This window comes from Pistacia vera, unplaced genomic scaffold (assembly GCF_008641045.1).
Source record: "Pistacia vera cultivar Batoury unplaced genomic scaffold, PisVer_v2 Contig897, whole genome shotgun sequence".
In the NCBI taxonomy this organism is placed as follows: Eukaryota; Viridiplantae; Streptophyta; class Magnoliopsida; order Sapindales; family Anacardiaceae; genus Pistacia; species Pistacia vera.
The window spans coordinates 281,785-351,281 of NW_022196775.1; the positions used below are offsets into that span (position 1 = coordinate 281,785).

The 69,497-nt window shown below is 36.4% G+C and overlaps 9 protein-coding genes and 1 non-coding gene across 15 annotated transcripts in view; 6 read left to right on the forward strand and 4 right to left on the reverse strand.

Moving 5' to 3' along the window:
• Positions 1-15,338: 15,338 nt before the first annotated feature.
• LOC116119620 (C2 and GRAM domain-containing protein At5g50170) lies at positions 15,339-20,346 on the reverse strand. 3 transcript variants are annotated; one of them, XM_031405567.1, is made up of 9 exons: positions 19,912-20,346; positions 18,224-19,423; positions 17,916-18,098; positions 17,554-17,837; positions 17,177-17,293; positions 16,476-16,738; positions 16,191-16,359; positions 15,690-15,962; positions 15,339-15,584 (listed from the first exon to the last, which is right to left on the reverse strand). In XM_031405567.1, exons 1-9 carry the CDS (start codon positions 20,261-20,263, stop codon positions 15,369-15,371), a joined length of 3,057 nt encoding a protein of 1,018 aa, XP_031261427.1. In that variant the 5' UTR covers positions 20,264-20,346; the 3' UTR covers positions 15,339-15,368. The 3 variants fall into 3 exon arrangements, 2 of the variants coding, with proteins under 2 accessions (XP_031261427.1, XP_031261428.1); XR_004126418.1 differs by having other exon boundaries at positions 15,466-15,584; positions 15,690-15,825; XM_031405568.1 differs by lacking the exon at positions 15,339-15,584 and having other exon boundaries at positions 15,872-16,003.
• Positions 20,347-21,369: 1,023 nt separating this feature from the next.
• On the forward strand, positions 21,370-23,329 carry LOC116119622. The gene is made up of 2 exons (XM_031405569.1): positions 21,370-21,610; positions 23,057-23,329. The coding sequence occupies exons 1-2, from the start codon at positions 21,467-21,469 to the stop codon at positions 23,210-23,212; spliced, it is 300 nt and encodes a 99-aa protein (XP_031261429.1). The 5' UTR covers positions 21,370-21,466; the 3' UTR covers positions 23,213-23,329.
• A 2,067-nt stretch (positions 23,330-25,396) lies between these two features.
• Positions 25,397-26,450, reverse strand: LOC116119609. Its single transcript, XM_031405550.1, has 2 exons — positions 26,186-26,450; positions 25,397-26,092 (listed from the first exon to the last, which is right to left on the reverse strand). The coding sequence occupies exons 1-2, from the start codon at positions 26,346-26,348 to the stop codon at positions 25,593-25,595; spliced, it is 663 nt and encodes a 220-aa protein (XP_031261410.1). The 5' UTR covers positions 26,349-26,450; the 3' UTR covers positions 25,397-25,592.
• Positions 26,451-28,926: 2,476 nt separating this feature from the next.
• TRNAA-UGC lies at positions 28,927-28,999 on the reverse strand. The gene has a single exon. It is a non-coding gene; the product is annotated as a tRNA-Ala (tRNA).
• A 466-nt stretch (positions 29,000-29,465) lies between these two features.
• On the forward strand, positions 29,466-31,807 carry LOC116119623 (L-type lectin-domain containing receptor kinase S.1). The gene has a single exon (XM_031405570.1). It carries the CDS (start codon positions 29,600-29,602, stop codon positions 31,607-31,609), a length of 2,010 nt encoding a protein of 669 aa, XP_031261430.1. The 5' UTR covers positions 29,466-29,599; the 3' UTR covers positions 31,610-31,807.
• A 462-nt stretch (positions 31,808-32,269) lies between these two features.
• On the reverse strand, positions 32,270-35,380 carry LOC116119614 (ferric reduction oxidase 8, mitochondrial). The gene is made up of 8 exons (XM_031405559.1): positions 35,180-35,380; positions 34,903-34,996; positions 34,631-34,816; positions 34,309-34,546; positions 33,857-34,184; positions 33,513-33,771; positions 32,724-33,424; positions 32,270-32,624 (listed from the first exon to the last, which is right to left on the reverse strand). The coding sequence occupies exons 1-8, from the start codon at positions 35,334-35,336 to the stop codon at positions 32,452-32,454; spliced, it is 2,136 nt and encodes a 711-aa protein (XP_031261419.1). The 5' UTR covers positions 35,337-35,380; the 3' UTR covers positions 32,270-32,451.
• A 5,094-nt stretch (positions 35,381-40,474) lies between these two features.
• On the forward strand, positions 40,475-42,479 carry LOC116119627 (U-box domain-containing protein 33-like). The gene is made up of 4 exons (XM_031405575.1): positions 40,475-40,998; positions 41,511-41,629; positions 41,725-41,843; positions 41,970-42,479. Exons 1-4 carry the CDS (start codon positions 40,734-40,736, stop codon positions 42,193-42,195), a joined length of 729 nt encoding a protein of 242 aa, XP_031261435.1. The 5' UTR covers positions 40,475-40,733; the 3' UTR covers positions 42,196-42,479.
• Positions 42,480-42,865: 386 nt separating this feature from the next.
• Positions 42,866-47,442, forward strand: LOC116119607 (DEAD-box ATP-dependent RNA helicase 30-like). 3 transcript variants are annotated; one of them, XM_031405548.1, is made up of 10 exons: positions 42,866-43,013; positions 43,105-43,640; positions 43,728-43,907; positions 43,998-44,159; positions 44,262-44,416; positions 45,150-45,242; positions 45,361-45,446; positions 45,529-45,755; positions 46,787-47,020; positions 47,104-47,442. In XM_031405548.1, the coding sequence occupies exons 1-10, from the start codon at positions 42,958-42,960 to the stop codon at positions 47,205-47,207; spliced, it is 1,833 nt and encodes a 610-aa protein (XP_031261408.1). In that variant the 5' UTR covers positions 42,866-42,957; the 3' UTR covers positions 47,208-47,442. The 3 variants fall into 3 exon arrangements, 2 of the variants coding, with proteins under 2 accessions (XP_031261408.1, XP_031261409.1); XM_031405549.1 differs by lacking the exon at positions 47,104-47,442 and adding an exon at positions 46,325-46,403 and having other exon boundaries at positions 46,787-46,965; XR_004126414.1 differs by lacking the exon at positions 47,104-47,442 and having other exon boundaries at positions 45,529-46,403; positions 46,787-46,856.
• Positions 47,443-55,965: 8,523 nt separating this feature from the next.
• LOC116119615 (60S ribosomal protein L27a-3-like) lies at positions 55,966-56,597 on the forward strand. Its single transcript, XM_031405560.1, has one exon. It carries the CDS (start codon positions 56,041-56,043, stop codon positions 56,479-56,481), a length of 441 nt encoding a protein of 146 aa, XP_031261420.1. The 5' UTR covers positions 55,966-56,040; the 3' UTR covers positions 56,482-56,597.
• Positions 56,598-63,824: 7,227 nt separating this feature from the next.
• LOC116119612 (copper methylamine oxidase-like) overlaps positions 63,825-69,497 on the forward strand; it is a 7,854-nt gene continuing 2,181 nt past the window's right edge. Inside the window, exons 1-8 of one of the 2 annotated variants that reach the window (XM_031405558.1) lie at positions 63,825-64,143; positions 64,702-64,811; positions 64,932-65,237; positions 67,757-67,869; positions 67,962-68,292; positions 68,387-68,602; positions 68,687-68,923; positions 69,133-69,318. In XM_031405558.1, coding sequence (XP_031261418.1) covers positions 63,957-64,143; positions 64,702-64,811; positions 64,932-65,237; positions 67,757-67,869; positions 67,962-68,292; positions 68,387-68,602; positions 68,687-68,923; positions 69,133-69,318 — 1,686 coding nt within the window. In that variant the 5' untranslated portion in view covers positions 63,825-63,956. Of the gene's footprint in view, positions 64,144-64,701; positions 64,812-64,931; positions 65,238-65,593; positions 65,900-66,457; positions 66,568-66,687; positions 66,994-67,756; positions 67,870-67,961; positions 68,293-68,386; positions 68,603-68,686; positions 68,924-69,132; positions 69,319-69,497 lie in introns of those variants that run through there. The other variant, XM_031405557.1, reaches the window with a different exon arrangement.

Consider the following 69,497-nt stretch of genomic DNA (forward strand, 5'->3'; position numbering starts at 1 on the left):
CCAAGTAGTGATTGTTAGAGTAGGTGCCCTAGAGCCAATTAATTATTTATCAATAAAAGACATATTCTTCTATATCGTGTATGTGATGATATAATATGTCCTTAGGATGATAGAATCGTGATGATGGTATCAAGTGTTTCAAATCTTGATAGTGAGAACCCTATGATCACATATGATGGCCATTCTAGAAACGTCCGTGGCACCAGTATTATTCTGACCAAGGACATAGATAATACGGTGAGGCTATCATAGTGTTGAATGACCCTGTCGAAAGGCAGTGACTGATCTCACTTGTCAAGGTTGTTTGCCAATAACCTGGTGCAACACGTGGGTGCTTGCTAAAGGTAAGTTCATTGGACAGACCCACCAGAGGATTCCATATAGATGGTAACCCTAGTGTCTATGGAATGAATCCTCTAACAGATGGTGGTGCATGTGATCCTTAGACTTGAGATCACCGGAGTGCCTTGTGCACCAATTGGTGTAGTTTGACACTAGCCCAACGTAGTTCTATTTAGAGCTATCAATATGGTAGTGATTGACTACATTGGGAAATGTATCGAGACTATGGTGGATCGACAAAGGATTCATCACTCCTGGGTAGAAGTTATCTCACTGGGTAATTCAGTAAATGACAATGACACTAAATCTGTGGCCACAATGGGATTGAGTTGATGCTCAATCTAATTTAATATTCCTATCATTGGTCTTGTAACTGAATACAAATATGTCGAGAATATCTGAGGTTGACACTATTTATGTACCTTAGTCTCGATGAGATAACAGTTGATGAAAGGATTTGATTGCACGGTAACCATACCTTTGACAGGCTGCGGTTTCGCTGAATCCGAATCTATCGGGTGGCCATGATACCTTGCTAGAGGCCAATATTGGTCGGTGTGTAGTGAGACGATTAATTGGTGTTAATCGCGATACTATACACTGCCGAAATGATAAGGAGCCTACGGGTCATACACTTAGAAGATAATTTAAGAATCAATTTGTGAGAAGGCTATTTTCATCTTTTAGGACGAAAGAGTATTTTGGTAATTTCACAGTACAATTAAATTTGCTGAGGTTGTTGCCTGTATTTAATTTTAATATTAAAATTAAATTAGTGAGATTATATTTAAATATATCTTTGTATATATTTAAATGAATTATTATTATTAATTAAATATTAATATATATTAATTGATTTTAATTATAATAATAATTAATTAATTAAAATACCATAAAGGGTGTGTTTGGCTGCAAGGATAAACTAGGGTTAGAGCCCATGACTATTCCTAAGTGGAATAGGGTTTTAATTGTTGCACTATATAAGTGCAACTTAAAATTAAAACATGAGAGAATTATTCATTCAATTGAAACCCTAGCCACCCTATCTCTCTCTCTCTCTCTCTCTCTCGAAGAAAACTTTTCTTTTTCTTCCTTCTTGATTCTTTAAGTCCTTGATTGTTCTAGCAAAATAATAAGGGTTCTGCGAATTATGTTCGTTTGGACTTCCGTGAGTGCGATCCTACTTTGGATCAATTGGCAAAAAATCACGTGAACAGTATACGGTGAACAGTAGATGGAAACAGTAACCATGAATAGTATGGGGAACAGTGTTCCTGTTCGAAATCAGAGATATTTGAAGGAGCTTTCTAACGTACATAAGTATTCTAATCCTTGAATTGATTTACTTTATGCAAATTTTTGTTTATAAACATGTAAATAGTATAATCTATACTCGGATCTTAGCAAAGAAAGATAATTGATTTATTGATTGAATTTTTGTTTTCCACTGCATATGGTAGATCAATTACTTCCAATGATGGCCTCTTCAGCTCTTCAATTTGAAGCCTGAGTTGCCCGATATCAGCTTCGACCTTTTGTTGACCTTTTGCCTCCTGGGCAAGGTCGAGTAAGAACTACCTAAATTTGGCTTCCCAGTCCGAGGTAGACTTTCGAGTTGAGGAAAGCTCAGAGTTTAACTTGTTATTGGCACCATGCTGCTGCGCCAAGTTCTTCTCAGCCTCAATTGCCTCGGCTACAACTTTGGTTCACACGGCCTCGTTCACATTAAGCTTGTCAAGGAACTCCCTTTCCTTGACCCCAAAAGGTTGCCACTTCCTCTTTGAGCCATTCGAGTTCGACTGGCTTAGCCTTTTTCCCTTTCTTTGCAACCTCGGCCCTGGGCAGAACATCCTCCTTCATTGTCTCCGCCAGCGTCCACCTCTTGTGAGTGCCTTCCAAGATAGTGTTGCACTCCTTATACAGAAGTTTGCTTTCCATGGCTACCTAAAAAGGTAAGATGAAAAGTCAACAAGTGGCAAAGATAGCATGCAAATAAAAGAAAAGCGAACTACCTTTACCTTCGTCACATAGTTACATGCTAAAGCCAACATCTGAGTGGGGGGCGAGTCCCTGATAATTGGGAATGTTTGCGAGATGATGCAATCGCTAGCCATTGCGGCCCTAACACCAATATGGTCAGGGAGTTGATCGATCAGCCCATCGACCCTAGCTTGGGCCACTTCGTCTGTTTACTTACTCTTCGGCTGGGACAAGCTAGATTTGCTTCCTCTAGCAGCACCTGCCTTGCCCACAGAAGCCGACTTCTTATTGGCCAATTCTTTGGCTGCTCTCTTCTTTTGGCCGCCAGCCTGCACGGTGACCTCCTTGCTCGAGTCAACTTGTTGCTTGACCATTTTTTGTTTGCTCGAGCCCTCTAGAGGCTCGATCATTTTCTTTTTGCCCGAGCCATCATGTTGCTCGGATGCCTTTTGGTTTCTCAAAATCCCAGTTAGCTCGGGTGTTTTCTTCACTAGCCCATTTTGGGGCTTGGAGGCACTCTTCCCACCAACTGCCTTTGGGGCAGTCGTAGGTTTTTTCGAGCTTGAGCCTCCCACAAGCTCGCCACCGACGCACTTCATGCCAACAGTGTCAATAGGCTACTTCATCGCCAAAGCAGTCAATGCCATCTCAATAGCTGCCGAGGTTGCCCCTTTCTTTTTAAGGCCTTTCAGTTTCTCAGCCCACATCTCTGAAAGAAAGAAAGCAAACAGTGAGCAACCTATTTACACAGGAAAAAAAATGCGAGCAATTTGTAACTTAAATCTTTTTCCAAAATTGTAAGGAATCTGGCCTTGTCCCGACAAAAGTCGTACGCTTTCAGGTGAGAAGCTCGTTGATGTTACGCTGATCATTAGAAAGGTCGTTGAAACATTGCAGCCTCTACAAGCTTGCGGTAGGAAGATAATTCTGCTCGACGTTCGCTTGGATACAATGCTCGAAAGCGACCCTTACGCACACGAGGAATCAAAGTCTTACTCGCATTCGAAGCGAAAGCGCAGGTATCCCAGGCTTTATAGAAGAGAAACTGAGAGTCCTAGTGCGAGACCTTTTTCGAGACGTTGATCAGTCTGTTGAAATGTACCTTTCTCGACTTGGAAAGGTCGTAAATTTGGTCTTGCCCTTTCTTGAGCCTATACAGATGGACAAGCTCTTCGACAGATGGCTCGCCCAATTTTGCGATCATGTACGCGATATATAGATTGATGAGAATGACATATGAATTTGCAGACAATTGGAGAGGAACGATGTCGAACCGCTTCAACACATTATCAATAAAATGATGAGGGGGAATGGATACCCTGCATCTCAGGAGGTCTCAAAGGTTGCCACCCATCCGGGCGGGGGGTTCTTTCGAGAATATGCCTCCGGAACCATCAAATTAAGCTGTGGCTCATAGGCTGCTCTTATGCACTCCAGATCCCCAACTTTAATCAAAGATTGTGGCTCTCTTCACAGCCTATGGACTGGAGACCATGTGGGTTGATCCAACTATATTGAAGCACGATCAGATGAGCCTACTACGTTGGGGTCTAAGCTTCGTACAACGATCTCCTTAGAGACCTCATGGGTTGAATCCCCGAGAATAGCCGAGCCCGCGGGCGAATCAAACATGCTATCGATTGTGTGACTGCTGGAAGAAGACATGGTAATAGCTCGCTTCTAGGTACCTGAAAAAGAAGCGAACATATGTCAGAGCTTGAAAGATTCGACGACTAATTCACACTTGCCAGCTCAAGCACCCAAGATAGCTCGCGCCACACTACAAAAGAGCACGACCTACTTAGGGTCTTGGCAGCCACCACGTTAAACCCTTCTTAAACCTAAGAACATCGGAGACACACCTGAAAACCCTACTAAAACCCTAAGACGCTTAATGTGGCCACTACGATGACCACCCTTTGACGTGAAAACCAGAAAAATGGACAAAGAAAGGGAAAAGAACCTTACTAGAGTGAGAGAAGCGCAGAATATCGCTAGAAAGAGCATCGGGATAACGATAAAATAGCAACAGAATGCACAAGAACGCCAGAAAACTTTCGTGGACTGAATGAGGATTCTGACGACTTTTCCACCTTTTATAGTAGCTTGCATGGGAGACGAAAGGACGGGGTTTGATCGCAGCCGTCGAGTTGTAGTGAATCTTGACCCTTCATTTGTTGAACAATCTCAGCCGTTAGGCGTGGCCACATGTCGACCATCCGCTGGGGGTAACGAACCATCAGACTGTTACACTGATAGCCATCATCGCACGTCGCCTAGACTTCACGCGTGGATAATTGTAGTGTCCCACGCGTGACGAAACGTGACTGACAAAGGCTGTCGCATTTAATGTGACATGACAGCATTGAAATTACATGTTTGCCCTAACTTTTGATATTCTGAGTTTCGCAGGTATCATCGGAAGCAAACAAGTGTGAAACATGTCGATCAGACATGAGCTCCACCCTATGAGCTCGACCAAACCCACATCCGAGGATTAGTTATCCTTCCGAGCTTGGCATCAAATCGGGTAATAGTTTTCGAAGCTCGAAATAAGCTTCGAACACTAGGGGACAGATGTTGTGTGTGATTTTTCCACTAAGCTTGGGATATCGTGAGGATATAGCTTGACCCGATATCAGCTTGACTTCACCTATTGTCCGACCGAGCGTAAGCTCATCTATATTTGGTTTGACCTAACACAAGCTAGTCGCGAACAACCTGAATGATCACTCAATCAATTCCTAGATAACTTCAGATCCCATATATTGCGGGAAAGACTGGATCAACAGCAATCTCTATGCAATCACAGTGCATAATTGCGAGAATATTGGGATTGCATTTCGAATCAATTGTAATCCCTTTATTTTCGTTCTTTCCTTTCTACATTGTATATAAACCCCCTACAACGATGAAAAAGGGGTTACAAAATTTTCATATAACTCTAATTGTAAGCTCTCACAGTAAATACAAACACAATGAACGTAGGCTCAAGAGTTTATCTCGCCGAATCACTTTAAAAATCTCTTTGTTATTTACATTATTGCATTCGTTATTTTTCATCACTGATTACCGGTAATCACGCACATATCGATTCCAATCCCGCAAAGGTCGATCAGATTACTCTAGTTGGTGCAGATTTTTGTATCAACAATTCGAGATGGGTAAAAAGTCAGTTTCTTGACTCATTTTTTTTGTCAATTTGGTATGAATTGCAAGCGTTTATTAGTTTATGTTAACCGTTAGGGTTTAGGGTCGTGTTGATATTGTGTACATTGTTGTTGTTATGGTTGTATATGTTGTGGGTATTGTTTTGGATAATGAAATATTGAATTTTTAAGGTTAAGAACTTGGAATTGGTTGATTTGTTACCAAAAAAAGGCATTTTAGACACCTAGAGTAGATTTTCCAATTCGTGTGGTGATCCAGGCGAACTGGAAAACCTGAATGAATCTTTCCTAGTATTCTGTTCATGAACCAAATCCAGAAGGCATTTTCCTCCTTATCACCAAGGTCGAAAGCCCTCAAATATATTTGATTATTATAGTCTTTGGCGACTGTAAAAAATAATGTTCCTAGATACCCCCTTCAGAAAGGCATCATCCGCACAAATAACAGTACAAATATGAGTCCTGTATGCTCTGATGGAACAACCCAAAGACATGAAGAAGTTCTTGATGATTGTCCTCATCAGTCTTGATTTGTGTAACCGTGATAGAACTCGGGTAATAGCATGAAAAACTCCTCAAGTTTTCCTCTCAATATTGCATTAAGTGCCCAATTCTTTGCACGTCATGCTTGTGTAGATGAAATATCGATATTTTACTTTTTCGCAAAGTCGGTCATGATTTCATTAGGTCTGTAAATCTGATCCACCATAACAAGCATCATTTTCAAGATTTACCCCACAAGTCGTGTGCTAGCCTGTCTATGGTAGGGCATAATTTGATCTCTTGGGCATGTGTGGTGGTTATCTATATGTTGGAACTAAAAATACTCCAACCATCTAACCTCATCGCCCTTGCACGCCATTTACACAATTCATGATGTCATTTAATCACTCATCTGTACATTGTGGATTTCCATACTTTAAATTGAAAATCATTCTCCAAAACGTGTCTTTTTAACAAATCCTATAACACCTCTTTGTTTTTGAAAATATCTTTGACCCGCAAATCTGCTGTAACAAGATGAAGAACAGAGAAGAATCTGTTTTAACACAATGAAGAACAGAGAAGAATCATCCAGGAAGATGGAGAGAAAAATGTTCTTTGATATATTTTTAATTAACTATACACATCTGTCTATATACTATTACAAAGGAATCTTCTAACAACCTATAAAGGGGAAAATACATTATTGTCCCTTTGTACAACTCAACAAACAGAAATGTAGAAAACAGTTTGTACAACAAACCAAAATAAATAACAGAAAACAATAATGAAATCATCCTTCTTCAATAATGGACAAGTTCCCTTTGTGTGAATGTGGTGTATTATGCTCCAATACCCCCCCGCAAGATGGAGAGTGGAGGTTGAGAACTCCCATCTTGGATAAGTGAGAATGAAGAACAATAGATGACAAAGCTTTAGTCAAAAGATCAGCCAACTGGTTGGAGGTTGGAACATAAAAAGTTTTGATACTACCCTCTTGAATCTTGTCATGAATCAAGTGACAATCAAGCTCCATGTGTTTCATCCTCTCATGGAAGACGGGGTTGGCGGCAATATGGATAGCAGCTTGGTTATCACAGTGCAAGGCAGCGGCTTGAGGGTGAGAAACCTGGAGAGTAGAAAGTAGAAATCGCAGCCAGGTAAGCTCACAACATGTAGCTGCCATCGATCGATACTTAGCCTCGACTGAGGATCGAGAAACAACGAGTTGCTTCTTCGATTTCCATGAAATCAATTATGAACCAAGGAAGATGTCGTACCCGGTGACTGATCGTCCAGTGTCAGGACAGGAGGCCCAATCCGAGTCACAAAAAGCGGTCAGCTGAAGTGAGAAGGAGCTGGGTAGAAGTAACCCCTAACCTGGTGCAGCTTTGAGATACTTGAGAATTTTCTGAGCAGCAGAGAGATGAAAATCAGTGGGGGCAGCCATAAATTGACTCAAAGTTTACACACTGTAACAGATATCAGGTCGAGTAATTGTAAGATAGAGGAGACGACCAATCAATTGTCTATACACACTCGGGTCTAATAGAGGTTGGCCACAAGATTGAGTTAACTTGAGGTTTTGTTCCATGGGAACCTTAGTAGGTTTGCTACCCAAAGTTCCAGAATCAGCTAAAATGTCCAAAGTGTACTTTCTTTGACATAAAAAGATACCTTGAGAGGAGCGGGCAATCTCAATGCCAAGAAAATACCACAGAGAGCCAAGGTCCTTTATCTTAAATTTGCTGTCAAGAAAGAGTTTCAACTGGCTGACAGAATTAATGTCATTGCTGGCCACAAGTATGTCATCGACAGACACTAATAAAGCTGTGAAAGAACCATTATTTTCCTTTGTGAAGAGGCTATAATCAGCCTTCGATTGTGAAAAACCAGATTCAAGTAGTGATTGAGAAAATTTAGAGTACCATTGCCTCAATGCTTGCTTAAGGCCATATAAACTCTTTAATAGTTTGCAGACTTGAGTGGGTGTCCCTTTGATATAACGAGGAGGTTTCTTCATGTAACTATCCTCATGTAAATCCCCATGTAAAAAGGCATTATTTACATCAAATTGATGTAAATGCCAGCCCTTAACAAAAGCAATTGCTAAGAGGCATCTCACAGTTACCAACTTGGCAACAGGAGAAAATGTCTCATGATAATCCACCCCTTGAAGTTGTGTGTAGCCCTTGGCTACCAAGCGGGCCTTCAACCTCTCAACAGACCCATTGGAATGGTACTTGATTTTGTAAACATATTTACAATCGATGGGCACTTTTCCTGGAGGTAAATTTGTAAGTTGCCAAGTGTTGTTAGCTTCTAAGGCAGCCAGTTCATTATCCATGGCTTGACACCAGCCTGGATGTTTGAGAGCTTGACGATATGTTTGTGGTTCAAAATGGGTGGAAAGGGTAGTGGAGAAAGTTTGGTAAGAAGGAGAAAAAACATGATAAGATAAGCAATTAGCAAGTGAGAAAGGAGTACCTTGTATAAGACGTAGCTGCTGAGGCAACAATTGGATGGAAGAAGTGAGAGCCTTCTGTTGACAATGATATTCCTGTAGAAATTTGGGCCCACGCTTAGTTCTGGTGGATTTGCGAGGGAGAGGAGGAAGGGGTGGTGGTGGGGCAGGAATGGAAGATTGGTAGGATGGTGAGGAAATTGGAGAATGAGAAGGAAAGATAGGTTGAGTTATCTCAAGAGGAAAATTAGGTGGTGAAGGAGATTAAAATGTACTGGAAGGCAGAGAAGCAGGAGGGGGTAAAGCTGAGCAGTGGACAAAAATTAAAAGGTGTTGGTGTGATGAGAGTAATAGAAGGAATAGGAGATGGAGTAGGAAGTGAGATCCTTGTATTGAATGGAAAAACTGTTTCATGAAACACAACATCCCAAGAAATAAAAATTTGTTCAGTTTGTAAATCTAATAATTTGTAGCCTTTCACGGCAAAAGGGTAGCCCAGAAATACACTTTTCCTACCTCTCGGATCAAACTTCTTTCGTCCATGGGATAAGGTTGAAACAAAAATAAGACAGCCAAAAACTCTCATATGATGATAAATGGGTGGCTTATGAAAAAGACTTTCAAAAGGAGTTTTATTATTAAGTAATGGTGTGGGTGTTCTATTTATAATGTAAACAGCAGTTAGGATGCAATCACTCCAGTATTTAACGGGAATATTAGACTAGATTCTTAAGGCCCGAGCCACATTCATGATGTGTTGGTGTTTGCGCTCAACTATCCAATTTTGTTGGGGTGTTTCAACACAACTAGTTTGGTGGATAATACCCTTAGATTTAAAAAAAAATCTGTCATAAGGAATTCCTTGCCATTATCACTTCTAAACATTTTAATTCTGGTCTGAAATTGAGTTTCGATTAAGGAGTAAAACTTTCAATACAAGATCTCACATCAGATTTATGTTTGAGCAGATAGACCTAGGTGGTCCTTGAGAAATCATCAACAAGAGTAAGGAAAAATCGAGAACCATCAATTGCAATTGTGGGGTTGGGGCCCCAAATGTCACAGTGAACAAGATCAAAAGCGTTAATAGATTTATTTGTGGAAATGGGAAAAGAAAGTCGATGTTGCTTGGCCAAAGGGCAAACACAGCAAAGAGATGTATTAGAAGAACTCAGGTTCTGTTTGACAAGAGGATCATCAATTAAAAGAAGCCTAGAGAATGATATGTGCCCAAGTCTACAATGCCACAAATCAGAAGAGGAATCCTTGTGTGTAACAGAGCACTAAGAAGCTGGTCTTTATGAGGAAAAGCTGGTAAAACATACTCTAAAGCTGAGGGTGACACGCCAAAACGCACCAGGTGATACAGACCATGCCTCACTTCAACCATCCGAATCGTTGTCCAAGATGCTAAGTCCTGTACAAAACATGAATGAGAAAATAAAATAAGGCAGCAAGAAGAATGGAGAGCAAGCTTTTTAGCAAAAATTAAATTGAAATTGAAACAAGGGACACAAAGCACATTTTGAAGGACTAAATTCTCGGATAAGTGTACAACACCAATGTGAGAAACAAGGACATCTGCACCATTAGGTAATCTAACTAAAGAAGATCCAGTGGCCGTGATGGATGAATAGAGAGAGGGACAACAGATCATGTGATCTATTGCTACAGTGTCTATTATGTGTTTGAGTTGATAAACAAGAAACCATACCAGAGACGTTAGAGCTAGAGACATGCTTAGAGGATAAGGAAGGCGGAATAACAGACATGGTGGCCATGGCTGAACTGGTGTCCTTAGAGTGCAACAAAGCCAAGAGTTGATTTTATTGACCCTTGGTAAGAGCCATAGTCTCAGAGGACTCTTCATCACGACCATCAGTAAAGCATGCTCGAGAAGGAGCAATAGCAACAGCAGAAAATTTTTTATTCTTGCCATGAAGCTTATGGCCAATGGGGTACCCATTTAATTTGTAACATTTTTCAACAGAATGGCCAGTCATATTGCAATGGGTACACAAACGTGGGGTTGCATTTCCTGCTTTGAAGCAATTCTCAAAAAGTGACATTGGATTTTGCAATGAGTGCAATATGGACGACTTGATTTCTGGGCTATAGAGTTATGAAATTTCTGGGCAAGTTTGGGAAAATGAGGGTTGGTCTTAGCCATCATGGCCATGAGATCAGGATTAGAGGTTTGGGTAAGCATGAGATGTTGTCGTTCTTGCTACTGAAGCATGGAAAAAACTCGGTTAAGGAGGGGAAGGGGTTCAAGAAGCATCATCTGATCTCTTGAAGGGGAATAAGAATCAGATAAACCCATTAGAAACTGTATGACACAATCACGATCATATCGATCATTTAAGATTTTCAGCTTGCCACAATCACACACAGGTATGGGGTCATAGATAGCCAATTTATCCCATAAAACTTTTAAGCGACCAAAAAAGGTGCTAATGAAATCTTGACCTTGAGAGAGGCTAGCAAGATCCCGTTTGAGTTGAAAAATGCGAGAACCATTTTGTTGAGTAAAACTGTCCTGAAGTTCAAGCCAAAGAGTGTGAGAATCATCAACCAAAGCAAGACTGGTTTTAACAGAAGAACTTATAGAATTTTGAAGCCATGAGACGACTAAATCGTTGCAACGTTCCCATGCTTCAAAAATTGGATCATTGGCATCACATGGTTTAGAAAGGGTCTCATTGATGAAACCAAGCTTGTTCTTCGCTCGAAGAGCACGACTAACAGCTCTAGACCAACTGACATAATTGTCAGCAGTTAAGAGATCAGAAACTAAGGCAGCAGCGGGATTGTCACCATTGTCGATGCGAAAGGGGTTGAAAGGATCTGAAAAATTGAGAAACCTTTCGTTAGGGTTTTTGGGAGGAGGTGTTTTAGGATCGGTATTTTCAGAGCTAGATTCGTTAGGATTTTTGGGAGGAGGTGTTTTAGGATCAGTATTTTCAAAGCTAGACATGGTGAGGGTTTTGGATTGAGGGGAGCTCTGATACCGTGTAATAAAATGAAGAATAGAGAAGAATCTTCTGTAACAAGATGAAGAACAGAGAAGAATCTGTTGTAACAAGATGAAGAACAGAGAAGAATCTGCTGTAACAAAATGAAGAACAGAGAAGAATCGTCCAGGAAGATGGAGAGAAAAATGTTCTCTGATATATTTTTAATTAACTATACATAGCTGTCTATATACTATTACAAAGGAATCTTCTAACAACCTATAAAGGGGAAAATACATTATTGTCCCTCTGTATAACTCAGCAAACAGAAATGCAGAAAACAGAATGTACAGCAAACCAAAATAAATAACAGATTCCAAAGTCTCTAGTGGTCATAAAAACTCCCTCTTCCTATCGTCGAGCATAGAACCAGGACTTTGATTATAATGATTTGTAACATAAGGTAGGGGTCCGTCAAAAGAATAATGAAATCATCCTTCTTCAATAATGGACACGTTCCCTTTGTGTGAATGTGGTGTATTATGCTCCAATACAAACCAATGAATCATCTTATAGTGCAATCCGGAATAGGTACCGATGATTGGTCACGGAAAAGAGATAACTTTGGATTAGAAGGTTCAACAATCGGTTGTACTAAATCGTTACATTTGCTACTATCACTTGCAAACTAATAATTAGAGACTACCTTCTTGTATTTACAGTCTGCGTGATGAAGAGAGGAATGAAAGAGTTGACGTTGTTCTAACAAAAAGTAAGACATTATCATCCTCGATGTCGTAAGACATTCTATTGATTGTATCCTTGGGTTTCATATATAGTTATTTAGATAGTATTCCTTCTACGATCTATGCCTAGACGTTTGCTCAACAACTCAACCAATCCATTTTACATCAGGGTGGATTTTTAAGTATTTTTTGTTTTCCTCCAAATTGTGCTATCATTCGTCGTTGTTTATTGCTCTCCGTACCCAACCAAAATAACCACATCTGCCATTGTAATGAATCTTGCGACATAAATAAAACAATTTCTCTCTCGAGAGTACTTCCATTAACTATCAATGTAGACAGTTAAAAAAATCAAACAAAAATCGTCACAAACTACCTAGTGCACAAATGTAACAATATACAGATTTTAAGTTAAGATCAAAGTGTTACCTTGATGTAGTGATTTCCTATGTCCTTTTGCAGGCTTGATCTTGTGTTTATGGTGTGGGAGTTTGAAGATGATAGTGAATAAATGTGAGTTCAGTTGGTTAAGTATTTGAAGGTTAGGATGAGGGTATTTTCGTATTTATATGAAGAAGTTGGTTATATGTGTATAAGACTTAGGCTTTTGGTCAATATTTATAGCCCCCCGGAGCTTTAATTATTTTTTTAAAAACCCTGATAATTTTCTCTTATTTACCAAATAATTGGAAGATGGTTGATAATTTGATAAATTGGAATTGGTTTGAGATTAAAGTTGTTGAGCTATACAAATTCACAACATCAACACCATTTTAAGTTAATAAAACATAACCACATTGGGAGGGGTGTGGTGGGTTGTAATCACTTCGCCCTCTTCCCTTTTATATTAATTAATTATATAGGATCAATCTACTTCTATCTAGGAGTGTTCAAAAGTGGTTAACCAGTTCTTGAATCGAACTGTTTTTTCAGTTCAGAAAAATTCCTGGACCAAATCGAACAGTTTAGGAGAAAACTTGTTTTAAACCGGTTTTTCTCTTAAATTGGATTAAACTTTTCTCAAATTAAATTGTAAACATCAACAATACATATCCAAATAAAAATTAAACATTCATACATATCTATTGACCACAGCTAATAATACATTAAAAATTGATACAAATAAATTTAATTTTTATTTAATTTTAATATATAATATCCATTAAGATTATTATTTTTATTTTTATTTAATATATAATAATATGTTTTAGTAAACCGGTTAGTAAAACCGGTTTGCATTTTCACCCAAACTAGAAACCGAACCTTAAATCCTGTTTTTTGAATTCTTTGAACCGTAACCGAACTGGTTTTTCGATTCAGTTTTTAAATTTTTTTTAATACTCCTACTTCTATCCATTACGTTTCTTCTCCATTTTTAAAAACTTTCCTGAAACTACAATACTCAAATATAAACCAATATAATTTGTAGTTAACTTGTATAATAAAAGATGAAATTCTTTAAAACTATATGTAGGTGAGAATGACTTTTTGAACACCAAATCACGTCTTGCAAATTTTTTTAAATTATCTTAGATTCCAGAGAATTCTAAACGTATAAAGAAGTCTCTGGCTGATAACAATGTTTTTCTGTAGTGACAAAAAATCTGTAAAATTAAAAAATAATATAAGAACAAGAGTGAATATGGAAATTACGTAACATCCATGCTTAGAATATGGAGCTCAACTCTCATTACAATCAAGGGCGGACCCACATGGGTCGCGTGGGGGTCAAGTGACCCCACTTGGGTTTTTTTTCTTCTAATTTTGTTCAATACAAAAACTAAATTACAAAATTACAGTAAATTAAATTAATTAAAAATTTTGACTTTCTCTAATAATACCTTTTCTCATTTTTTCTCCAATCCCAACTTTTTCTCTTGTCCAACGTGTCCCGCTCCATCTCTCCAATCCCTATTTTTCTCTAATAATATTTTAAAATTTATGCAATCATTTAATTTTGTGTTTAGTCTATTTATGATGGAAGATTTACTTAGTTTTACAAATAAATTTTCTCAAGCACTAAAAAAAAAAAAAAAAAAAAAAAGATCAAGATATTGTAAATGCTATGAATTTGGTTGAAGGGTGTAAGCAAGCTTTACAATTGATGAGGGATAGTGGATGGGAGAATTTACTTAACAAAGTTTGATCTTTTTGTGCCAAACATGACATTGATATTCCAAATATGGATGACAAATTTTTTATTCAAGGGCGATCACAACGGAAGCCTAAAGATATCACAAACGTGCATCATTACCGTATTGAAGTATTTTAGTGTCTTAGATATGCAGTAATCGCTTCAATTAGGTAAACATTGAATTACTTATTTGTTTGGCATGTTTATGTCCAAATGAAAATTTTGTTGCTTTTGATGAGCAAAAATTGATGCGTCTTGCTTAACTTTATTTAGAAGATTTTTCTAGCTTAGAACTCATAGTGCTTGATTCTCAATTTGATATTTACATTTTGGATGTACACTCTAATGTCAAATTTATGGAATTGAATGGGATTGAAGATCTTGCAAAAGTGATGGTTGAAACTAAGAAGGATAAAGTGTTTTTATTAGTTTATATGTTGATAAAATTAGCATTGATTTTACTGGTTATCACTGCTCGTGTAGAATGATTGATTAATGGTTGAATACTTGAATGATAGTTTAATTGTGTATGTAGAGAAGAATATACTTGATAGTATTGATAATGAAGTCATTATACAATATTTTCAAAAGATGAAATCTCGTCGATGACTATTATAAATATATTAGTTAATATGAATTTTATTAATACAAATATTTGTGTTTATATATTTTATATTTATGTTAATTATTATTTTACCTTTTGAACCCCTAAGTTTCATTCCTGTGTCCGCCCATGATTACAATGATGTAAACAACTAATTGTTTACCATAGAATGAGGAAAGAGAATTCAAGAAATTGCAAATGGTCAAACGAAATTACTTGAGCTATACGTTTTCTCTACATCAATGCAATTTCAAGTTAATAACTACAAGAAAGAGATATAAGGTTGAGAAATGAAGATGCTAATCCTGATAAAGAAAAGATATTTGATTCACAGGTCTATAACCATAAAACAACTCATTGCATGTACAGAACAACTATTTAAGATGAATTTTCCTTTCATAAACTTGTAATTATAGTAAAAATTTACAATTTAAGAAGTTAAAATAAAACATTATGCTGCTGCATTCTGATGAATAATAACAAAGTATTTATCAAATTGAACTTGTATCCTGTCGAGTTGCAAATAGAATCTCCCTCTCAACCAGCCCGATCATCTCCTTCAGCCTATTAGAAAAATTCTCAGTTATGTTTCGAGTAATTCGCTGCTGGAATTTGGTGCTTTTCAGCCATGTTATCCCTATATAAACCGCACACTTGCATGCATTATGTGCAAGGGCAGACTTCTGAATCTCATATTTGAAATGAACCTGCATTTCAACAAACAAATTAAACAATCATAAATCAGGATAAAATGAATCAAAGCTAATTCAAAAAATAACAATCACATCAACCAATAGTCGATTTCTACATACACGGAAGTGATCATCAAATGGGACATCGTGTAATGACATGATCTCATTCACAAGCCACCCTTCATCATTTGCCAGGGGAGACTTTCGTTGTCTGCATGTTACTTCCCCTCCAAAGATTGAGACATGGCGACTGAATCTGTAAGACACATGTCGTTCAGAAACACCTGAGTTTAGGGGCTCCCATGAAGTATTTGTATAATTAAGACAACCAGATTTTTCCATTACTTTATGCTCCAACATTCCTCCGTCAAACATCTCCATTAGTGCTTTTATCTGCAAATTGTCAAACACATTTTTGGAACCAGTCTTTACATCTGGTTTTAAATTAGATAAACTAAAAATTCCCAAATCTCGTGCTCTAATGGTGAAATTTCTCTGCACTCAATTTCATTTGTTGATACATGATGAATAACATATAGTTTGGACTTTGTTTAAGACAATTGTATGCTCATAGGTGCATTGAGTTGTTTTATGAAGTAGATGAGAAGAAAAGTGACTTACGTTCATGGGCAGTTCAGCAAAACAAACCCTGGACATTTTTGCATCTTCAACATCCAGAAGCGATCCAGCATCTTCCAGCATGGATACTTCTCCATCCTGCTGCTCTTCTGCAATTTGTGCTTTCTGATCCGGGGTGAGTGTTCTCGTTCTCCACAAGGCCATAATTGTCCTGTTTTTACAGCATGATGAACCATCACACAAATAAATACACCAAGGCAATATGTAAACTGTACTTTATTACTATTGTTGAAAGCTGATAAACTGAAGCATTCCATGCACTAACACCTGCTGGCTTCATTGAATGAAACAAAGGATTGAAAATAGAATCTAAGCCTGCCTTCTTCATCATGGGACTTTGCTCCATGCCTTGCATCAAGACCTCGATCCTTCCGCAGAATAATGACCAACGAAGGGCTACCTACAGATGAAAGTGAGGGAGGAAGCACTTGGATGTCATGGATATCCTCCCAGAGAAAGAAAAATTTGGTTTTATGGCCAAATAAATTTGCATAAAACCCAACAATCCTTGCAGATAGAAACAGCCGGCCCTGGAAAAAAAAAAAGTATTCTGAACTTTTAGTAGTGGATCTTCTTAAAAGGTTGATAAAAGGGAACTAATCAGACTCCTTGTGATTTTTACACCTCACATTCTTTTCATAACATCAAAACAAAGTCCAAAATTCAGTTATATGGAGATCATCGATGTATCTTCGTAAAATAATCTTCATTATATTGTTCATGATCTAGCCAGTTACTACTATCCATCAAACTTAATCAGGCCATTATGCCAAAAAAAAATTAAATAAAATAAAAAATTGGAGCATCATTAATCAATTTCCATATCATGCAAATTAAACTAAAATCACAGTAAAGGGGCTCGTTTGCCCACCCACAATGTCCGTCAACAATCTGATTTTATAACAGTAATCCAAAGATCCATTCAGTTCAAGAATATATGTAATAATTAATGAACCCATAACTGGCACCTGCAAAGGCATTTTTCTCTTCAGGTGGCATGTAAAGTCACTGATTAGAAATTCTTCTGGTGGCAGTGCGAACAGTTTCTGGAAAGTTGAATTCTTATAAGGTGACCGTAGATTCAACTGTCAATCACACAAAATAGAATTAGATAAAGATTCTTATATTTCTTCTTTTAAAGAAGAAAGGAAAAAGCTAAAAAATCTGTTCAAGCTAAAAAATTGTTCCCCGGTGTCAGAATCCATACGCCTGCTAGACACAATCAAGAAGGCAAAATATATTACTATCCGGATTTATCAGTTGCAGGACTAAGCGAAAAATGATAGCAAGAACCAATGAAATGCTATTTCAAATAATCATTAATATATTGGGACTGAGGGTTCACCTTCTTTCCAACTTCCTTTTCCATCTTTGTTAAATATTCTTTAACTGTTTCAACTCCTTTCTTATTGTCCAAAAAAGTTCTCAAACGTAACTTTGACTGAGAAGACTGAGCAAGCTTCCCCTCAAGGGAGACCCACATATCTGCCAGATCAGTAGATGTGTGTTTCAAGAAATTGATCTCAGCATGCCCAAGGGAAGTGGCCTGGTCAAATGGACCATCAAAATCAAAAACTTCTACATCCAGAACTGATGGTGGTTCTTCCATAGCATCAAACTCAAGTATATCTGCATAATATCTTCTTACTGGATAAATCGAAATTATGATACAGAAAATATAATTCAATGAGCAAAGAAAGGGCTTACCATTCCATTGAGGATCACAAGTCTGAAGCTTCACCGAGCTTGTTCTTGTCTTACCATTGCAGGTGAAGACAACATAAGGATCAGGCAAACCCGTCAATTCCAAGGATGCTAAATTGACCCCTTCTATTAAAGCCACAGTAAGAACCCATCCTTCACCTTGGGCTTTAACTCCATGATCACTTCCTGTTGAAATAGATGGGCAATATAAGTGAATCCTGGGACAGTTACAAAAAGTGAGACTAAGGTAAAAGTGTTTGATCTGGATTTGGTAATAACATAAATTTGAAATAGTGCAATTAATGTTTTACCTCTTTGCAACCTAGCTTGTACAAAATGTGAGATCATGCTATAAACACGCTCCAATTGTATCACTAAAAATCCGCAAGTGATAAGCTCTCCAAAACTGTCAGGCAATTCAAGTCCATAAAATTCCAAACCTTGGACTTTGTTAGGTTCACAAAGCAGAATGTGCACTAGGACATACAAAACAAAAAAAGTGCCAGAAACTACAGTGAAATTCCAAAAGTATTCTACTGCTAATTCCCAATCAGACTGGTGTTCTGTTTCTAAAGTTGCCAGCACATGATCTTTGTCTAGTATGTCTGTGGAATCTGAAATCTTATGAGTCTTCGCCAGCAGGTTGGCAAAATGGTCAAAATTCTCCTTCATTCCCTGCCTAACTCCTCCTTCAATCATACTTCTCATCATTGTGGTTTGGTGGAAGTTAATGCCCCAAGATATTATGAGGCGACATGAGTCTTCTCCTGAAGGTAGCTCTGGTCCAGGCATTAGTTTGTATAGCAACTCTATATTAAATGTATTTCCGTAAGGAACATCTGGTGTGCTTACATTCATCAAGATGGCAAATTCCCGTCCATTAGCTCTAATATAGGTTTCCTGTTCTGTGGCTTTTACAGCCTTAACCAACTTTGTTGCAGCGTTCATGTAGGACACAGTACGCGTTAAACAAGACATGTCTCCTGACTTCCAAACCCAAGGGCCCTCTTGTATATCTGTTGTTCCCTGGAGTTCTGCCAGGTCTCTCATGAACTGCGAATCTGGTGCAAAAAGAAGTTTGTTGAGATCAGATGGGGACACTAGATATACTTGATCAAGAAGAATACCTCCCTGGAGGTTTTCTGGCATTTCTTTTGTACTGTCTCTCGACTGCATCATCTTCATAGCTTCTTCAAAGCTATGACAAGAGGGATGTTCCTCCACAGAATCCTCATAATCTGATGGCACACCTGAAGAATCCCCATTTTTTGAGGCTTCCCCATTCTTATGAAAAACCTTCTCTAAACGGCTTACAATAGCCTTCATTAAGTGTTTCCCTTCTGCTATATGTAACGTCGGAGCCTTTGAGCTGAATACATCATGAGATAACACGCATGGACCTTCAAACTCTATGAGGTCTTCAGCATTGACATTCGAATGCGGGCTAAGGAGGCTGTTAGAGGAAGCGTCATGCCCTTTACCGCCTAGACACATACTGAGAAGAAGTTTGCCTGCATACATTGGACCAAACCAATATTAGATAATATGAACCAAATGCTAGAAAATGTTTTGTGTCTTTGAGTCATATGAAGCATATTTATGTGAGGGAAGGAGACCATTAATTTTGAAATTTTAAATTTCCCTTGAATCAAACCAATTTGAAACTTTTTTCGCCAAATCCTATAAAAACAAGAACAAAATCTTTCTATTTTCATGGAATGTTGAAATGCTAAGATTCCTCCTTCACAAAGTTAGCCTATATCAATTTAGTGTGTACAGTAAGTATACTAGAACCAATATGACAACTGTGAACCATATATTTACAAAGTCTTCATGGCAATTATTTCTGTGATTATCAAATGAACCATTTCATGCTACACTACGACTTCAACATTTCATAAACCGCAATTAAAATTAAAATTGTAGTACATTGAAGTAAATCGAAGTTTGAATTAAAAACAAACACAACTACGTATATAAGCAGGGAAGAAACACTAACCGCAATCTTTATCGTTAAACTTGCCAGTCTTTGGCTTTTCAAGGGAGAACCAAGTGGGTGGCAGCATCTGATTCTCTTCTCCAGCAACTGACCAAACGGGGACCCGAACCCGACCCATGAGTTCCCCAGAGAAATGAAACAAGCCAGAATCATCATCATGGTGAAACATAGACAAAACCACCTCTTCATCATGAATATCATGAACCCTGAAAACGAACTCTTCATTCCAAACAGGGTTGCTATTGTTCCTCAAAATCCTAGTTTTAGACTTGTACATGCCAAGTTGAAGTTTCACAAAAGAATCACGTGCAAGCAAGTCTTTTGCTTGCAGCACATACACGTAGAGCCTCATGGTGACAACAAAACTCAAGCGTTAGCAGCTTTAAAGAACGCAGCAAAAGAGAGTTGGAAAGATAAGTTGGTTTGAATAATAAGTTTTAAAAGTTTGGAGACAAAGAATGGTCTTGGCTGTTGATGATTTATGGAGAGAGACAAAAAGTGAGGATGAAGGCATTGTGAAAACGTGGACAGAAGTTATGAAGGACACGAGGAGAAGTGAGTTTTAAAAAAAAAATAAAAAAAAAAAAGAAGGGATGCAGAGAGAAGAAAATATAGAAAACTGTAGAGGAAGATCGGTGGTTTTGGCTTGCGTTATAGGGAATGTGGGCTTATTTGCTTCTTGAAAGCGGTTACGTCAGCTTAACTTTAATGGGTCTGCGTTTGTTGAATTAATTAATTAATTAATTCGAAGCTGTTATTTGAGATTTTCCATGACTGGCATGATCACAAGAAGAAGATGGAGACTGCTTTTTGTAGTGGAAGATATTAGATACTTGGCATTGTTGATAAAAAAAAATAAGGTATGAAGATGATTAGGATTCAGTTATCGAAATTGTTAGTCTAATTAGCTTAGATCAATCAACTCGGCAAGTTAGAAGATATTAGTTACGCGATTGGGCAAAAGTTCCTGGCTTTAGGTGGTGTTTGGTTGTCCAATGACACAATGAAATTCATCAACTTAAAACTATTTTTTATCTGACATCTATTATACTCTGGTAAGAGATATTTCTTTTTCAATATTTACTAATATTCGTTTGAGAACTCAAAATTAGACTATTTTGAGTTAACGAATCTCATCTTGACTATCTCTTATCCTTGCACATGAATAACATATGATCAAACCGACTTATTACACAAGATATGATTAGTCTCGTGTTTATACATCATATGAATCATACGTATCCTATGTTGAATCCAACCATAATGTCTCAGATCTAAGGATCAATGGTATACTAGTACAATCCTACGATACATCATTGACCATATTCACGTGATTCATTATAATCGGTCGTATTCGATAAACAATTCACTAACTATTTATCCATACTAATGTCTTAGTAACATACCTTTTATAATAAGTGATTGTGATATAACCTTAACCCGTGGCCGGGCCAAACCTATCCTAGTTCCCAAACAGACCCACTATCGAAGATCGTAAATCCTTAATCTGGAGCGCAGAGGGAGAGTGTAAAAAGTGAGGGATAGAGTGAGAGAGATGTTACAGTTCCCGGCGTTCATGAGGCAATACCCATCGTCGACGAGGACGATACCTTCTTCGTTTTTGCTTCCATCTCAGTGGCCGCAACCTCACAGTGAAGAATTCCTTATCGCCTTGGAAGAATCGGAATTCGAAGACAAGGTATCCATTTTTTTTTACAGAATTTAAATAAAACACACTCTTTATTTTCTAAACCATCAATAATGCTATTCGTAATCTATTTCACATCGTCATAGTGATGAAAACATGCTAGGAGCCTATGATAGTCGTTATGGTTCAAATTATGCCGGCATAAGTTATCAAATATCAGGTTGAAGTTGAATTTGCAGTTGGGTATTGATTAGTCATTAAAAAAGAATTCACTTTTGAAGCCTTTGGTTTATACTGGTTAGCTTCTTTAGGCAGTTTTTTGGTTTTCCTCCCAGAAGTGGATTTTTTTTTTTTTCTTTTTATCTATGAATTTGGAGGATTTTGTAGGCTTTGAGCTTTTTTAAGGTAATCAAAGTTGCTATCCAATAAATGCTTGTCTTTATTTTGAGTTGATGCTAGGGAATTTCAAACTATGGGCTAGGAGATTGGACTGACTGTAGATCATTGTTTCTTCATAAATTAATGATGAGGATGATTGGGCATGCCTAGAAATAGTAAGCACCAGAATTAAAATGAGGATATTAGTTGGGTATCTGATATGAACAAATAATTAAAATTGAAGAGAAGTTATGCTTTGAAGTGCTGTCAGAACTCAGAAGTTAAATTACAAATGATGTCTTCTTCGAATCAAATGTTGGCAGATCAACATTAAGATTGATATCAGTGGCTGGCAAAAGAGAATCTCACGGTTGTTAGGTTTTTATGAGTCTTAGCTGAACTTCAGGTGTTTTCACCATCACTTATATTATATGAGCCTGGTTGGCTATCTAAAGAACTAATTGAAGCTGAGAAAGGAACTTATTAATACCTTAAATATTGGAATTTGAAAGTTGTGAATCGGCGAGTCTGACACACTTTTAAGTTCGTTTATGGCTTCCATGGCTGTGAATTAAAAAAACTGGTGAGATTTTTTATTATTTTTCGCTATTTTCCCTTCAAAAACCACGACTCTGAGGTATCAAATTCTTTGGTTTTAACTAGGAAACTGACCTCTAGGCTGACTTTTACAGTGATATATTGGCATTAAGATTTAGAAGTAGGTATTACTCTCTCTTGTTAATCTTTTAAAATGAGTTAAAATTTTTTATCTTAGTTTCTTATCTTCACTTCTTTTGAAGCATTAAGGTCGAATCACATTACTGTACCGGCCAAAACCTCTCTTCCTTTCTCGCTCTTCTGGAAAAAATGATATGTAATCATCAACTCTGCAATTTCACTGAACCAGTGTTTTGAAATTTAACTGCATATTTAGCATTCAATATGTATATAAAAACTGGAATTGTGATGTGGCTTCTTTGGCATATGTTTAACATTACAAAAACTGTTTCTGTTTTCAATAAAGAACATATGGTGTAGTCCTGTTATTCTGCCATTTGATTATTTTCTATTTCCTTTTTAATTTACCTTGTTAACCTTAGTATGATTGATTTTTTGCAGTGCAATGAAATCAGGAAAATCAACAGCAACCTGATTGTGATTGGGAAAACCACTGTTGATAATGATAAGGAAGACTTTGATAATGATGCAGATGATGATGATGCTGATCACGGAGATGAATCTGAGGGTGAGGAGTTTGAGCAAGAAACTGCTTGAAGATGTTGTGCATTGTTCCTCTTTTCTCTTTGTTTTTTCCTTTTTGAATATTGTTATGTTGTGGCATCGTATTTCATGCGCCCATGCCGCGTTATCTGCCTGAACTGATGTCAGTTATTTCTCCCTCTTTGCCTACTTTTTTAACATACTTGGGTTGTTACTTGGTATATTCTAATAGATGGGAAGAAATGCTAAAGACAAATATTAGAGATTAGATTATTAAAAAGAAAAAGGAAAGAAGAGTAGCCATGGAAGAGAGGGCCTTTTCAAACGTTGTCGTTAAGCTAATTGTTTGAATCCTTGGAACCACCCTTCCCAGAAGAAACATAGGAAATTTATGGAATTTGTCGCCACTTACACTAGTCAAAGAAGGAAAGAAATTTCCTTCTGGGAAGGATTGGTCAATTCCCACCACCTAAAACATTTTGGAGTCTATAAGCTTTATCAATTGTTGACAGTTTTTTTTGGTTTATATCACCTTCAAATCTCAGTTACTTGCCACTTGGTCAAAATCTGTGCTGAATGAAAAGTTCTTCNCGTTATCTGCCTGAACTGATGTCAGTTATTTCTCCCTCTTTGCCTACTTTTTTAACATACTTGGGTTGTTACTTGGTATATTCTAATAGATGGGAAGAAATGCTAAAGACAAATATTAGAGATTAGATTATTAAAAAGAAAAAGGAAAGAAGAGTAGCCATGGAAGAGAGGGCCTTTTCAAACGTTGTCGTTAAGCTAATTGTTTGAATCCTTGGAACCACCCTTCCCAGAAGAAACATGGGAAATTTATGGAATTTGTCGCCACTTACACTAGTCAAAGAAGGAAAGAAATTTCCTTCTGGGAAGGATTGGTCAATTCCCACCACCTAATACATTTTGGAGTCTATAATAAGCTTTATCAATTGTTGACAGTTTTTTTTGGTTTATATCACCTTCAAATCTCAGTTACTTGCCACTTGGTCAAAATCTGTGCTGAATGAAAAGTTCTTCGCATAAAAATCTCCTCTCTTGTAAGGAGGGTTCTTGAACCTTCCCTTCTCCTCTAGGTTGATTAAAGTATGGCCTCAAGGCAACATCTAATGCATGGAGTGTTTATGGCCTAAAGGCAACATCTAATGCATGGAGTGTTTATTCAATTTTTAAAATTTGAGAAGTTAAAGCATTTTAAAGAGTATCTTTCATATAAATAAAAAGCATCTTTATTGATTTTTAAATATAAAAAATAAAATTTTTATTCAAATCTAATAGACTCTTTAAATTTTAGGAGAGAAATTATGTTTTTTCAAGAAAAAAACTTAATAAGAGAGATAAATCATAAATAAAATGTATAAAAATTTGTAATTTATTATTTAAAATTAGGATAGAGAGTAAAATTTAACTGTTTAAATATGAAAAGTCAAATTCATTCTTTAATTTATATTTAAAGAATAAACAGTCAATTAAACTTTTGTTTTTATGGATACTTTTTATAATAAAAATTTGAGTCATTTTAAAAATATTTTAGAGATGCTCTTATATCTCTTTTTTAAGGGAGCCCAATTGTTGTTTTTAATAGCCAACTAGCAAACTTGCCAATATTATTAAGCAAGTTGCGATGCTCATCGTTTGTAAATTTATTTTATTTTATTTTATGTGAGTAAGATTCTTCCTTAGTTTTCTCCTTTCTTCCTGGGTAGTCCAAGAATTTTGTTTAATATGTATTTTTCTTCAGCCGTCAATATCAACACAGTTTGGCTCCTACTAACAAACTTCAAATTCAAAGCATGTGTTCCAGTCCTCCTTCAACAGTTCCACACCCAAAATACACAAAAGCATTAGCTCCTCTTCGACGACCTCTTCTCCATTTGACCTGCAAATCAAATAAAGAAAAAGAAAATTAATTAAAAAAATCAAACGAAACCTTATCACCAACAAATGGAAAAACACTTCCGCTTGAATACTACGTGTTAGCAACGGAGCCGAGCCGACTGACGAAAACCTGTACGTGTCAAACTAACAGGAATTCCTAATTGACGCAGCCAGACTCTGAAGTAACTCCCAAGCCTACCCTGTAACTGCAGTTAAATAACGACAACGTCACGGAAAACAAAACAGCCGTTTTGTTCTTATTAGGCCGTTAACCGAACCCTAACGCTCACATTTGTGCCAAACACGCAGAGATAATTGGAAACCAAGAACAAATATTCAGGCACAAATACATTACCCATATTGAATTAAAAATATTTCCTTTCTTGAATTTACAGTTATAAATTACAATCACACGCTAATATCATCCAAAACTTGTATCAAATTTGTTTTCCGATTGTAATATAATTGTTTTAAATTTATCTGATTCTCTGATTATGATCATGTACTTGTACAGGGGGCTTTCTTTGTCTCAATGTCAATTCCCGTAAGTGCAAGGGCAATACAAGGACCGAAGGTTTCCTTGCGCGTGGATGGGATAGTGAGAAACTTTGCGGTAGGCGGGATATCCAAGCGTCGGGGAAGAAGAACGAGAAGGCTTGACATACCCAATCGTCGGCGAAGAATGCCGAGAAACGCGGACATATCCAAAGGGCGGTGAAGAAGGCTGAGAACCGATGACGTATCCAAACGTTGGCGAAGAAGGCTGAGAACGAGAGCAACGATCTACGGCTGTAAACGACGGTTTAGCTGACGGAAAATCTACACTCGGAGGAGGTGAAATCTGTTTGAGCGATGCTGGAGGTGATAAAATAGCTCTGATTTTTGAACTAGGAGCTGCGCGATCGTATTCTTGCACAAGATTAGTCAAATCCTCGTCGGACTTAATCGAAATTAAGGTATCTAAATCTCCGTTTGGCAACTGACACCTCAGAGTCACGGAAGATCCACAGAACTCTCCCAGTTTCACCATAAGCTCTGTAAAATTAGGTAAAAATTTAAAACCAATTCCTCGGAAAAAAAAAAAAAAAATCACACAAGACTGAACAGACGAGTAGAAATTCAACTTACCAGCAAAGGACACTGAACGCTCAACGGAAAAGACTCTAGTGATACCGCCAACGTAACGGAGCTGACCGTCAGACGAACGAGGCAGGATTTTGCCGTCATAACTGCAAAGAAACTTCAAATTTTCCGAGTTTTTCTTGGACTCGACTTCAATTTCTCTCACCATATTTTTCAGTTTCGTATTTGTGATGTGGATCGTAAGACGAAGAGTAAGTTTAATGTTGAATTTGAGAGGAGAGGAGAGGAGAGAGAAGAGAGAAGAGAGCTGTTTGTTTGAGGCTTGAAACCTTCCGAAGTAAAATTGTTGAATATTTATAGAAGGGGAGAGGTTGGAGGATGACGTCATAGTAGGTCTCACACGCAATGCGGAGGTTAAAAGTCTGTTGGAGATAGGAAACAGAAAGGCAATAGGTTTCATATTCATATTCGGATATTCTTTTCCTCGGTTGAAAAGTATGAAAGTCGAGTGGGGCCTTGTGGTCGCTTACGTGGCCCAAGAAGGCCGCGCCCATGTGCCTTCCTTATTTTCATGGTCCAATAAGGCCAACCTCTTTAATTTAAATAAATAAATAATATTCGATATTAAAAAAATTACATAAATAACATAAACCCTTATATTAAAATTGATAGGCTGATGGTAAAAAAAACAAGAGGATTTTTTTATGAACTTTTGAGTTTGAGTCTCCTCCAACACTAATAACAAATAGGGATAATCACTAGAATTATTAATCGATTAATAGTTTCAAAGGTTTGAAAGATTAATTGACATACATACAAACTGACTCAAATACCATCAGTGATAAAAAATAAATTCTTAAAAAAAATTGTATTCTCATTGATGTTAGTCAACTTGTCTACATATTTCAAGTAGTGATGTTATAAAACATTAATATATTTTCTCTTTTTGTGGCAAAGAAAAAGACATGGAAGGTAATAAGAGAACATTATTTCAAAAGGGCACAAATTCGTGGAACATATTCCGTATCAATTAAAAGATTTATGAGGTAGCATGGTGAAATTAGGAGCCCACATGTTGTATTTGTAGGTAGAAAATGAAATAATTGGAATCTACAAAAAAAGGGTTTCTCTAATCAAATCCGTCCGATCCCAATTAATTTCCATTTTCTAATCTAGCGATCCGTGTTAATGATTCCATTGAGTTATTATGTGGTGAAAACATTGAAAAAGGATCCGCATTAATTACAAGGCCAAGTGGTTTAGTGTTGGAGAAGCCGTTTGGAATAAGAAACCTTCCCGAGATGTACATGTATCAGTATTAGTATGATATTTCAAAGGATAATCCCGTATATTTTAAGCAAAATGACTTTAGAAAATGACCACTTTGTCTTCTTTTTATATCACTAGTGATAATAATCATGTTTTAGATAGATTTATCAAAGATTAAATGGTAATCCCAATTTCAGAAATCTCAACCAAATTAATAACAACCACTTAATTAACCAACCAATTGTTTTCATAAAATAAATTAAATTGCTATTGACTTATTGTTATCGAGAAATAATTGAGACTTAAGATTTATAACGAATTCTACCACCACTAATTATGTTGCCATTTTCATTGTCTAATAAGAAGATTGTCACTTATCGATCGCGTCAGTTCTGCCATCCAACATCACTTCACATTTCAACCTCTTTACAACTCTTAGGATCATCATCCACCAAAACTATATTATATATTTATTATATACGATGATAATAAATTTACTCATGAATTACTCTATTATATTATTACATATTATCTTTATTTTAATTCAAATTTTGAAGAATTTAAAATTAGAAAAATTAAATTTTTAAATGATATGAAATATAATATTGATAATAATAAAGATTAACCCATAATTCAATCTCATTAACTTTCTCTCCTAATTCTGATGTGACAGTTTATAATTGGATAAGTGAGACCTATTGCAAGCTAACCAATTACAAATTGATATGTCAGAGTTCTGAAAAAAAGTTTGTAATATTGAATTATATGTATAATATTGCCTTATAATAACAATAAAAAAATACTTAAACCATTAAATCCAATATGAACTAAACCAACATAAATTGGTTTCGATTATATTTTTTCTTTTTCTTTTTCAATCGAAAATTATCAAAAGCCCAACAAATCTGGACCATACACACCCTTACCTAGTGGGAACCACTGCAATTGGTGACTTGGCATAAGTAGGCATTTTAGGAAGCAACGCAAATGGTAACTTCCTATCATTGTATTGGTATAACCCCAACACGTTATTTACATCTTCATAAACTAATTGCTTTTCGTTTGTTTAATTCCATGTGAGGACAAAGCATGAAACTATTCCCAACACTTCCACGTAGCAAACACTGTTTGAATACGTGGAGAGTGATGGAGGAGTAGAAAACACGTGGAGGGCAGGGATGATCATAAAGCATTAGTGGGAACATATATAGTTATGATTCCTATAAAATCAGTTACATTGAAGTGAGGAGCAGTGGATTGTCGTGTGGTCATATTTTGGTCTAGAAGATGTGTCGATTTGTTTACAGAAACTGGACAGGGAAGATCCACTTAAATGGTAAAAGAAGATCACATGGGATTGTCGGTTTATGAGAATAAAATTATAGGATTGAGATAGACAACGGATAAGCCTCTTTATGTGAAAACAAACAGTCTTGTTTCAGTGTATTTGGGCTTTAGTGCTCTTAACCTACTCCAGGCCCATAATTAGAGGGAAATATTTGCAAAACAAAAATGTTTGGAGATGCGGGGGATCGAACACCGTGCCTCTCGCATGCAAAGCGAGCGCTCTACCATTTGAGCTACATCCCCTTTTGCAAATTACGAGGCATTCTTTAATTATTTATCTAATTTAAACAGTGGTCTAATACCGAAAAGTCAAATGAAAGAATTCCTAGTAGCAGTCGGGCGCTTGTTACGAGTTACGACTTATACAAATGGTTTATGGAAGGGAATGGCAATATTAAATGAATTTGACCCAACCACCATATATTTTGTGAATGTTCAAAATTTTAATCAACGTTGACCAAATCAATTCATCTTCCCGTACCCGGATGTATATCTACATTGTTTATACTTGGGCTTAAAAAGAACGAAAAAAGTTTAAAGTAGTCATGAAATACGACGCATTATGCTACCAAATCATTTATCTCTTATAAATAATCACAAGATCTTTTCAATAATACGACGAAGATGACCCGCCGTCTGTTCCTGTAAGTACAGTCAATAAACAAAGCTGTCCTGGGCCTCCTGGCATTATCAATCTCCACTGTAGTCTATCACCCTATCTCATCTAAATCTAATTATCTTCAGTTCACCAAGTCATTTCATCCAATCACTCATATATCCAACATCACGTCTCTTCCTCACCACCGCTGGCGGCTCTTCCGCCACCCACCGTTGTCCATTCAGATGAGATTCATCGTGGTCCTCTTCATCATCGGCTCTTTTGTCTTTCCAACTTTTGCCGTCGACTTTCTCTTCAATTCTTTTGGTACCATCACCAATGGCACCGACCTCGTTCTCATCAATGACGCCCGCCTTGAGTCCTCCGTGGTCCGACTCAACAACGATTCCAATCAGTTCTCTTTCGGTCGGGCTTATTACCCAACAAAACTGACAATGAAACCCGGTGACAACTCCACGAATATCACTTCTTTCTCAACTTCATTTGTATTCTCCGTGTTGCCAGAGATCGCTTCAAGTCCAGGCTTTGGCCTTTGTTTCGTCCTCACGAACTTCACATCTCCGCCTGGTGCGCTTGCTAGTCAATACTTTGGTCTTTTCACAAATGCAACTGTTCCAACTGTGGCTCCACTTCTAGCGGTTGAATTTGATACGGGTCGAAACCCGGAATTCAATGACCCAGATGATAATCATATCGGGATTGATCTCAACAATATCGAATCGGATGACACTGCCTCAGCTGGGTACTATAGCTCTTCAAATGGGTCTTTTGTGCCGGTCAATATGAGGAATGGGCAGAATATTCACGCTTGGATTGATTTTGATGGTATCAATTTTGAGATTAATGTCACGGTTGCACCTATTGGTGTTTCCAAGCCGTCTAGGCCTACCCTGAATTATAAAAGTCCGGCTATTGCTAATTATGTTTCTAGTGAGATGTATGTTGGATTTTCTGCATCGAAGACTAATTGGATTGAGGCACAAAGAATTCTTGCTTGGAGTTTGAGTGACACTGGGGTTGCTAGTGAGATTAACACTACTAATTTGCCGGTTTTTTCTCTACCATCTTCATCTTCGTTATCAGCTGGAGCTATTGCCGGGATTGTGATTGGTTGTGTTGTTTTTGTGGTCATTTGTGTATCTGGGTGTTACTTGGTTTGGCGAAAGAACAATTTGAAACACCAAGAAGAGGACGAGATTGAAGATTGGGAACTTGAATATTGGCCTCATAGGTTTTCTTATGAAGAACTAAGTCAAGCCACTAATGGATTCTCTGAAAATGATCTTCTTGGTTCTGGTGGATTTGGGAAAGTGTATAAAGGAACTCTTCCTAACAACACAGAAATAGCTGTAAAATGCGTTAACCACGACTCTAAACAAGGCCTAAAAGAGTTCATGGCAGAGATTTCAAGCATGGGCAGGCTTCAACAAAAAAATCTTGTCCAAATGCGAGGGTGGTGCAGAAAAGGCAATGAACTTCTACTTGTTTATGATTTCATGCCCAATGGCAGCCTCAACACCTGGATTTTTGACAAACCCAAGAAACTCTTAGGCTGGAAACAACGCCGCCTAGTCCTTGCCGATGTGGCTGAAGGACTCAACTATTTGCACCATGGCTGGGATCAAGTAGTACTTCACAGAGACATTAAGTCTGGTAACATTTTACTGGACGCCGAAATGAGAGGCCGACTTGGAGATTTTGGTCTCGCAAAACTATACCAACAAGGTGAAGTACCTAACACCACTAGAGTGGTGGGCACTTTGGGGTACTTAGCACCTGAGTTGGCAACAGTTTCGGCTCCAACTTCAGCAAGTGATGTGTATAGTTTTGGGGTGGTGATTTTGGAGGTGGCCTGTGGAAGAAGGCCGATTGATATGACTGCTGAGACAGATGAAGAGGCGGTGCTTACTGATTGGGTGAGAGAATTTTATGGGCAGGGAAGGATTTGTGAGGCGGCGGATGGGAGGATTAGAGAAGAGTATGAAGTTGAAGAGATGGAATTGATATTAAAACTTGGTTTGGTTTGTTGCCATCCTGATCCACAAAGGCGGCCTAGCATGAAGGAGGTGGTGGCTGTTTTAGTTGGTAAGGAGGCGGCCGCCACACCTAAGGAATTGTTGGGTGAGTTGGCGGGTCGTGAGGGTAATTTTGATGATAATGGTGGCGAACCTGGCGGTCACAGTGGTGGAAGTTTTAGAGAAGAAGAACCACTACAACCACAACTCCCGGTGTGAATAGTTAATTTTTTTTTTCAAACGTTCATGTAACCATTATTTGTGAAGAATATATTAATTTGATATTTGTTTGTATTATGCCATAATTCAACCAAGAATCATATTCTCGAAGGTAAACATCTCTGATTATTCCTCTTCCCCCAACTATAATATTCTCCGAGAAGATATGTATTTTACATATGGCAATAAAAGAAAGCTTTATTTACGGCCTCACTTTATTTTTGACAATTGGGTGAGGGGAAAAACATATTCTTGCTTGCTGGTAACCATTGTAGCATTGACTTCTTCAATGCGAAGTTGGTGGGAAATGTATTGGTTTTGAGTACTTCTCCTCAAGGTATTGTAAAGAAAAAGGATAAATGAAAAGGGATGCAACTATATTTTATCATCTATAGCTAGCTGACATTGTGAATTTGACTTTTGGAGAAGTTGAATTAGGCGCAGTTGGGTTCATACTGATTAAGTATGGTTAGCATACTTTAGACACAATTTGGTCATAATTAGGCAATCGTGGGCCTGGATTCTTTGTTGAAAATGATGTGGTGGAAACTGAAGCGCAGCCACATCTGCAAGCATATATTCTCTAAGATTTACCGGGGTTCATGAATCATGATTCCACCACATGAAATAAAGAGCTAGCTATCACGACTTAGGAAAAAGTTGATGCTGATTTTTTACTTTATTGAACTCCTATTGTCTTTTCACACTGAAATGATAATGGTTTTAACTACAATTACCTTAATGACTGACATAATACAATACATAAAACAAACTGATTTAGACAGTCTATATTACAATCATCTGGGGTGAAGTTGGGAGTATAACAACATTTGATGATGAGACTAGAGTGTGAAGTTGAGGGAGTGGAAATTGAAGTATGGATTCTTCTTGGCAGTTGCCTTGAGACAATGTGACTTCTGCTGGCACATCAATGCTACTGAATCTTTCATTGTTACCGGTCCACACACCAAGACTCCAATGTCTAATCCTCCAGTTTCAAACTTGGAGAATATTTCTGTTTAATATGCCATATGTTAGAACTCAACCTCTTATTGAATATTGAAAGTGAAAATGCAGATACAAGGATGATGGGAAATGGAGAATATAAGAGTACCTTCGAAATTAGGTCTTCCTTCAAAATGAATTTCATGTTCCTCAAAAGGACTCATTGTTGCCATGCCTTTGCTTTGTTTTGGGGAGACAGGTGGAATCTCTTTCTTCAGTCTCCTCCATCTTAATATAATTGCCACCAAGGTGCTACATGTTATAGCTATTATGAAAGAAAATAATATAATCAGATCAGCAACCCAAGATGGAGTCTCTTCTTTAGGGACCTTCTCTTTAGAGCGAACAGCCAACTTCTCAGCAGCAACACCCTTCTTTTCAGAATGAACAAAGATGTGATTGAGACAAATAAGAAAAATAAGGAACACGCTAGAGCAAATTCCAATCAGTCCAGCCATCCAAAGTGAACTTTCAATTCCATGCACTGCATAATTTGATTTTGTACTGAAGCCAACACTTCTAACAAGAGATAAATCATTTAGTAGCTCTCTTACGGTGACACCAGACTGCTCTTCTTGGGTCACAAATGCTTTTAGCTTCAGATTCCATTTTTCATGTGATTGGCTCAAGAGTAAATGAGAAATCGAGTTTAACAGGCAAATGTCTTGGGATGATTTTACAGCATATATAAGCTGTATTTTAGAGGGGAGTTTATATTTGCTGCTGTTTTGAGCCGAATAAATTTCCTGCAAAATGCTCAGAAATGGGGTTATCCCAATTCCACCGGCTACCAGAAGCAGACTGTCATATCTGCTTAAGATTTCAAATTAGTAATATTAATGGTATTTAAATAATTTCAATAAATCATTTAAACAATGTAATATGAGTTTTACTGAACCTTAGGAAGTCCATTGATGCCGGTCCATATGGACCTTCAATTGCTATAGGTATGCATCTCGTCTCATCAGCATGTGAATCTAGCTCTTCATGAATCATGTGGTAGAGTGAATTTGTCCACTCCCCTTCACATTTAACCATGAGAGACAGTGTGTGATCATCAACACTAGAACTAGAAGTAATACTGAAAGAGTGCCATTGAAATTTTGAAACACTTGGTATCTTCATAAATAATATACTTGTTGGGGTATACTTCAAGCCTGCATTGGGTAGGAAAGCCTCTTAATGGGAAACTAGTATTTCATGAAATTGTAATGTATAACTATTAGGGGCTTGAAACGTTACTTGGATCCTTAGGCAGAATAAGTTCAATAGCTTTGCTGGGGAACACTCGTGCTGAAAGAATGCTTGATTGTGGTCTTGATTGTATGATTCGGAGCAACTTGTCAAGGCCAAAGAGAAATATCCCACCAAAAACCATATAGAAGTGACGATCACCAGCATGAAACAAGAAGAAAATAAGGAAGATTATGTACAAATGGTGCGTGTAGTAGAACAATTCAAACTTTTTCCTCCTTATTTGAGGAAGTGATGTGATCCATATCACCAATCCTGTAACAAGAGCAGTCTCACCAGCAAGATATATCCGACCTGTTCTCTGCCATTTCCACATCTGTTGGTGAAAACATAGAGGGAAAGTCAGCAAAGCAAATTTATATCTTCGACTGAATGTAAAATTCAATGGTTGATATGAACTAGAAGTTTGTTCCCAAATGTGAAGGACCCGGAAATTGTACCTCATTCTGAATGTTGTGGCTGATGCCCCAGACAAACAAGGTGCTTCCACCATGGACAGTGGCAAAAAATATCATTGCAGTTCCAAGCCAAATATGGTATCTCACTGAGGCTTCAAACTGGATGCCAAGAAACCGAAATATGGATAGACTCCTTAAGACAGGAAGAAGAAGCAAAGCCAGGCAAGCCTCTGCTAGCAAACCAAACCGAGTTGCCACTCTTAGATACTTGAGTTGCCATCTGAAATAGAGCTGAAGCATTAATACTGTTGAAAATTCGTGTTTTTTAGTATCTCAGACTTTTTATATATTTACAAGAACTCACATATCTAGTTTCAGGGATTTGATAGGCATCAACTTCTTGAGATCATTTGAGATACGGGCATAAAAAGTCCATGCTAGAAATACGATAAACAGGGAGACAATCAGAATCTCGATGCTGGATATAACACCCACAATGGTGTTCACAAGAAGTGGATTGGAGAGAAAAGAGGCTGAACTCCTGCCTTGTCTATCATCCAAGGTTAAACAAAACAATATGTAAACTTTATATATTTCCAGAAACAGTATAAGTCAATGATACAGCTATGTAATTACCTGCTTCTTGGCTCTCTGGGTATCAAATGCAAGAACACGGATCCGATAATAGCCAAAGCAACAACAGGAAATGTATAAACAGCAAAATTAAGACCTGCAAAGTTTTCTCTATAAGCTTTATGTTTTTATGCGTATTTTACCTCGTCATCTATGAATTAGCATTCTTATGACAACTGCATCAACACTTCTAACAGTAGATGAAAGAGCTAGCTTTGTTAATAATATTTATGAAAAAGGAGTCAAACCAATTTAGATTAATCTCAAAGCATGTATGTACCATAATATCCAAATACAGTAGGCCTAGCGCTATCTTCAGCTTCACGCCATTTCTTTGTCCACAGCTGTGTTGGCTTTAGAAGCCATAGGGAGATCCAACCAGCACATATCAATATCATCAATACTTTGAGCACAGCTAGAAGAGTAGCTTTTCCCATATCTTACTACGAGGATAGCTCTTGACTTCATTTAATATGAAAAGGGTCTCTATATAAAGAAGAATTGGAAACACTAGGAGATAAAAAAGGTTGTACTCAGCAGCCCCAGTGCCCCACCACCTTTCATGAGTGCTCATTACATGCGTAGCCACTTCCTCATAATTGGCAAAAGAAAATCAGAAACTCTCTGAAATGCAATACCTAAATTTTATCCGTATCTTTTCATATTCAAGTTCACCATCATTTAGAAGCTCACATTCTGGCCTAGAGGGGGTATTATTGCTAGCGAAATATGACCACCATAGGTTATCCTTCTTGTCTCGGCTTGACAGCTTTAGATTTTGATTAGCTCTCTGTTTTATGATTATCCTTTTTACTCTAACAAATGGTCCCTATACTGGGTAGTGGATAAAATTCAATATTGATTTTCATTGAATTAAACAGAATCATATAGAAATTGTCAGTATAATCCACTCCGATGTGGGCCAACTTGGAATAAAATTCATACAAAGTGGTGGGCAGAGTCTTCTCCAGATGCCTTAAGTGGGATATAAATTTAGTACAATGGTTATCAGGAAACAACTTTAACAGAAACGTTAGTAAATTGAACAACATAATTTGACAACTATGATATGACTGCTTTGCTAGAAAACAGAAAGAATAGTAGGCAGCATAAATTGAATGGAATTTTGGGTCCATCTTATTTTATGGCAAATTGCATCCCAAGTGTTCGATATAAATAGGAAGCCAACTTCATAGTGAGATGTAAATTAATACTTATCATTATTGGATTTCCTCCACAATCCACTTTCTTCAAACACCCAATTTTAGCTTTAATCATGTTTATCAAATTCTCATCATTAAATGGCGTAGTGCAAATGTGCAAGGAATTGATGACATGTTTTGTTGATGCGTGATTTTGACACCAACTAAATGCATGTGTGAAATGCTGAGTTGACCCAGAAGACACACGTGAATGGGGGATTGAGAATGTAAATGATGGAAAGACAATGTTTAAAGTGGTTCGGATGCTTAAACAAGCGAATCCTATGTCAACTGATATTGTATTTATATTTGAAGGATAAGGTCACGGCTTAGCGAGCTGACTTTGGGTATTGAGAATACCAATGAGAGAGAGAATAAGCTATTACAGAGTGAAACTATCTAATCAAGAGTGAAAATGAGCGAATCCCATAAACGGGAGAGAAGATCTCTATTTATAATGGGATACATTGAGGTAATGATTACTGAATCCGTAAAAAGGGGTCAGGTATCATGCAAATCCTTCTTTGCGTCCCGTTATTCACCTACTCGCGTGATTTCCTCGTTTCATGTAGGAATTGGACACGTGGACGGTCTCCAGCCTCTCAACAGTCTGGCGTGCACCCACTGCACTGGCAGAAACATGCTGCTCAAGCCAGCATGCGACATGGCCGTGCCTGAACGGTTGTAGGATCTACCTAGACTTTGACCATTTATGCTAACTGGGCTCTGCGTCAGTCCTATTTTTCTAGGCATAACATGTTTCATTGCAGAGAACTGGGTTGGATCAATTACTGAAGTGAAAAGTGCAAGAAGCAATACAATAAAAGTAGTGGAACAAACATCTTTAACATAATTTACAAGGAAAACAAACAAACAATTTATAGAGAATGATGACAGCACACATACCATAATGTTGAGCAAAGATGAACATCATCCTCCTTTATTATTTTAAATACTATTATCGCTCCTCTGCTTGTAATTGTGGACCACGCCCAAGTGCAGGTCAATGTTTACTGCAACATTGACGAAATTATTTTATCCAATTTTAACAAACCGGAGGATGAACCAAGAATTCCGCCATAAATAAAAGGATTTTGAAAACAGATAATATTGTCATTGATGTTCAGTTAAGTCAGACTGGGGCTGCTCTAGAGTTCAACGATTCATGTACATAATATATTTGGAAGGGCAGGCTTAAGAGGCCACCACAAAAACCAATAAATATTGTATTATGTATGGCTCAATAGGTTAGTGCTTCCTAAAATTTACTTGTTATTTATTCCATAACTTACCCACAACATTTGTGAAAATTAGGATGCTTTAGGTTAATTGTTTTAACGTTTTTAATCGAGTAAACCACATGTTCCCACCCGAGGTTTAGCAAAATGGTAAGTTGATACTTTTGGTTTCATTTATTCCAGATAACCATCAAGTAATACCGTTTGCTAAAATGTCATATACATTGTAGCGATGCGCACTTTAGCATGGCGTTTTCTTTGGCGGGAGGTAAGCTCATGTTAGCAGTGTCCAAGCTGATAGTTTTTGACTTTTTTCGGCCGATTTCGAAATCCAAAATCACTTCCGAAACCATTGTTGAACTACTCAAAACATTCTCTACAAAACTCATTCATTCACTTGCCAATTTGCTCATCGTCTTTGACCACCTCCATTCTCGCCAACTTGTGAGATTTAGGGGTGTTCAAAATCAGTTAACTGATTTTGAGAACCAAACGGTTTTTCGGTTCACAAATTTTCTTGAACCTAAATTGAACCGGTTAAGGGGAAAATCGGTTTTTCGGTTAACCAAAAAACTAGTTAGTAAAATCCGATTAACCGGTTCAAAACCGGTTTTAATTTAATATTTTTTATAATAAACTATATTTTCTGTGTTATATTTTAATTTAATATTTTTTTATAATAAACCATATTTTTTATGTTATATTTTAATTTAATATATATTTTTTTATAATAAATTGGTTAGTAAAATCGGTTTCAGTTAACCGTTTCCCATATTCTCTCAAACTGGTAACCGAACCGAAAATTCAGTTTTTTAGTTTTTTTAAATCGAACCGGTTTTTTCAGATAACCGGAAATTTGGTTCGATTCAATTTCTGCATTTTTTTAACACCCCTAGTGAGATTAGGTTACTTCTTAAGCTTTTTCCGATTGATTTGGGTACAATTGAGCTCTCCAAACTTCACCACCAACTTCTTCACCATCATATAATTATTGTGATGTGTTTTTTGGCCATTGGTGATTCCCCAATCGTCGAAAATCGAAGCCCAAATTAGTGCCATAACTTGCTCGATTAAAGTCCTCATCCAGATACTGCCCAAAAGCCAACCCCATCACCACCAAATTACCGGTGTTACTTTAAGAGTAAGAATCTGGAATAAATGAAACCAGGGGTATCCAACTTGTCATTTTGCTATACCTCGGGTGGGAAAATGTTGTTTACTCTTTTTAGTTATTACAAAAATAAAAGTTTATCTTTATAAACAATGTAGTTTATATGTAAACATTATAATAGAGTAAAATACACTGAATATATGTTATCACTATGTTAAAATTTATATGAAGATAACAATTTTTAACATCTGCTAATTGACACCTATAAATACTTTAATTTATTTATAGAGAAAAGGATTTAAAGTTGAATATCATGAAGAATAAAATATCCTAAATTCCCATAAATAATGAAAAAAATCAATTGAAATGAGTTCGGTACAGAATGAGTTGTAAGAAGCCTTATAATTTGATTGTGATAGTACGCGTTCAATGGAGCATCATGTTAATACTTAGAGTATTTTTAATTGTGCTCTTTATTTTAAAGAGTATATTTCATATAAATAAAGAGTATCTTTATTGATTTTTAAATATAAAAAATAAATTTTTTATTCAAATCCAATAGACTCTTTCAATTTTAGGAGAGAAAATATGTTTTTTCAAGAAAAAAACTTAATAGGAGAGATAAATCATAAATAAAATGCATAGAAATTTATAATTTAGTATTTAAAATTAGGATAGAGAGTGAATTATGACTCTCTAAATGTGGAGAGTCAAATTCACTATTTAATTTATATTTAAAGAATAAAGAGTCTGTTGAACTCTTGTTTTTATATATAAACTCTTTATAATAAAGAGTTTTGATCATTTAAAAAGTCATTTGAAGATGCTCTTAGTGACATGAACATTAAAATTTTAAAGAGTAAACGATTTTTTTCCACAAAAAGGTTTCAAAATATTAATATTCAGTTACTAACCAAAGTCAATTTCGATAGACAAAATTCTCTCTGTCACCACCATTTAAACCTCCGGTCTTCTCTCTATAAAACCCTTCTCATTTCGACACTTGATTTTTCGTCGATTATCAGCCTTCGTAAAACTAAGGTTTTATGTTCTTAGTTGATTTTCAGTTTATTCTGGTGATAAATATTCAATCAGTTATCACAATTCGATCCATCGATTTCCTGGTAATTCGTCGAATATAGGCTGAAAAAGTAAAGTGTATTTTAGATATTAAAAAAATATTAACTTTGGGTACAAAAATGATATTTTAAAACTTTTTTGGATAGAAAAGTGTCGTTAAGGCAAAACCTTGGGTGAAAAAATTGGATTTACTCTAGTTTTAAACACGTTGCTCACTTTCACGTAAGTGCAGTGACTTTTTTTTTTACTTTCAAAAAAGCAAACTACAGCCGTTAACGTCAACCTGCCAAGGCCTCTAAAATAAAAATAAAAAATGGCAATTCGTGATTTTATCTAAAAGACTGGCTACTTCTCAGTTCTCACCACTAAATCAATCTGTGTTCTCAATGGACAAATTTTTCAGTTTAAATGGCGGTGACGAGAAGTCCTTTCATCTTCGTAGTATGGGCCTTCCCCAACCTTCAGTTTCTTAGCTCATTATGTCTGTGGAAAAGTTACGCAAGGAAATAGACAATACCTCTTTTTTCTTTTGAGTATTTACATACACAGACAGTGAGTGAATGATCATTATCTTCTAAAAATCTACCAACACAAACTAAAAGATAAGTTTTCCTCCACATAGATCTAAACAAGGTTTGATCAAAATGAATTATAGAGATAGACCCATCTTCATTTCACATGCACCACTTGGATGATAAACGTTTTAGATGGCGACAGAGCACTAGAAAGAAAGAAAATATCAAAATACCAATCAACATTTCTTTTTACAATTTGTGATTGAAATGTGAAGCACATTTTCTGTAATAATTATGGGGACACTCAACACTCTGCACACTGCAGAGGATTTCCTAGTTGCTACGATAATCCCCCACCCCACTATTGCTAAAAACTTAGACAAATGGGGGAGAAAAAAAAATAAAAATGGAAAAAGAGAAAGAGTGGTTTGTGACCTATCCAATAGCCTGCAAACCTTGACAAAAGAGAATCTCTCTTTTTTTCTTTTTGCTTTTGTGGGCTTTGAGAGTAACGACTTCTTCCTTATAAAACTGCCAACGCACTAACACCAAAATCTTGTTATCTTCGCTCCATATCTACCTCTACACCCTCTATTTTCTCTTTACTATTTTTTGTTCTTAACGGCTTTATGTTTTGTGTGTGAGGAAAAGAGAGAGAGAGTAAGACAGCCAAAGAAAATTTTTAATTATGGAAGAAGAAGATAAGTATATGCCGGCAGACTCTATGCAACAGCAATATTGTAGTGCAAGAATTATGTCACCGGAGATTGTGGAGATAGGAGAAGATAGCTTGAGCGTTACTACAACTGGTGCTACTTCCACTGATGTTTATGTGGCTGTTGGCAAAGATGATTTACATGTCCTCAAATGGGCTCTTGATCATGTTGTTTCTCCCGGAGCTCGCGTTTTTCTTGTCCATGTTTTTCCTCGTATAACTTACATCAACACACCAGGTAAACAATGGATTTCTTCTCCTGCTGTTGATTAATTTAGATTCTTACAGTAAGTTTTCTCATTCTTTCTGGACATTATGTGTGTAAGTTTTTGCAAAAGAACTACTGTTAGGCTGGCTGATCATTCACCTCTTCTGTCACCAACAATCTAGATATAAGAAAAAAACAAAAATTAACCTCCATTCCCGATTTTCAGAGGTGATGAAATTGGTGTTTCGTCTAATTTTTGGAAGACTAAAAATGCCTTTGCCACATCAACCCGCATAATAACCACTCTCAAGAGTCAAGATAATACAAAAATACAAGCGCGGTATCAGCTGACGCAATGGCAATCTGATTAGGCCAGTGATATTGGATCTGCTAGAAACACCACATCTACTACTCACTAAGAAGAAATTTGATAGAAATATGTGACGTGCAAGCGTTAAATAAAGATATTGCCCTCCTTTATTGGGCGTATGATGTAAGTCTATGTATTAAATTTATTTGGTGTGTTGAATTGTTTGTGATAGTTGGAAGATTAGCAAGGAGTCAATTGAACGCCGAGCAGGTGAGGGTTTATATCAACGAAGAGAATAACAGAAGAAGAAACCTCTTGCATAAATACATCCGTCTGTGTACTGACGCCAAGGTGATCCGTTACCCACTCTGGGTTGCAAACTATAACCAAATCCCAAAAGCACCATGAAAATTGACATTACTAGATTCATTTCCCCTGTAACGCAGGTGACGGCCGAGACAATGCTCATTGAGAGCGATGTGACAGCCAAAGCAATTCTTGATCTCATTTCTGTTCTCAACATTACCATCCTTGTCGTGGGAAGAAAACGTCCACCTTATTCCAGGTACAACTAAAGTTTCCTTCATTTTCTTTATGATGTCGATGATCGATCTCTTGCTTGTTTGATATATTGAATTTGGAAAAAAAAAAAATTAATAAATTATGAGGTGGTCGCTTCTTCTTTTGTTAGGCCATTAAGGAAAAAGTTGGGAAAAGGAGAATTCGTCAAAAAGAATGCTCCGGACCATTGTGAGGTCTGCATTGTTCATGATGGGAAGAAGGTTCAGGAGGGTCAAGAGGTAGCAGAGGTTCATTCATCGTTGCCTTCTAGACCTAGAAGGCTACAGATTTCTCGTGCCGTTCAGCGAAACTTCTTCGAATGTTTATGCTTTTCAGGCAAGTTTGATCGGAGCTGAAATGCATGCTCCAATGTACAAGAATATTTCTGTATAAGTAGAAGCAGCCCTTAGATCAATTGAACAAATAGAACTGTAGAAATAATGCCCATGGTTATACTGATCTCAACTCCTACATATCTTTATTTGATGATTTGGAACCACACATGATCTTAACAGAGGATGAGGAGACGAACAATATTTTGTAAGATAAAAATGGACAACATCGATATTAATGTGATGGTCATTAGTCGTTACATTTTCAAACCTTATATATTTTCTTCTTATTGTAATTAGATACTATATTGGACCTCTATATCGAAAAAATTAAGACCATTAGACGGTTAATTTCGATAAATTAGTATTTTTTTTTTTTTTTTGTAAAAAAATAATGTTATATTGGTCTTAAATAATTAAATTTATAATAACAATAATACAGTATTATTATTTTATAAAAACGAAACACATTAGTAATAGTAAAACAAGGATTGGTCAATTCCTTGCCATTTTGGTGGTTCATGCCATGTGGTTTGGGCCTTTAGGGCCCAGGTTCAAGGGTGGGCTTTCACTACCTAATGGGCTGTTTCAGCCCATTATCCTTTAGACCCAACCCAAGTAAAAGCTATTGCCGCGTGTGTCTATATATTCACAGATATTTTCCCTCCCAAGAGGAATTAACGCGCACCTTCTCTTCATCCTCAAGCGCTTCGAAGAACAGCGCAAGAGGCAAAGTATATTTTTTTATTCTTTTTTCAGAAGTTCGTCAACCACAGTTAGTTTACGATGAATCCGTACGATCACAGATATGCCGACCCCGACTCTTACCGTCAACGGCGTAGGTAAAGCTTTTAATCAGTTCTTCGGTTATCCAGATCTAGTTCGTACTTTACTCTAATTTAAAACTTACGCCATCTAATTACTTACTTGCAGCGATTTAATGGGCCCACCACCTCAAATTGGGCCAATGGGCCGGGACGGGCCTTCTCCGTACGGGGGTCCTCCGCCGGCAGCTGGTTTTTCTGGAAAAGGTCCTGGAGTTGCTGGCGGATCCGTTTCCGGTGTGTATCAACCAGTCGGTAGATTCGATGTTGGTCGTGGCGGCGGTGGAAGGGGATTTAGTAGTAGTAGAGGCCATAGTTCAGATAGAAGAGGCGGTGGACGTGGTCGTGACAGTGGAGGGAGAGGCTTTGACTCGGGCCGCGGTGGTGGTAGAGCTGGTGGAGCTCGTGGAAGAGGAGGTAGACATGGTGGTGGTTCTTATCGGGATGACTTGGATAATATTTCGCTTCCGAAACAAGATTTCGGAAATTTAGTTCCTTTTGAGAAGAACTTCTATGTTGAAAGCCCTTCTGTACGTGCGATGACGGAAACGGAGGTTAAGATGTATCGTGCTAGGAGGGAGATTACCATTGAAGGTCATGATGTTCCTAGGCCGATTCGGATGTTTCACGAGGCGAATTTCCCTGGTACATGTCGCCCATTTTAATTCTATCAAGCTTTTTATTATTGTCATATTTGTTTTCCCTAATTTTTATTGTGATTTCATTTGTTAGATTACTGCCTAGAGGTCATTGCAAAATTAGGATTTGTTGAGCCAACGGCCATTCAGGCTCAGGGTTGGCCTATGGCTTTGAAGGGTAGAGATTTAGTTGGCATTGCAGAGACTGGTTCGGGCAAAACTTTGTCATATCTGTTACCTGCTTTGGTTCATGTCAGTGCTCAGCCAAGATTGGGTTAGAATTTCTTACACACTGGTTCTTTCTTTTGTTGAGTTTTACGAAAGTTATTGGCTAATTTGGTATGTTTTCGCTGTGATTGTTCAGTTCAAGGTGAAGGTCCTATTGTGTTAGTATTAGCACCTACTAGAGAATTAGCTGTTCAAATACAAGAAGAAGCTCTGAAATTTGGGTTACGGGCAGGTATTAGAAGTACTTGCATCTATGGTGGTGCTCCTAAAGGGCCACAAATTCGTGATCTTCGAAGAGGTATTTGTCGGCTTCTTTTGAGAATAGATTTATTTTTCTGTAGATGACTTCATTGCCAAATTAGCAGAGTAATTAATTGATATGCAATTGAGTTTTTTCCAGGTGTTGAAATTGTCATTGCAACCCCTGGTCGACTGATAGATATGTTGGATGCTCAACACACAAACTTGCGAAGAGTGACTTACCTTGTGTTGGATGAGGCTGATCGGATGTTGGACATGGGATTTGAGCCTCAGATAAGGAAAATTGTTGCTCAGGTACTTCTATTTCTCACTTCTCCTTCCTTAAGTTCAGCTTGATAACAGTTGGAGAATTCTCTTAAACATTTATCAGCTCTCTATTCTCTGTGTCTTTAACTGTAGCAATTGTCTGCTGTAAAGTATCTTTTAGGTTTCTAATCTATAGTCTAAAAGATAACCAAGTAAAATTTCATGTAAAACCTGTCCCTGAGTTATTTAATTTTTAAGCTAAAGCTCCCCAATTATAGGTCTCTTAGTCTTAGTGTTAGTATACCATCTATTACATAGAGTGTATTTTACCCTCCCACTACTTTCTGATGGATTTGATGAACTAAATAAGTTGAACTCAAAACTTAGAATTTCGTTCTTCGTTGTAAGCATGGGACCAGGATAGGTTTCCTTGCCCTAAAACTTCTAAGAAAATGCTTGTTTGTACAAAGAAAACGTTCACTTGTACAAGGGAGAACCTGCTTAGTAAATACTACATAAACTGTGGAACAAATTTGTTTAAAGGTTTGTCACTAAGCACTAGGTGCTATTAAATTGGTTATATATTACTGATATATCAATATTTCTTCACTGGCTTATTCTAGTGACATCTGCTGTTCTAAAGGTCGTTATGTTATTATGATTTTGTCAAAAAGATGATTTTCTGAGGTTTTTACTAATATGAAATTATACTAGCATTGCATTGAATTCATGCTTGAAGAAGAGCTTTAAACTGAATACAAATTGTGTGCCCTTGTTACAGATCCGACCTGATAGGCAGACTTTGTATTGGAGTGCTACATGGCCAAGGGAGGTTGAAACTCTAGCAAGGCAGTTTCTGCGCAATCCATACAAGGTTTGTGTTGTAGTTGTATGCGATTTCATATGATAGTATTGCTTGTGCACATTGGATATACTCTCAAATTTTTTCCAACATGTGTATTCGATTTACTTGTAATTGTGATGGTGTTTAGGTAATCATTGGATCAACAGATCTAAAAGCGAACCAATCTATAAATCAAGTTGTTGAAGTTCTGACAGAGTCAGAGAAGTACAACAGGTTTGTCCTGGCAACTTGTAAAAGATAAATTTTGAGGTTTTGGCTTCTTGATTTGATCTTTTAGCATTTTCAACTTATGCAGGCTGATCAAACTACTGAAAGAAGCGATGGATGGGAATCGAATTCTAATATTCACAGAAACCAAAAAGGGGTGTGACCAAATTACAAGACAACTAAGAATGGATGGATGGCCGGCTCTGTCCATTCATGGTGATAAAAACCAGGCTGAAAGGGATTGGGTTCTCGCTGAATTTAGAAGTGGAAGAAGTCCTATAATGACTGCTACTGATGTTGCTGCACGGGGTCTTGGTAGGATCACTGTGTTTTAGGAGTTTTAGGTCTAATCTTTTAGGTCTTGAAAGCGAGTTGCCGGGCTGTCCAATTTCCTAGGAATATAATTTGTGGTCTGGGTGCAAAGAGGCATGCCATCATCCTAATGGCTCTTGATTGTTTTTTATTAACCCATAAGCATGATCCTTTACTTCAAGGAATTTACAGGTTGGATGAGAGTCATTTTGGTTTCTCTTATTTACTAGAATATCCTGTAAAATATCTCTTTGGGTACTACCTTATTCTTGCAGCTCCTGTTACATGGACACGTGGTGCATATTATAGTAATATTACTGAGTGATAGACTAAGATTTCATGAAGAGTTATGGCATAATATTATGCAGACCACTGCAGTCTGTCGGGGAATTTTTTTTTTTTTCTGTTTTAGTGTGAGGGATACAATATTGTCAAAAGCTGGCTCACATGCGGTTATATTCTTTGCGCAAGTTGCCTGAAATGCCATGGCTCCTTCCATCACGTGTCTTAAGTAACATATTTGAAGTTATTGTTGCCCATCCACGGTTATGTAGCTGGTTTTTTTGTGGCAGCCTGGTTGACTCACATGTGCTTATACGTTTATTGGAAAATGGTGGTGTTGAAGCTGTTCCTTATCCCTGCAAGGTTAAGGTGGGCACATTTATTTGATGAATGTGTTTTGTTAAATTTGACCACTCAGATCTTAGGGGTGCAGGGATAAGGGGGTTTTGTCATTTTCTAGGGCTGTATATGAGCTGAGTCATTCTGAGCATTGACTCCTCAAGCTTGGTTCAGTTACCTTGTCTTATGAATTTTTTTGATTGAGATTTTTATTATGCTAATCTTTAGGGAAAGCTCACTTGAGTTTAAATTTGATTTGGCTAATTCTTCCCCAGTTGATATTTGACCAAGCTTCTTGCCGAGCCAAACTTGAGTAAAGCTCAACTAGTTTGATTTGTCTTGTAGCTTATGTTTCTTCAGTGTTCTGTATAACAAACATTATTTGGCCTAACTTCTACCTTTATTGGCTGTAGATGTGAAGGATATAAAATGTGTGGTCAATTATGATTTTCCATCCAGCCTTGAGGATTATGTTCACCGGATTGGCCGAACTGGTCGTGCTGGGGCCAAAGGAACTGCTTTTACCTTTTTTACACATTCAAATGCAAAGTTTGCTAGGGATCTAATCAAGATCTTGCAAGAGGCAGGACAAATTGTGAACCCCTCATTATCATCCTTGGCACGTTCTTCTGGTTCTAGTTTTGGCGGTAATACTTTGTTTCCTTAATTAGATTTAGTTCATGGCACAGTGTATTTTGGGATAATAAGCAATTTTGTTCTTGTTATGTAGGTTCTGGGGGACACTTCCGCTCCAGAGGGCGAGGAGGCTTTGCCCACCGATCTTCGATTTCAGAGTCTAATACTATTCCTTTAGGTTCAAGGAGGGCGTGGTAATTTGGGTGGTGGGTGATATTGTTGATGCAGAGGCCCGTTCTTGAATTTGAATAAGTTGGCTAGTTTGTAGAATAGAATTCATGTGGCAAATATAGCTTGTTCTATTATTTCTTGATATTGCCATTAGCTTTGGTTAAAATTTGTATCAACTGGTTGATAAATTTTTATAAGAAACTCATGTTATAGCAATTCATACAGATATCAATGCAAGGTTGGTCCATTGTTTGAACTTTTAGGTCTTGAGTTACTTAAATTTGATAATTATTTTGTCAAATCATAGCAATTTGACTGGCTAGAGATGCTATACTACCTCTTATATGTGATTTGAAATTTTACATATTTTTGCAATGTTTTAAAACCTAACTCGAGGTGAAACCTAGTAAAGTTGCCTGGTCCAGTTGATAAAAACTTTTAAAATTTAGCAAATATACCTTAAAAATAAAATTAAGTCCTTATAGGTTTGAAATTTGGCAAATACATTTCAAATACAAATCGGCCGACGACTGGTTGGTGGCGGCGACACCTTAGATGCAATCTCAATCGTCCCTTGAGTCCATTCTTCTTAAAATATACCCAAGATTTAGTCGAAATAGGTTTGATGTCGACCAGATCTCAAAGCGTTGACATTCCAAGTCAGATCTCATCAACGTCGGCGTTGACAATCCTCCTCATTACGTAGAAATTACTCCCCTCTTCCTCCCAACAAAAACTCACCTCACCCCACCCATGTTAGCCTTGCTAATCGCCAGAAAAAGTCGGTTGTTGCTGCTGCCAGTTTTGTTCGATTTCCGGTCGATTTACTCACCGGAAATCAACTTCATCACCACCATTGCATTCACCGGCACTTTCTCTTCAAAAGTCTCAACATCTAAGCCGTCAATTGTTCGCCGATCATCCTCCCAAATCCTAGGGTTTTGGGTGAACAAGAAAAATATAAACTCGGCCCGTTGAAGCTTCCGGGTCTCAGTTGAACCAGTTAAACCAATCGGGTCAGGTTGGGTTTTAAAACATTGTATTTTTGTTTATTGAAATGTTACGGTTGCTTGTGATGGGGAAGTAAGAGGCCAATTTCTTTTTTTCTTTTTTTTTTTCCAGAATGGCTTGGCCTGATCCATAAATATGCTTGTAGATTAATTGTTTCATTCATGTGTTTGGGCAAGAAATGATGATAAGTGTTGTATTCAGAAGCAGTACATTTTTAGGCCTTGGGTCATTCTTAATTAACTTGAATATATTTAACTACTATTTTTTTTTTCCAATCTCTTGAAAGGGCAAAAGAAATATTTCTTCTTTCTTCAACAATTTATGGTTTTTAGTGGAATTTGAACTCAGATAAAGTTATAACTATCTGAGATAGTGATTGGATCTTATAAGATTTTTAAGAAATTTTTTGATTTCTTCTGAAAGCAAATGGTTATTCATCTGTCTTTCACATTCCATGAATAGTTAGGACATTAAGGGATATTTAATTAGACTGGTTTTAAAGTGTTCTAAAACCATTATTTACCAGATTTTTTTATGTACCGATTTTGAAAACCCCCCTAAATAGGGGTTTTTTGGTTGGTTTTAAAATTTTATTTCATAAATACTCTATTCACTACAAAATTATCCCAATTATATCAAAAAATCACTATTGCCGATAAAAAAATGCACAAAACAGAAGGAATGAGAAAAAGACTTGACTTCTTTTCATTCAATTATTCATTCTTTAGGTTCTTCAATTCTCTCAACAAGGTGCGTTTCTCTCTTTCTCTATCGTTTTTTGTTTGGGTTTAATGACATATGCTTAAATGAGGGAAGGATCCTCCGGTAAAATCATTCAAGTTTTCCTTTTTTGATTTTTATTATTGGGTACTTTATAATTGACTGAAATGACGGGCTATTCTTGATTTTTTTTGGACATTTATAAGCAATTTAAAATTTATTTCATTCCCGGATACTACTTTGATTTGCCCTAGATTTGCAAACAGTTATTCTTTTTAATTTTTTTTCCTCTAGTTATTGTTGTTATTTTTTAATGGATTCATGGTTTTAATAGGGGTCCTTTTGAATTTTGATAGTTAAAAAGTGTTTTTTTTTTTTTTTTTTTTGAGATGGGTCATATGGTGCATGATTGTTGGTGTGATGCTGTTGAACATAAATGCAAATAAAAAATTGATCCTTGGAAGGCTGAAAATTAATCCCTAGAAGATGACATAGAGTGTGGAGTTTATTTAGATTTTTTATTTGGGTGAAATTATGGATATAAAGAAGACTTGTTTTTGGGTCATACTATGATTGCATTTCAGCAGCAATATTATGATTTATGTTTCTTTGGATCTTTGCTTTAGAGTTGATGCTTTACAAATTTTCTGCATAAAGTTTCTATGGAGTGGTGGTTTGAAGGGTTCTATATGCACTTTGGCTAAACATTTTATTAGAATGATGATTTGATCATGTTACTTACCATTTGATAATAAATCTTTTGTTGTGTGCTCGCTCTTATTTATTAGATGGTTGACCATGATGACTTCAATAATGATGATTTGATCATGTATACATCATATTCATATGATGTTTCTACTACTAGTTGGATGTGTTTTAGCACAACACGAACTACTTCACGTTTGAATAGAATTAATCGTGCAATATACTTGCAAAGTGAATAATTCGGGATGAAATAATGCAACGTATTGCTAGACCAAGTGGTCGATATTTGATTCGAATGAGTCCCGCAACATTTGTAGAATTTTATAGAATTTTAGCAATGGAAGGGGGGCTTCATTCAACTCAATGAGAATTGCTAAATTCCTTTGGATTATAGGTCAAAACACTAGGCATAGTACGTGTTCATTGCTTTTCCATTGCTCAGGTGAGACAGTCAGTTGTCACTTTCATAAAGTGCTTGAAGCAATCATAGAGTTAGAGGACAAATATATCTTACAACCAAATAGACTCCAAGTGCCACTTGAAATACAAAACCACAATAGATTCTATCCATACTTTAATGTGTACATTGCAAACACAACACTTTAAATATTTATACTATTACCTTTACCTAATTAGATAAATAATGGCACGATTGTGTTGGGGCAATAGATGACACGTATGTTCGTGTTAAAGTACTAGTTGTACATGTTGCCAGGTATCGTAGTAGGAAGGAATATCCAACTATGAATGTTTTGGCTGCTTGCACATTTGACTTGAAATTCACATGTGTTGACTAGGTGGGAAGGAACTGCTTCTGACTCTAGGATAATGAAAAATGCCCTCACACGAGATTATCCACTCCATATTCCAATAGGTATTACTTAGAAACTCAATTTGTTTTATATTTGAACTATTATGTTGACAATATAGATGGTAATGTAGGAAAATTTTATCTTGTTGATGCGGCTTTCATGCTTCGAAGTGGTCTCATCACGCCTTATAGAGGAGAGAGTTATCACATTAAAGAGTACTCACAATGAAACCCTCCTAGAAATGCTTGTGAGCTATTCAATTATCGACACTCTTCATTACACAATGCAATAGAGAGAGCATTTGCTATACTCAACAAATGCTTCCCCATTATTGGAGGCGGGACTGAATCGATGTACAACATTCAAACACTAAAACTAATTGTGTTTGCTTGTTGCATAGTTCATAATTTTTTGATGAGAGTGGATCCGAGTGAATGTCTCATTGCCGAGGTTGATGCGGAAATTGCTAAAGAACCTATAGAGCATACAAACCATGACCATAATTTAGATAATCACGAAGATGCAAGAAAAGGAAAGTTAATTCGAAACTCAATAGCAAATGCAATGTGGGAAGCATATAATTTGAACCAGCATTAAATGTCAATTACATTTGTGTTGTACTTTTTGTAATAGCCACTACTACTCAAACACTTATAATGAAATACATATAAAATAATATAAAGAAATTGGGCCCAAAATTTTCTTTTATTAAACATATATACATATTCTTTACAAACATATACATTTTTACACAAAATGTATAACATATACGAAAGTCATCAAAAACATAAGGGACAGTGTAACCACTCCTTCTCGAATGCCGACATCCATCCGACAGTGTCCTCGCCTAGGTCCTGCAAAACATAGGAAAACAACGGGGTGAGCACTAAAATAATGCTCAGTAAGTAAATCCTCTACTCATCTATCCCCGTAACTCTCTCTCTAATTCTTTCCTTACAACTTCTCATTCAATTTCTCTTTGGGTACTTCTTTCTTTCTCTTTCTCTTAGAACTCTTTTCTAATAACTCTCTCATAAGTCACGACCCCATCTTACCGGAGGCACGGCCGGGACTCGCTCCCACTCTACGTGACATCTACTCATTCTAGCCAATCGGACTCGGTTATGCATGGATTCGGAACCCTTGGCCATGTGAGTGTATAATCTCTCTCTCGGGTACTCGGGTATAGCCCTCATCCGCATGCACTCTCACGGGCTACACCACTTCTCTATCTGATACTCATGCCGCTCTCTCAATGCGGCGTACATGCGGGAATACTCTACCCATTACTCACGGGTTCCCCATCGCACAACCTACTCTATTCTCTTAACTCTTAAAGAACTTATACTCACATTCTATACTAAATCTCAAGCTACTTCTCAAGTGTATAAACAAAGGTGTAGAGCTATCTCATGCTCCCTAATGCACTAATGAAATGCCAACTACAAGATTTCCTCAAAACAGTCATTCTGCACCAGTCACACTAAAACGGCCATAACTTATGCTATACACCTCGGATTACTACGGTTCTGGTCTCGTTTCAAAGCTTAGAAACAGGGCTACAACTTCTCTGTTTTGGTCTCAGCCCAGTTCGAACCGTAAGATACTCAAAAATTACTTAGAAAGTTACGGCAGTGACAGGGCAGATTTCACTTAGGCATTTCCTCAAACATCTCATGTGCATATAAACACCCTACGAAAATTACTACTAAACTTCATTTTTCTAGCCATCCAAATTGGGGAAAAACTCCCTCAATTACTCATAATCCCTGTCAAGAAAAGCACTCCCAAAAAGGATTACACAACATCTCTCAAACTTCATCTCAAACTCCATTCTCAATACACATATCAACAACACTTCTCATATTTAATCAATCCCAACTACTAAGACTAAGCACACATCTCATCTCAATTTTCAGTAGGTATACCATGTACATACATAATTAAAATAAGTCTCTACTCAAAGCTTATTCAAAACTCAACTTGGTTGGATTTACTTACCTTGTGCAAAGATGACTTCTTTAGCACTTTTCCTTCCCTTTGTGGTCTTGTCTCTTCTCTACAACTCAAAACAACCACAAGGACAACAGCAACCAAATAAGACTTCACTATAATTATAAGAAAATTCACATCTAAAGCATGAATCCTTACCTTAGGATGCTTTAGATGAAATCTCTACTCAAAACCCCTCTTAAATCCCTTAGAAATCTTGGAAGATTGGATGGAGAAATTGAGAGAAAATGGGCAAATGGAAGAGGCGGTGGAATGAAGAAATAAAGGGTTTCTCTACACTTAACCCTTTTTAGTTCATATTATAAGCATCCTTTCCCATTTTGCCCTTGCTCTTCCTTGGAAATTCCATCTATATCCTTTGATTCTTTACAAATACACCCCCATCCAAACACAATCTCTACTAAATTTCCTTTCATTTTACTCCCCACTTTTCCTACTAATTAGGGGTAGAATGGTCATTGTGCCCCAAAAGAAGAATTCTCTAGAAAACTCAAGAAACTTTGTCTTAGGCTCGTCGCCGCGGCGAAGAACTTTTCGTCGCCTCAGCGAAATAGGGCAGAACCTACCCGTGGGTGCACTCTCCTCCCTCGCCACGGAGAAGTTTCTCCTTCGCCCTGGCGAAGATTCCAATCTTCACCAAAACTCAACCAATTTCAAGGCAATAATTCAACCAACTCAACATACAAACTCAATTAAAGTTGAAACAATAAACTTTTAACTAATACAGCAAATCTTAAATACATACCTCAAGTGGGATATTACACTTTTTCAATGTAATTCTTTGTTGACATTAAGTGGTGTGATGTGGTCTGGTGACTTCTTATTACTGCTTTATAATAAGTGCTATCATTTGTATTGTATTAAGTAAGATTCGTAATCCTAATATAAATTATGTTTATTTGTAAACTTTTTCTTTTTTGGATAACTACTCCTTACAGGAAAGTGATGTCTCCCATTGTGAAGAAAGATCCAAATATGCATTGGAACTAATCAATGGATGATACTCTCATTGGTGCCTATTTGCATGAGCATGTGCAAGGAAACAGTGTGGGAGGGACCTTCACATCACAAGCCCATGACCAAATATTGCAAACAATGAAAAAAGAGTTTCCAAATATCGCATGGGAGAAAGAAAAGATCCAAAATCACATGAAATTTATCAAGATATCATGGACATCTTGTCTTGATATTTTTAAGGATGGATTGAGCGGTTTTGCATATGATCAAACTACTTTGACATGGCATGCTGAACTAGAAGTGTGAGACAAACTTATTGAGGTGGGTTCTTGTTTAATTGTTTACATACACTTTAAATATGCTTGTTGGAGAAATTATATTGTTACTTAGAATGTGTGTATTTTTATATAGTCAAATCCTAGTGTTGTTGAATGGAGGAGTAAGCCTGTATATAACTACGACAAGTTATGTGAGCTCTTTGGAAAAGATTGGGTGAATGGGGGAGATGGTGACACCCCTAGGGAGATGAACAGAAAAAAGGCTCATTTATCTCAAAACAATGTAGAATGCCCTAATTCAGTTGAGGAAATTGATAACATGGTAGCACAAAATCAAGCTTCATTGAATGATGTCAATGTTGAAAGAAGTGAGAATGACTTGACTTCACCAGGTTGCCAATCCGAAGTTACATCACGCAAGTTGAAGAACAGATGCAAGGTTAAAGAGGACATCAATCCTATAAAAGAGGCTATTAGTGCAATGGATAGGGCAACACATTACCTAGGTGACGTGTTACTGTTGTGTGCTAATAAATCTTCTTTGAAGGACAATGAATTGTTGGAGCATTTAGTTGAGATTGGGATCGAAGATGATGATAAGTTACTACATGCTTAGACTTTCCTTCTTGAAAATCCCATGAAGCTACGTGTAATTTACTTGTTTCCAGCACATCGCCGCAAGAGTATCTTACTGAAAATACTTGAAAATGCAGCGACTTAATTCCTTTACCAAGGTAAATCCTACCATAGCTATTAGTTTTTTTGATTGTTTGGCTTGAAGAAACTTTCAGATATATATTTTAGATTTAGTGAGTTTTTGCTGTTGCTTTTTATTAGTGATGACCACTTATATCCGGCGCTGCTTACTTATGTACAAATGAATATGAAAACAAGAATACTTGCTTATTAAGTATATTGACTTTATGTGATTTAGTTGATGTAGATCCTAATTAATTTTATTTTTATCTAGTGCACCATTCGGTTATTGAATACCTCTGTACTTTATAGTTATGCAATTGTTTTAGTAACAAGTAGACCATCTCCAATGGGTAGAAACTAAGTATTAAATATCCCTCCATACTTTGTACTCTCTTAATAATTAATCCATGGTGTTATGCCCCATCTAATTAGATTACTCCCTCCTAATAACATGATTTATCACATGAACCTGCACATTTGTACTCGTTTATTAATATGTTTTTTGCATCTTCAACCATATTAAATAGAAAATAATTTTAAGCAAGCATAAAAAAAAAAAAATTATAAAAATCTCATTTCTAGATGCTTTCTTGGAGAAGTAGAGTTACAATTTTTCAATCATTTCAGATGTTGCAAAGAATGGCGAAGAAGGATAAGAAGATTTTATCACATTTGAAGTTATAAAATATTAATAAATTAAAAACAAATAAAGAACCCTTACCTTGTATGTAATTGAAAAAATAAAACTCCCAAGTATTGGTTGAAGTTGGGGACCTAGGGTATTTTTATGGGCATATATATAAATTTATTATTTTAAAAAACTGTCAGAATCATTGAAAAATAAACTCTCAAGCGTAGGTTAGGTGTTTTAAAAACCGCTACTGAAAACCCCTCAAAACCGCTACGATGGTTTATGAGGTAAAATCGGTACGGTGGTTTACCTCCATAATTGTTACCATGAAACTCTCAAGTATACCCTTAGGAAATTGGTTTGATTCTATCTATATTTGTTCTATTTAAATAAATGAAGGGTTTCAAATAATTCAATCTTTTCATCTTTCTTTCTTTGATTGATGAATATTTAATATTTCAAATCGTCATTACTAGGATAATCGAAGGAATGTTTGGATTCAATCGGCTAAAATCCTTGATGAAACAAATAATGAATTCATGAAAGAAAAAATGAGTTTTTTTTTTTTTTTTTGGTGAAAGAAAAAATGAGTTTTAATTATGCGCAGTTTGCCACTCTTGTGACTGCAAAATTTGTCCACTTGATATTTTGATGAAGGTCAGAACTTAGAAGTAACAACTACAGCCATTGTTCTATTTATTAATTGCTTAATTTTTTTTTTATGGGTCAGTAGGTAATATTTTCGAAGTAAAATACAAGTTCCATCAAAATATTTTCTCAATAATTTTTTGCAAAATTTGTTTCTTTTTTGATAAAATAATATTATAAATATCTAAATGTTTTTATTTATTAATTTTAGAAACATTTCTAAATAAGAAAAATGGAAAACATAAAACCAAGGGGAGGGGCAAAATTGTAAACTCTCTAACCAGCGCTCCCCTATATAAATACGAAACCCTAAATCACAAATGTGCGCAGCTCCAACAGGCCATTTCTCCGCAGCAAGCAGGTAGGGAGAAGAGTGAAGGGAAAAAATGACGACTAGGTTCAAGAAGAACAGGAAGAAGAGAGGTCACGTGAGCGCCGGGCACGGTCGTATCGGGAAGCACAGAAAGCACCCTGGCGGTCGCGGTAACGCCGGAGGCATGCACCACCACAGGATCCTCTTCGACAAGTACCATCCCGGTTACTTCGGTAAAGTCGGCATGAGGTACTTCCATAAACTTCGTAACAAGTTTTATTGTCCTATTGTCAACATCGACAAGCTTTGGTCCATGGTTCCTGAAGATGTCAAAAGTAAAGCCAACAAAGACAACGTTCCTTTGATCGACGTCACACAGTACGGTTACTTTAAGGTTTTGGGTAAAGGTGTTTTGCCTGAGAATCAACCTGTTGTCGTTAAGGCCAAGCTTGTCTCCAAGAATGCGGAGAAGAAGATTAAGGAAGCTGGTGGGGCTGTTGTGCTCACTGCTTAGGTTTTTTGAATTTAGTAATTTTATGATATTTTTGTTTAAGTGGTTGAATACTGTGATTTTATGAGTAATTTTGGATGTTTTTATTATTGTTAAATGCATTTGGACCGTTTCGATCATATTTTTACCTGTACTGTTTGTTATGTTTGGTTGATAATCATCTATGAATTCCGATAATTTTATATTTAGATGTGAATTTGTCTGTCTGATCTGATTTATGTTGTTCTATCTTATGAAGGCCTTGTTTTACTAGTTTATATGGAGAAATTATTTCTTGTGTAAATCTGTGAGGCATCAAATAGGTTGTTGGGATTCCTGTGTTTCTCTTGAATCCCTTGTAACTTATAAATTGAAGTATGATTGAGCTCTTGCTGGTAAATGAGTCTCTCTATACAAGTTATTGCATAGTCACACATTCTATGGAATAGTTCACATTGAATGTCAAACTCATACATATGAGATTGTTTGTTTCACATAACTCAAAACTGAACTTATATTCCTTCACTCGTCATTCATGGCCTCTTTGTTTTACTATGCAACGATTTCTTGTGCCACATCGTCGACACAGTTAGTTACCAGATCATTGATAGCTATGGTTATGAAATCAATTGTTTAAGCTTGCGGGTTTCTCATCTTCATCTTCTGATTATTGATTACTGATTTGTTCCAATACATGTATGTATATGATCCTAAGCATTTTTAAACTTGAAATCTCCCAAGTAATTCCTTTGTTAGTTTCTTACCATGAAATATTGGGCTAATTGCATGTACAGCCCCGGAGGATTCAAAAACTGAAACTAGTTGCTGAGTTTGCGGTTATTATATTCAAAAACTAGCCCACAACAAAGCAAAAACCCTTCATACCCACAGCAACCCCTACCATCACCAACAAACCACCATAGCAGCCTCCACTAACATTACCAAGCCCTACCCCTCACTCCCAAACAATCACAGCAGCCGCCACCCACACTACTAAATCAACACAAAAACAAATCAGCCACTTTCGTTTTATAGATTTCAGATTTAGTTATTTTTTTTTTTCAGATCTATTCAGTTTTAAATTGAAGAGAGAGAGAGAGATGAGGGGAGAAGGAAGAAGGAAATAATAGCCGGGTAGCTACTAAGGCATTTACCTGGTCGTTCCAGGGTACAAGTTAGTTAGGATACTTGTTCCAGGGTACAAGTTAGTTAGGATACTTCCTGTAATAAAAAAAAATAATAATAATAATAAGAAAAGGAGAGCAAAAAAAAAGTTTTTTTTACTAGGGTTTAGAATTTAAAAGAAAGCTAAAGAGCAGAAGAAGAAAAAGGAAAAAAAAAGGAAAAAAAAATGAAACTAATTTTTATAAAAAATAAACAAAGGTGAAAATATTATCTTATGGAATTTAATAACGACTTAAGGCTAGTTTTCAAAACATCAGCGGTGGTGTATTGGTATAATAACGTCAAACTCAACATCAAGTCTATGTAATTGCAATTAACCCACGAAATAATTGATTGCAAGGATATGTATGAGAATGGTCCTTCACTGGATTGTTGAAGCACTGGGTTTAGGTTTGAAATTCTTACTGGACTTGAAACCCCGGCTTAAACCTGGGCCCGCCCATGGAGCCACAATTCTTGGTTAGTGGATTAGGTTCTTTTGAATCTTCGACAGATTTACGGGATGGTGTCGACAGTTTCGTCTCTTCCTCGGTTGGCCAGTGGCCATTAGTTTATGAAACATTTTTTAATAAGTAATCTATTATAGATTTTTTTTTTTTTTTTGTTTTTTGGAATATCAATATATTGGGACAATCAGTAATGAGTAAAAATTATAAAATGGTTATTCTCTTGAAAGATCAAATTAGGCATAAGTTAAACAAATTGGTATGACATTTTATAAGAATAAAAACTCATTTTGAAACTCTTAAATGAGGTGTCCTAAAAAGTGATACTTGATCACATAAAGCCACTAGTTTAACATTATAATTCAAATAACCTTATATCATTAAACAATTTTGATTGAATTTATAATTGCCTACACATAAACATGCGTATAAATGTGACTTATGGTGTTAAAACTTGGTTAACTTATTATTGTGTGACTATTAATATGTAACGAATTAGATGTCCATTAATTTTTTATTAGTGTGTTTACCTAAAGTATAGTACATGAAAAATGTTTATTTTGGGTAAAGTCAGAAAAGTTTATATGCTTACACACATATATTCAAAACAAACGTACTAGAAAATAAATATATCATTGTATTTGATAAATTACAGTTATTTCAATATAAAGAAATTATATGAGATGAAATACAATTGTTAATAAATTTCTATATTCTTATTTCTAAAAAATGAATGAAAATTTTAATTATTATTTATTTTAAATAAAACTAATTATTTTTTTAAATGAAAAAAAAAAGCGAATTTCTTTTTAAAGAGAAGGAAATAGAGAGAGGAGATGGCTATGGCCTACGGTGGTGTTACATTGAATCTGTGGAGGTTGTTGCAAAAGTTGATGGGTTTCATGCTTCATGTGATTATGTGTTGCGTGTAAATCAATTAGTTGATTCTAGGAAAATTATGTATACTGCTTGTTTGGCCGCAAAGAAAAGCTGATAAAGAATGAGAGCAAAAATGGGGTAGTTTTGTCATTTAAGTGTAGTCTAACACTAATTTAACCATCATTCATAATCGCCTGCTAAGTTTAGTGGGGATTTAAACGACAAGAACTTGACCAGTTGTAGACTTGTAGTATAGACCAAAACTCCAAGGGTGTTGAAGTCTCTCTCTCTTTGAAAGCACAATCAAAGTTTACAAATCATAAGTTAGCATGCATAATCCTATGTCGAATTATTAAGGGTGTGTTTGTTTCTCAATTTTTCCTCTATCTAAAATACACATTTGTTTTCCTATTCTGAAAATACTATTCTATTTTTATCAATTTTTTTAAACCCCTAAGTTTGTTAATTTAACTAAAAAAAAAAAAAAAGTTTAGAAATAGACAAAACACCTCCACCAACCCACATTTGCCAGACTTCGACCCCACCATCGGAAGGTAGCCAAAATCTGGTATGATCCAGCCGATAGTGCGCTAATCTATCCTTTTTCGACCAGATCCATCGTGGATATGACTGGAAAATGCCAGATCTATGACCAAGTATCTGGCCGTTAATGGACAGATCTTTGACCATCGTTGACCATGAACGATGACCATGCCTTTGGCCGTAGTTGACGACCAAATGCAGCCAAATCTGACCATCAATGGTCAAATCTAGCCGTAGATCTGATCTTTTTCGGCTAGATCTACAGTGGATCTGACTGAAAAATGTCACATTGGCGCACGACCGGCCGACCAAATCCAGCCCGTCGTGCGCCGATACATCAATTCTGGCCACCCTCCGACGGTAGTGACTGATTGCTAGTATTTAATGGGTAGGTGGGGGTGTTTTTGTTTTTTTTTAATGTTTTATTACAAGGGTGTTTAGTAAATTAATAAACATAGGGGGTGTTTTTGTTAATTTTTAAATTCTACCTCGTAATAACCACCCAATTTTAATTTTTTTTAAATATTATTTTAAAAAGTATCAGAATAATGAACCAAACGCACCCTAATTGTTATCATAAGGTTGAATTGATACTACTTGTTATCCGATAATCATGTGTTAAGCATGCTTAGTCCCAGGTTGACTTAATACTTGTTTTCCCATATCATTAACATACTTCTTTTCTCAACCCTAAACCAAACTAGCCAATACGTGCATCTTTTAACATACATACCCCTTTTATATTTTATTATATATTATTACTTCCAAAATCTTTACTAAGGTCGGACCCAAGAATGAATTTTAGAGGGGATAAGTTAAAAATAATGTAATAAAAATATAAGAGGGAAAAAATAAACGAGGGGGTCAAATCAAGAAAAATTAATACAAGAGAGTTAAAAGCAAAATATCAAACTACACTAACGAAAAATAATTTTTGAGTGGGGTCACCAACCCCAGTCATCATAACATGGCTTCGTCTTTCTATTAATATAACATTCCTAATAATACAATATTTTTAGAATCAACCGCACCCTAAATAACAATCAGGGTTTGTTTGGCTCGGGGTCATATAAGATAACGGGAGTAATCTCTGTTTATTTTGCAAGATTCTATTGTTTGCTTTGTAAGTAATAAAATATTACAGGGGCTAATTAGATACCCCACAGGGAGGTGTTATTAAAAGATTACCAAAGTAATATGATTTTTATACATATTTTGCCTTTAATTAAATACCATTTCAGACACAATTGTTCTCAAATGTCTACCAAATAATCATTAGCCCAACCTCCCATATTTGAAAATTTAGCTAAAACACCTTAGCCACAAAAAAGTTTAAAAGTTAACAAAATACCCCCAACCACTCAAGACTACCGTCGGCTGATGGTGGCAGTTATCGTAATGACACATGATCGATTGGATTTAGCCGATCGTGTGCCGATAAGGCCGTTTTCAGCCACGACCACAAAATTAGATTACCTTATGTAAGTTTTAATATTTTTTTACAAACCAACCAAACATCATTATATGCTAAATTTAAAAAATATTACATATTAAACCCATCCAAAAGAGAAAAGATAATTTTTTTGACTTTTACTTTTTAGCTTTTCTTCATGTTTACTTAGGGTCAAATTAATGGAAGTATATTGTACAGCGCACACACACAAAAGTAGTGAAAAATACACTTTATTTGACATGGCCCAATCCGTAAATAAGGGGTCTGGTCTGGTCAATGCGTTGAACCAAATGACTGGCACAAAATAAATTCACCGTGTTTGATAGCAACGTTTAATTATTATATTCACATAAATTGTCCAGACTTATAGTATGCTTAGAATATAGTCCACTTACATAAAGGATGAACATGGTTTGTACAATTTTGCAAATTATAATTATTATTAAAGGTAAAATATGACATCTAGCTAAGCCACCCACTATTTGTAGGACAACTATGGCAATTTCATTTTATTTTTATCAAGAAACCCAACTTAATAAATTTATACCCAAAACCAAAATAACTTATAAAAATCACCCTTGGGTGATTGAGTGGTGTGATAGAGACTCTTAAGTGTATTACAAACCACCATAGGTGAGTGGTGTAATAAAAACTCTTAGATATATTATCAATCACCCTTGGATGACTGAGTGATATGATAACAATTTTTAAATATATTACTCAAAAAGTCATAAGTTCGATTCCCTTTTATTGCTAATAAGGGTACCCCAAGTTAAAAAAAAAAAAAAAAAAAAAAAAAAACAAACTTGTAAGTTGCCTAATACTTAGGTGAACCCAATTCTAGTAAGGTATCCTAGAAGTGGAGCTATCTTAATTATTTCAATTCGTCATTTATTACTCATCACTTCAAATTATGGGCTTCTATAAGCGATTAATGACAAGTGAAACCAACCTTCACCCACAATGCCTTATACAAAACATATAACGGTTGGCTTTTCGGGTACCGCCCAAAATGGAAGGACCCGAAACTAGAGGCTATATATGTCATATATACGCTAAAATTCAACTAATCGTCAAAATTTAAGGTTGGCTACATAACAAAAAAAAAAAAATGGCTTATTGTTTCTTTGATCGCCCAAAAATCAAACCATATAAAATAATAATAATAATAATAATAATGTCAGTGACACCATAAATCTTCCACTATGATTAGTATATTTCAAGAGGTTTTATGTTTGATCGTAGGATATGTATCTATCATATTTGTATAATTGCCTTAATTATTAGATTTATAGAGTGTTTTGTGACTTAAGGATAAATTACTTTAAAACAACATAAAAAAAGTTGTGATAGCTTTGTCTAAGCTTTAGATAGATTTTCTTTTCCTTTTGTTTGAGAATGGTTTTTGTTTAAAAGTTGACATGATGATTGATTGTGATTGATTTTTCCTTTAGTATAGTGGTAGGGTCGATTATAAATAAGAGACTTAACTTTTTCTTATCTATATTTCATATTGGTTATCAGTATGTGGCCACCGTGCATTTTCAATTCTCACAATGACAATGAGTCTCCCTCCCTTCTCATCCCATTTCTTTGCTAAACTTTATAAATGAAAGTATAAATATTGGGTATATTTTAATTATAAAAACTTATTAATACAGGATTGTGGAGGTAGGTAGAGAAAGATGAGTCAGCTTTGATTAAAAAAAAACAAAAATGCATCATTTTCAAGTGGGTGTCTAATTGGTTCCACATTTGAGAATGACTTGCACGTACATCCAAATCTGATACGGCCCATACGGGAATTAAGACTGTCATTAACTTTGAAATTATTATCTTTAAAAACCCAACTTAACTCTTAATTAATCATACCTATTTGACGCCATTGATAATGTCCTTGCCTTGCATATCCTTTGATAACTTATCAAAATCACCTACTGCAATCTTCCTCTTCATCATCAAAACTTGTCCTCTCTCTTATTATTATTATAATTGGGGTGTCCGATCTAGTTTACATATATTTTAACTAATTTTTAGAGTCTATTAAATACCCTATAAACTTAATTGATCAAGTAAACTATAATATTATTGTGATAAGTGACTTTAAAATTTAAACCCAAAAACTCAAAATAGCTATGAATGCAGGTCGGTGGTGGGTAGAAATAATAGAATTAAAATGTTAATTTAATTGTAAGATCAGATGTACCTCCCTGAAATAGCACCTGGGTTTTGTTTCTTTCACTTGTATTGTCGTATGAAAGTAGTGGTAATTAATTTCACTAAATAACAAAAAGGAGTAATCGGTTGTGGGTCATTGTTGATTTGATTTAAGCAGGAAATGTGCAAAAACTGGGGTGATGTTTGTTACATCATATTCCTACAAGTCCTTGTAATAAATGTTGAGATATTTTTAGGCCTTATCAGAAAAAAATAAAAATACTTAACATTTTGGTGCTTTCACCAGTAGCAGATGCAGATCGCCCTATCACCTCCAACCACTTATCTTATTACTAGTAACTTTGATAAGCCCACAGTTTTATAAATAAATAAAATAAAATATAATTATTTTTATAAAAATAAAAGGTAATAAATCCAAGTCTTGACTTATCCCCTTAAAAAAAAGAAAAAAGAAAAAAAATGAAAAAATGAAAAAAGTAAAATATTACAAGTTGTCAATTTGAACGTGGCTTGCTGCACTTTCCCAGTATATATGACCCTAAACTCTGCAAATTAGCACATTAGAGCTTTCTCTCTCTCTCAGTCTCCTTGAATCACTCTCTTCACATTCTTTCTCTCTCTATTGCTGTTGTAGTTTGTTGGTTTGTTTGTTTGTTTCTTGGAGAGAAAGAAATAAAGAAAGAAAGAAAGAAAGAAACTTGTGTTTTGGAGAGATTGTTGAGAGGAGAGCAAAGAAGGGAATTTGCTGGCTGTATGTCAAAAGATTTTAAAGAGAGTTACTACGGTGGATTTAGTGAGCTTGCTAACCCTTTGCAATGGCCTCAACTGCGCAAAAGACGACGCTTTCTTCTTCCCTCCCTCGAGAGGCTGCCGCCTCTGTTTCTCTGGGGCAAGATTGGACTGTTGCCTCCAGTGATCAACCTCCAAACAACGCTTCCATCGCTTCTCTGATTCTCCCTGTTGATTCTGTTTCTGAACCTCCCGCAAACCTTTCTTCTAAAGGTACATTCTTTCTCGTTTCTTGTCTGTGTTTTATTTGTTATAATGTTTGTTTTGATCATTCTTTTGGATGATCTTGATGTGAGATTTCTTTTGTCACTCTTTATCTGTATGTTGGATTGTGTTCTCATGTTTTTACGTGTATTTATTCCTTATGTGGTGCTAGAATATTCTTTTAGTTTGATTATTTATCTCGTATCAAAATCAATTCCTGTATTATAAAATTGGTTTCTTGAAATGATAAGTTTTAAAAATAAAATTAGAAATGGTTTGACCCTTCCGTATTCGATGAGGTAAAACTTTGTTCTTTTATTATGTTTAAATTAATAAAGGAAAAGAATACCGTATATATTATTGGCATGTCTACTTGATTGATAATTGCATATGTTAGTTGAGGTCAGTATTTTTATGCGCACTTTCTTTTTCCCCCTCAGAATGGATGGTGAATTTACTTGCATTTGCATAGGAATTTGTCGAATTGGGATGCAGATAAATATTCTCTCGCATAGTTTGTTCACTTATACCTCTTGATTGATTAAGTTTGTCACTTTGCATATGCAGGAATATCAGTCATGCCTAGGCCTCAAACCAGCCATCCTTTGGACCCTTTGACTCCGGCTGAAATTTTTGTTGCAGTGGCCACTGTCAGGGCTGCTGGAGCCACTCCAGAGGTTAATACTCTTTTAGAAGATTTGCTTCTGTAACAAGAAGTTCATTTGATCGGTTCTTTTAGCAGTTTGTTGTTGATTTTACTATTGAAATGAGGAGCTAACAACTACTTTTCATTGCAGGTCAGAGATAGCATGCGTTTTTTTGAAGTGGTTCTCTTGGAACCTGATAAACATGTTGTTGCATTAGCAGATGCCTATTTCTTCCCCCCATTCCAACCATCACTGCTTCCTAGAACCAAAGGCGGTCCTCTAATTCCCAGCAAGCTCCCTCCTAGGCGAGCTAGACTTGTTGTATACAACAAAAAGTTAAATGAGACAAGTGTATGGGTTGTTGAGTTATCACAAGTACATGCACTCACTCGAGGTGGACATCATAGGGGAAAAGTTGTATCATCGCATGTTATTCCAGATGTTCAGCCTTCAATGGTATGTCCTTCTTCAAGTAATTTGATCTTGATTTGACTCTTATGTCTAAACTTATGGCGTTAAGTTTTCCTGAAGATTTCAGTTCTGAATTATCGTCTTTCAAACTGGACTTTCTGTTGCTTTAAATAATCACAGGGTAAAGATATCAAAATTGTACATTCTATATAATTTTCAGAAGATTATTCATGTAAGTTTTGTGTGACTAGTACTAGACATTTTCTAATTGGATTGAAGGAATCAAATTTTCTGGAAAATGTAATTTCTATGATAATATTTTGACTTTGTTCATAAATTATGTCCTTGCGAGGAAGTCTACTGTTTGAAATGTGGGGTCAGGTTTTTAGGTTGTNAAAGAAACTTGTGTTTTGGAGAGATTGTTGAGAGGAGAGCAAAGAAGGGAATTTGCTGGCTGTATGTCAAAAGATTTTAAAGAGAGTTACTACGGTGGATTTAGTGAGCTTGCTAACCCTTTGCAATGGCCTCAACTGCGCAAAAGACGACGCTTTCTTCTTCCCTCCCTCGAGAGGCTGCCGCCTCTGTTTCTCTGGTGCAAGATTGGACTGTTGCCTCCAGTGATCAACCTCCAAACAACGCTTCCATCGCTTCTCTGATTCTCCCTGTTGATTCTGTTTCTGAACCTCCCGCAAACCTTTCTTCTAAAGGTACATTCTTTCTCGTTTCTTGTCTGTGTTTTATTTGTTATAATGTTTGTTTTGATCATTCTTTTGGATGATCTTGATGTGAGATTTCTTTTGTCACTCGTTATCTGTATGTTGGATTGTGTTCTCATGTTTTTACGTGTATTTATTCCTTATGTGGTGCTAGAATATTCTTTTAGTTTGATTATTTATCTCGTATCAAAATCAATTCCTGTATTATAAAATTGGTTTCTTGAAATGATAAGTTTTAAAAATAAAATTAGAAATGGTTTGACCCTTCCGTATTCGATGAGGTAAAACTTTGTTCTTTTATTATGTTTAAATTAATAAAGGAAAAGAATACCGTATATATTATTGGCATGTCTACTTGATTGATAATTGCATATGTTAGTTGAGGTCAGTATTTTTATGCGCACTTTCTTTTTCCCCCTCAGAATGGATGGTGAATTTACTTGCATTTGCATAGGAATTTGTCGAATTGGGATGCAGATAAATATTCTCTCGCATAGTTTGTTCACTTATACCTCTTGATTGATTAAGTTTGTCACTTTGCATATGCAGGAATATCAGTCATGCCTAGGCCTCAAACCAGCCATCCTTTGGACCCTTTGACTCCGGCTGAAATTTTTGTTGCAGTGGCCACTGTCAGGGCTGCTGGAGCCACTCCAGAGGTTAATACTCTTTTAGAAGATTTGCTTCTGTAACAAGAAGTTCATTTGATCGGTTCTTTTAGCAGTTTGTTGTTGATTTTACTATTGAAATGAGGAGCTAACAACTACTTTTCATTGCAGGTCAGAGATAGCATGCGTTTTTTTGAAGTGGTTCTCTTGGAACCTGATAAACATGTTGTTGCATTAGCAGATGCCTATTTCTTCCCCCCATTCCAACCATCACTGCTTCCTAGAACCAAAGGCGGTCCTCTAATTCCCAGCAAGCTCCCTCCTAGGCGAGCTAGACTTGTTGTATACAACAAAAAGTTAAATGAGACAAGTGTATGGGTTGTTGAGTTATCACAAGTACATGCACTCACTCGAGGTGGACATCATAGGGGAAAAGTTGTATCATCGCATGTTATTCCAGATGTTCAGCCTTCAATGGTATGTCCTTCTTCAAGTAATTTGATCTTGATTTGACTCTTATGTCCAAACTTATGGCGTTAAGTTTTCCTGAAGATTTCAGTTCTGAATTATCTTCTTTCAAACTGGACTTTCTGTTGTTTAAAATAATCACAGGGTAAAGATATCAAAATTGTACATTCTATATAATTTTCAGAAGATTATTCATGTAAGTTTTGTGTGACTAGTACTAGACATTTTCTAATTGGATTGAAGGAATCAAATTTTCTGGAAAATGTAATTTCTATGATAATATTTTGACTTTGTTCATAAATTATGTCCTTGAGAGGAAGTCTACTGTTTGAAATGTGGGGTCAGGTTTTTAGGTTGTTTAGTAGCATGATTAGGAGCTACTGCTTGGATCATATTTCCTTCCGGTTAACCTCACGGACATTATAAATTAGTTGGTTGAATTGTTCACCCTCATTTATACTAATTGGTTACAGTTTTAAAAACCTTAATTCTTACTCTTTTCATTCTTTGTTTCCTTATAACAAATCTTGGTCTCAGTAATAAAAAGTAGGTTGTCAAACCTGGAAAAATCTAGATTGAGTTTGGTTCATATGGCATGCAATAAGGCCGTCTGTAATTTCAGGTTATGGCTGTTAATGAATTGCTTTTACCAAACTGGGCAGATAGCTTTTTTGTCTTTTATTTTCTGGGTGGTGTTTGGGGGATGGTTGTGGGAATAATAGTCATATTTGTTAAAACAATTATGCTTGATTTCTTTTGTTCAACTCATCAGGATGCCGAGGAATATGCTCAATGTGAAGCTGTTGTGAAAGCCTTTCCTCCATTTAAGGAAGCAATGAAGAGAAGGGGTATTGAAGACATGGATCTTGTAATGGTTGATGCCTGGTTAGTTAGATTTATTCCCCAGCAGTTTTGTTAGTTAGTTGCTTTATTGAACAATCCTGTTTTATTTATAACATGTTTTACACTTTCCACAGGTGTGTTGGGTATTTCAGTGATGCTGATGCCCCTAACAGAAGACTCGCTAAACCTCTTATATTCTGTAGAACTGAGAGTGATTGCCCAATGGAGAATGGTTATGCTCGCCCAGTTGAAGGCATCTATGTACTTGTTGATATGCAAAATATGGTTTTGATTGAATTTGAAGACCGTAAACTTGTTCCGCTGCCTCCAGCTGATCCATTGAGGAACTATACCCGTGGTGAAACAAGAGGTGGCGTTGATCGTAGTGATGTAAAGCCTTTACGAATTGTTCAACCTGAAGGTCCAAGCTTCCGTGTTCATGGGAATTTTGTACAATGGCAGAAGGTAGATCTTGGTTTCATTAAACTGTTTTCTTAATGTGCTTTACTATATCGTAAGCATTTTTTTTTTTTTTTTTTTTTTTTTTTTTTTTTGGTAGTGGAATTTCCGCATCGGTTTCACTCCTAGGGAGGGTTTGGTTATACATTCTGTTGCATACATTGATGGTAGCCGGGGTCGAAGATCCGTTGCCCATAGGTTGAGTTTTGTTGAGATGGTTGTGCCTTATGGAGATCCCAATGAACCACACTACAGAAAAAATGCATTCGATGCGGGGGAAGATGGCCTTGGGAAAAATGCACATTCTCTTAAAAGGGTATGTAGATCGTTTTCTAGTTAGTGTATTTTGTAGTTTTTGACATCTTCGTTCCAAAGTGGTGCTAAAAATGTCCTTTTACAGGGATGTGATTGTTTGGGCCACATCAAATACTTTGATGCCCACTTTACAAATTATACAGGAGGTGTTGAAACAATTGAAAATTGTGTATGTTTGCATGAAGAGGATCATGGGATTCTATGGAAGCATCAAGATTGGAGAACTGGCTTGGCAGAAGTTCGAAGGTCTAGACGGCTGACAGTGTCATTTATATGTACTGTGGCTAACTATGAGTATGGATTCTACTGGCACTTTTATCAGGCAAGCTGAAAGTCACTCTCCTTGCATATGAGATCTGTTTATTTGCCCGGTCCCCTTTTATTGAGCTTCTTGCATCTCTTTTCATTTATTTTTCACCCTCTTTTACTGCTAAACTTGCTGCCAATCTTGTTGTTATACCCATGTCAGTTGATATTATGCATGCTTCTTGGAAAGATTGAGTTGATAATATTGGTTATATGTTGTTACAGGATGGAAAAATTGAAGCTGAAGTCAAACTTACCGGAATTCTTAGCTTAGGGGCATTGCAACCTGGAGAATCCCGAAAATATGGTACAATGATTGCACCAGGTTTGTATGCTCCAGTTCATCAGCACTTCTTTGTGGCCCGTATGGACATGGCTATTGACTGTAAACCCGGTGAAGCTTTGAATCAGGTAAACCACTTTGAAATTCAGTTTTCATTTCTGGTTCCATATTGCTGTGTTTTATATATTTGTTAGTGAATTATTGGTGGAACCTGCGTCTACGATTGGAATTAACATGTCAATCCACTTGCAGATTGACCCTTATGCAAAAAAGAGATGAGAATCCAAATAACACATATTTAGATGCT

Coding starts and splice junctions, on each gene's coding strand:
- LOC116119615 (XM_031405560.1), top strand. CDS start 56,041: ATGACGACTAGGTTCAAGAAGAACAGGAAGAAGAGAGGTCACGTGAGC.
- LOC116119609 (XM_031405550.1), bottom strand. CDS start 26,348: ATGGTGAGAGAAATTGAAGTCGAGTCCAAGAAAAACTCGGAAAATTTG. Junction 26,093..26,185: donor GCGTTCAGTGTCCTTTGCTG/GTAAGTTGAATT, acceptor CTAATTTTACAG/AGCTTATGGTGAAACTGGGA.
- LOC116119627 (XM_031405575.1), top strand. CDS start 40,734: ATGGAAGAAGAAGATAAGTATATGCCGGCAGACTCTATGCAACAGCAA. Junction 40,999..41,510: donor AACTTACATCAACACACCAG/GTAAACAATGGA, acceptor TGTTTGTGATAG/TTGGAAGATTAGCAAGGAGT. Junction 41,630..41,724: donor GTCTGTGTACTGACGCCAAG/GTGATCCGTTAC, acceptor CCTGTAACGCAG/GTGACGGCCGAGACAATGCT.
- LOC116119614 (XM_031405559.1), bottom strand. CDS start 35,336: ATGGGAAAAGCTACTCTTCTAGCTGTGCTCAAAGTATTGATGATATTG. Junction 34,185..34,308: donor GCCACAACATTCAGAATGAG/GTACAATTTCCG, acceptor TTTCACCAACAG/ATGTGGAAATGGCAGAGAAC. Junction 33,425..33,512: donor GCATCAATGGACTTCCTAAG/GTTCAGTAAAAC, acceptor AATCTTAAGCAG/ATATGACAGTCTGCTTCTGG.
- LOC116119620 (XM_031405567.1), bottom strand. CDS start 20,263: ATGAGGCTCTACGTGTATGTGCTGCAAGCAAAAGACTTGCTTGCACGT. Junction 17,838..17,915: donor TTGTGATCCTCAATGGAATG/GTAAGCCCTTTC, acceptor GATATTATGCAG/ATATACTTGAGTTTGATGCT. Junction 16,360..16,475: donor TCATTCAATGAAGCCAGCAG/GTGTTAGTGCAT, acceptor CTGTAAAAACAG/GACAATTATGGCCTTGTGGA.
- LOC116119622 (XM_031405569.1), top strand. CDS start 21,467: ATGTTACAGTTCCCGGCGTTCATGAGGCAATACCCATCGTCGACGAGG. Junction 21,611..23,056: donor AATCGGAATTCGAAGACAAG/GTATCCATTTTT, acceptor GATTTTTTGCAG/TGCAATGAAATCAGGAAAAT.
- LOC116119607 (XM_031405548.1), top strand. CDS start 42,958: ATGAATCCGTACGATCACAGATATGCCGACCCCGACTCTTACCGTCAA. Junction 43,908..43,997: donor CAGTGCTCAGCCAAGATTGG/GTTAGAATTTCT, acceptor GTGATTGTTCAG/TTCAAGGTGAAGGTCCTATT. Junction 45,447..45,528: donor GAGTCAGAGAAGTACAACAG/GTTTGTCCTGGC, acceptor CAACTTATGCAG/GCTGATCAAACTACTGAAAG.
- LOC116119623 (XM_031405570.1), top strand. CDS start 29,600: ATGAGATTCATCGTGGTCCTCTTCATCATCGGCTCTTTTGTCTTTCCA.